At 41.5% G+C, this 60,948-nt stretch overlaps 2 protein-coding genes, 1 long non-coding RNA gene and 1 pseudogene across 5 annotated transcripts; 2 read left to right on the forward strand and 2 right to left on the reverse strand.

Annotated features, from left to right (window-relative positions):
• Positions 1-7,059: 7,059 nt before the first annotated feature.
• On the reverse strand, positions 7,060-10,344 carry LOC129165411 (uncharacterized). Its single transcript, XM_054748572.2, has 2 exons — positions 9,874-10,344; positions 7,060-9,652 (listed from the first exon to the last, which is right to left on the reverse strand). Exon 2 carries the CDS (start codon positions 9,465-9,467, stop codon positions 7,989-7,991), a length of 1,479 nt encoding a protein of 492 aa, XP_054604547.2. The 5' UTR covers positions 9,468-9,652; positions 9,874-10,344; the 3' UTR covers positions 7,060-7,988.
• Positions 10,345-20,194: 9,850 nt separating this feature from the next.
• On the forward strand, positions 20,195-22,971 carry LOC139066399 (ras-related protein Rab-38-like; annotated as a pseudogene).
• Positions 22,972-28,406: 5,435 nt separating this feature from the next.
• On the reverse strand, positions 28,407-60,708 carry LOC129165488 (zinc finger protein ZFP2-like). Its single transcript, XM_070548057.1, has 2 exons — positions 60,432-60,708; positions 28,407-32,977 (listed from the first exon to the last, which is right to left on the reverse strand). The coding sequence occupies exons 1-2, from the start codon at positions 60,598-60,600 to the stop codon at positions 31,446-31,448; spliced, it is 1,701 nt and encodes a 566-aa protein (XP_070404158.1). The 5' UTR covers positions 60,601-60,708; the 3' UTR covers positions 28,407-31,445.
• Positions 53,332-56,258, forward strand: LOC139066119 (uncharacterized). 3 transcript variants are annotated; one of them, XR_011519093.1, is made up of 6 exons: positions 53,332-54,772; positions 55,301-55,393; positions 55,526-55,687; positions 55,763-55,834; positions 55,909-55,978; positions 56,074-56,258. It is a non-coding gene; the product is annotated as an uncharacterized lncRNA (long non-coding RNA). The 3 variants fall into 3 exon arrangements; XR_011519092.1 differs by having other exon boundaries at positions 55,301-55,687; XR_011519091.1 differs by having other exon boundaries at positions 53,332-55,687.
• Positions 60,709-60,948: the final 240 nt, after the last annotated feature.

Consider the following 60,948-nt stretch of genomic DNA (forward strand, 5'->3'; position numbering starts at 1 on the left):
TGGGCTGCTTGTCATATTTTAAACATTGCTCATTTTATGCAAAAACAGTTACCTTAGAACATTTTTCTCATCTCATGCAAAGGTCCTCGACCTTTCGAATTTAGGGAGCTCTCTTTAGCCTCCCAGGCCCTTAACCCATACCAGGTCCTCGACCTGTACATTAAACTTTAGGGAGCTCTCTTTAGCCTCCCAGGGCCTTAACCTAAACCAGGTCCTTGACCTGTGCTTCAAAATTTAGGGAGCTCTCTTTAGCCTCCCAGGGCCTTAACCCGAACCAGGTCCCTGACCTGCAGTATTTTAGGGTTCCCACCCCTAAGGCCCTACCCTAGCTTAATATAACCTCGTTATATTTTCTATTCGCTCGTCAGCAAATAGTGTGGTCAGCCACGACCTGGAAAATGGAATTTAGGGCTTCTCTAATAACCCTGGGCCTCCAACCCTTCTTCTGTACTATTTCCTTATCTCATTTATCATTAAACCATTGTAAAAATCCTTATCTTATTTCACCATTAAACCATTACATTTTAACGTTTTCAAAAATGAACATTTAAACATTTTAAGGTTTTAAAAATGAAGATTTTAAGGTTTTAAAAATGAAGATTTTAATGTTTTAATGAAGATTTTAACGTTTTAATGAACATTTTAACGTTTTCATGAACATTTTAACCTTTTAATGAACATTTTAATGTTTTAATGAACATTTTAATGTTTTGATGAACATTTAAATGTTTTAATGAACATTTAAATGTTTTAATGAACATTTTAACGTTTTAATGATATTTTTAATGTTTTTAAAAATGAACCTTTAAACGTTTTTAAAAACGAACATTTAAACGTTTTAATGAAGATTTATATTCAACAAGCATATACTGTATATATTCTGATATATATCAGACATATTTATCTTGTTTCTACATGATATCAGAAGGAGACTGCTTGTTTCTTTATGATGTCAGAGGCAGACTGCTTGTTTCTTTATGATGTCAGAAGGAGACTGCTTGTTTCTTTATGATGTCAGAAGGAGACTGCTTGTTTCTTTATGATGTCAGAAGGAGACTGATTGTTACTTTATGATATCAGAAGGAGACTGCTTGTTTCTACATGATATCAGAAAGAGACTGCTTGTTTCTACATGATATCAGAAAGAGACTGCTTGTTTCTACATGATATCAGAAGGAGACTGCTTGTTTCTACATGATATCAGAAAGATACTGCTTGTTTCTTTATGATGTCAGAAAGAGACTGCTTGTTTCTTTATGTCAGAAGGAGACTGCTTGTTTCTTTATGATGTCAGAAGGAGACTGCTCTTTTCTTAATGATGTCAGGAGACTGGTTGTTTCCTTATGATGTCAGAGGCAGACTGCTTGTTTCTTTGTGATGTCAGAAAGAGACTGCTTGTTTCTTCATGATATCAGCAAGATACTGCTTGTTTCTTTATGATGTCAGAAGGAGACTTCTTGTTTCTTTACGATGTCAGAAGGAGACTGCTTGTTTCTACATGATATCAGAAAGATACTGCTTGTTTCTACATGATATCAGAAGGAGACTGCTCGTTTCTTTATGATGTCAGAAGGAGACTGCTTGTTTCTTTATGATGTCAGAAAGAGACTGCTTGTTTCTACATGATGTCAGAAGGAGACTGCTTGTTTCAAAAAATGAACATTTTAACGTTTTAATGAAGAGTTTAACGTTTTAATGAACATTTTAACATTTTAAAAATGAGGATTTAAACGTTTTAATGAAGATTTTAATGTTTTTTTTTTTTTTTTTTTTTTTTTTTTTTAACGTGTCCTGTCTGGCTGTGAAGCAAGCAGAATTGATGTCTGAATGCTGGTAACAAGCCTTACAGTTTTACTCTCAGGTGGAGCATCAGAGCATCTGCTTTTAATGTCTCAGGTGGAGCATCAAAGAGTCTGCTTTTAATGTCGCACCTGATATTTAAAACTTTATTGTTATTGTTTTTGAATGCTTTGTAATTTCGACCAGACACGGAGACAGAGGTGAAAGAGAAAGGAAAAGAGAAAAGGTGGGGAGAGAGGGGGTTAGGTGGGGGGGGGGATTCAACAAAAATAAACAATAATGAACAAGAGTCTGCTTCTAGACCTGCAAAATGAGACGAGAAAAAAGCAAAACATAACAAAAAAAATGGGACACAACACCAATATAACAAAATCAAGCTATCACTGCGTCAACTTGATGAAGAAATATATAATCAATCATTGTTTAACTAAACAGTCACACGATAATATACCACAGTGCATTGAGTGCCCACCATAGTCTTAAGACATGTGTTGAATGTGCCCAAGCCCATACTTATGAGAGCACCATGTGAGCACCTGTGTGTGTACACGCGCTTGTTTATGTAAGGTTTATCTATAGGAGCGTCCAATAGAGAGTGTGAGGGACCACAGATCTGCCCCCCAAAGACGCGTAGGAGACGGGGGGGAGCTCCAAGTCCCAGAGATCCAGGCGCTGCCCCAGAACACAGGAACCCCAAGGAGCCCGCAACCAGAAAGGCCCCCGCCCCCCTCGAGAGGCACAGAGGATCGCCCCGGGGGGCCACAACCAGCAGCCGGCAGAGCCCCGGGAGATATCAGCGGCAAGTCCTCAGGCCTGCCCGCAGCCTCCCACCCCCTAGCCGGCCGAGTCCGGGACCCAGCGACCCGGGACCCGGGGGCGACCACCCCCGCCGGGGACCCAGCAGAGCCCAGGGACCCAGACCCCCCCAGGCCGCCACCGGGATTGATCAGGCAGATGCCAAAAATCTTAAACTCCCTGACCCGGGAGCCACGAACACTCAGGCAGACCAAGGCATCACACCCCCACCAGGTGTGACAGGGGGGGAGGGGAGACGAAGATCTATATCATCAAAGGAGGTCCCAGGAGAAGGGAGGAGTCAAAGGCCCCACCTGACATGTCAAGATTTTAATGTTTTAATTAAGATTGTAGCATTTTAATGAGCATTTTAACATTCTAATGAACATTTTAACGTTTTTAAAAATCAACATTTAAATGTTTTAATGAAGAATTTAATGTTTTAATGAACATTTTACCGTTTTAATGAAGATTTTAACATTTTAATGAAGAATTTAACATTTTAATGAAACTTAACGTTTTAATGAACATTTTAACGTTTTTAAAAATGAACATTTTAACGTTTTAATGAAGATTTTAACGTTTTAATGAAGATTTTAACGTTTTAATGAACCTTTAAACGTTTTTAAAAATGAACATTTAAACATTTTAATGAACATTTTAACGTTTTAATTGTTATGACACCTGGGTTTTACAATGGTTGGTCGTATTATTTTTACTGTTTAGTCAGAATTTTTCCCCCTGTTTTGGTAGTTTTCTTCCAATTGTTTTGTTTTCTTTTGGAGTGACAACACCAGACCCAGATACAAGATGGCTGCCTCCGTGCTGTTGTCCAGTAACCATGGAAATCGCAATGAGCACCGGCAGCCTCATCACCAGTGGATCCCTCCACAGTTCTTCAGGTGGAAGCAATTGGACTAATCTTCTTTACACAAGTTCCTTCTTGCCTCCCTGGTTTCCCCTCCCTGAAGAAGGTAAAACGTAACATTAATGAAGAATTTAACATTTTAATGAACATTTTAACGTGAACAATTAAACGTTTTATTGAACATTTTAACATTTTAATGAAGATTTAAACGTTTTAATGAAGATTTAAATCTTTTAATGAACATTTTAACGTTTTAATGAATTTTTTAATGTTTTTAAAAACGAACATTTAAACGTTTTAATGAAGATTTATATTCAACAAGAATATACTGTATATATTCTGATATATATCAGACATATTTATCTTGTTTCTACATGATATCAGAAGGAGACTGCTTGTTTCTTTATGATGTCAGAAAGATACTGCTTATTTCTTTATGATGTCAGAGGCAGACTGCTTGTTTCTTTATGATGTCAGAGGCAGACTGCTTGTTTCTTTATGATGGCAGAAGGAGACTGCTTGTTTCTTTATGATATCAGAAGGAGACTGCTTGTTTCTACATGATATCAGAAAGAGACTGCTTCTTTCTACATGATATCAGAAAGAGACTGCTTGTTTCTACATGATATCAGGAGACTGCTTGTTTCTACATGATATCAGAAAGAGACTGCTTGTTTCTTTATGATGTCAGAAGGAGACTGCTTGTTTCTTTATGATGTCACAAGGAGACAGCTTGTTTCTACATGATATCAGAAAGAGACTGCTTGTTTCTTAATGATATCAGAAGGAGACTGCTTGTTTCTTTATGATGTCAGAAGGAGACTGCTTGTTTCTTTATGATGTCAGAAGGAGACTGCTCTTTTCTTAATGATGTCAGGAGACTGCTTGTTTCCTTATGATGTCAGAGGCAGACTGCTTGTTTCTTTATGTCAGAAGGAGACTGCTTGTTTCTACATGATATCAGAAGGAGACTGCTCGTTTCTTTATGATGTCAGAAGGAGACTGCTTGTTTCTACATGATATCAGAAAGATACTGCTTGTTTCTACATGATATCAGAAGGAGACTGCTCGTTTCTTTATGATGTCAGAAAGAGACTGCTTGTTTCTACATGATGTCAGAAGGAGACTGCTTGTTTCAAAAAATGAACACTTTAACTTTTTAATGAACCTTTAAACGTTTTTAAAAATGAACATTTAAAGGTTGTGATGAAAAATTTAACGTTTTAATGAACCTTTAAACATTTTTAAAAATGAATATTTAAACATTTTAATGAAGAATTTAACGTTTTAATGAACATTTAAACATTTTAATGAACATTTTAACGTTTTCCTGAACATTTTAATGTTTTAATGAACATTTTAATGTATTAATGAACATTTTAACGTTTTAAAAAAATGAACATTTAACCGTTTTAATGAAGAATTTAAGGTTTTAATGAACATTTAAACGTTTTAATGAACATTTTAACGTTTTAATGATGATTTTAACGTTTTAATGACGATTTTAACGTTTTAATGAAAATTTTAATGTTTTCAAAAATGAACATTTAAACATTTTAAGGTTTTAAAAATGAAGATTTTAATGTTTTAATGAAGATTTTAATGTTTTAATGAAGATTTTAACGTTTTAATGAACATTTTAACGTTTTAATGAACATTTTAACGTTTTAATGAACATTTAAATGTTTTAATGAACATTTTAACGTTTTAATGAAATTTTTAATGTTTTTAAAAACGAACATTTAAACGTTTTAATGAAGATTTATATTCAATAAGCATATATATATTCTGATATATATCAGTGTTACGTTTTACCTTCTTCAGGGAGGGGAAACCAGGGAGGCAAGAAGGAACTTGTGTAAAGAAAAACAAATTTATTAAAACATTAGGTGATAACACAAAACCAAGGGCTGGAAATCCTAACAGAAATACACTAACACAGCCTGTAAGGTTATGAAGTTCATTATTTTCAGCTCCACACAGCTGCCCCTGTGCACAGTAACACCCGTGTAGGAAACGCCAAGGTCGGGTGTTCCTCAGACTGTTTACATTCCAGGAGAAGAGCCGGAAGTAGAAGAAGCTTTTCAATAATCAAAGTACTTAATTTGTGATTAAAGCTATTCGAAACAGATGTTGATCAATAATAATCAAGTGAATGATCTGTGGAATAAAGTTGTCATGATTTATGTGTTCAATGAAAACAGGGCTACTGCACAGACAGACTGACCCTCATCTCCATAGAAACGCATGACACATTGTTCCAACCAATCAGAGCTTTCGGCTGCCGCAGGAGAATCTGGCTTGTTGACTTAAAGTGTCCAATCCGCTTTGCTAAAACTTATCAACAATTCAGAGATATAAAACAAGGCAACACCATTTTAAGTTCAGTTCCATTTTGACTTCAGTTCTATTAACCGTCATCCCAAAGAGAAGCACAGCCTGGCCAGATGTGTTTTCTTCTTTAAACTAAGAACTGTGAAGTTGGAGATTTTCGTCGTTTAACAACCAGACGACATCCTTTCAAAATAAGAACACCTGCTGACGCTGCCGATTGGTACCGGGGTCGACCCTTAAGACGGGCTTTGACGTGCTGCGACCGCTGCTTCGACAGCTCCAGTACACATCCGAGGTTCTTGGACCTGGCATTTCCTGATCTACCTGGGAGGCCCCCCACTGGGTACGTACACAGCAAAATAGCAGCTCATGTCATCACTTTATAAGCCTCGTGATATCTAGTCATAACAAAGACTACCAGATTCAATGACGTCAGCCTAAGGAGTCTGAACCAACCACACACACACACACACACACGCACCAACACAACATCCAAATCCATTTTCATCCATCACAGAGTTAGTCCTGGTAGATTGTTAAGAATTTATAATTAAGAAATTAAAGATTCTCAAACGATCCCAACTCTCTCTCTCTTTTTGTCTCAAAGTCAATACAGAGTGTTTAATTAAACTCCCTGATGATAAAAACAGCCCATCTTCTGATTATAACAAGTGATCTACTTACAGTGTATTAAAATACAACTCTAGATAGTTACATCACTCTATTTCGTTACACAGCCCATAAAACTCAGAGAGTCCAATGTTCATATACAATAAAGCAGGAGACTAAGGCTCAGATATTTTAACTGGCAGCACCAAAAGAAAACCATTCAGTGTCCAACAGGATGGTACAAAAGAAAGAAAGATGTGGGATGGATTAACCAAAAGACTCAGGGTTATTTCCAAAACCTAAAGAAGCTTTCACCTTCTACATAATCATTCAGCGACTTAACCACAAAAGACTCTCAAACTATAACAGAGGCCACTGTAGTTCTTTTATCAAGAGAAATTACTACACCCAGAGAGAGACTTAATAAAAGCTGAGGAATTATTTTCTTTCAAGATGTTTGAACTTCTAAAACCCTGAAACCAGCCCACAGGGAGTCTACTTGGTTACAAGTAGCTCCCAGAATGAAAGTTCCTCCAGCCTTTTATCCTTTCCAGATCCAGAGAAAACGATTAGTCCAATTGCTTCCACCTGAAGAACTGTGGAGGGATCCACTGGTGATGAGGCTGCCGGTGCTCATTGCGATTTCTCTCTCTCTCTCTCTCTCTCTCTCTCTCTCTCTCTCTCTCTCTCTCTCTCTCTCTCTCTCTCTCTCTCTCTCTCTCTCTCTCTCTCTCTCTCTCTCTCTCTCTCTCTCTCTCTCTCTCTCTCTCTCTCTCTCTCTCTCTCTCTCTCTCTCTCTCTCTCTCACACACACACACACACACACACACACACACACACACACACACACACACACACACACACACACACACACACACACACACACACACACACACGTAGAGGAAAAGAGCTGAGGAAATGGAGGACAAGTAGTTAAAAGAAAAACTACAGCTGAGCCGAGGCGCGCCTCAAATGGGGCGCGTCTGATCTGAACTGAGGAGCGGCGAGCAGCGGCCGAATTTCGTGAGCAATTCGCTTCTCGGCGCTTCGGGCGCTTCCGCGGCCGGTGTGTCCCCGGCGAAACGCCGGCTTTCAGCCACTCCCCCCGCTGCTTCCGTCTTCTCTCGCCTGTTTTCCAGGCGATGCGCTGCTCAACTCGAACACGGCCATTCTCTGCGCCTCCCTTCTTCTTTAAACCGCCAAGAATCATTCCACCTACGCACACGCTTCTCTGCTTCATACCGTTTCGAACTGTCTCGCTTCTCCTCACCAGTTTTAAAGCGTTTTGCCGGAGATTTCATCAAGAAATCCCATCCCTGTGGTGGCGCGATCTTCCTGCGTGCTTGTGTGTTTCTAGCGTGGTTCCACTTCGTCTTTAATAGTGAACTTATAGTTCACGTGACTATAACTAGAATGTGCAGTACGTGCACGAATCGTACAAGTGCAGAACGTGGCTAGAGGCGCGCAGGTTCACGCGCGCGAAACGAAAACGGCGGCTTCCTACAGGGCGGGGCCATGATGTAGGTGAAAGCCAGTGTGTAAATGACAAATAAGGCTTGGGCGCCACCCGGGCGGTAAGTCGTCAAGTATTTACCGCCCGACGAGAAAATTTAGCGCCATTGGCGCTCGGGCGCTTTAACGGTCCACCCCTGATGGGACATTGTTTTTTGTCGTCCTCTGCTTCTTTATCCTCTGATGATATGTCCACCTTGTGTACTGTAACTGCTGACCTTTGGTTATAGTGGTTTGCTGATTTGTCTTTCCTGTGGCTTGACATCTGATTGACGTAAGAGAGAGATGAGTTGAAGGTCGTGGTGAAACTAGGGTCGTTTCTTGCCTTAGCTTGACCTTTCACAAATTCAACAAAAAATGAGAATGGGGGGAAGCTTACGTTGTGGTCTTCCTTAAACTTTGACCCTGACATTGTCCACTTTTCTTGAAGATGGAAGGGCAGCTTCTCCACAATTGGATGAACTCCCCTGGCTGTGTCAAGGTAATTTAACCCAGGCAAATAACCATCCAGCTTTGCAGCTTGGAGTTCGCACAATAAATCTGACAGGTCACGAAGCTTGTGTGGTTCTTTACTGGAGAGTTTTGGAAAGTTTTGTATTCTGGTAAACAACGAGTTCTCTATTGCTTCTGGTGAGCCATAACATTCTTCTAGTCTCGACCATATCATGTTGAGACCGACAAGTGGATACTTTATGTTAACTGCTTTCAGTCTCTTGGCATGTTCAGAAGACTCTGGGCCCAGCCACTTAATGAGAAGGTTCATTTCCCCACTGGCTGTAAGACCAAGTTCTGTTATGGTGCTCTGGAATGTAGTTTTCCAACTAAGGTAACTTTCTGGTTTATCATCAAATTTTTCCAGTCCTCCAGTTACTAGTTGACTTTTGGCTAAAAATCTAGCAAGGTCACTTGTGCTGTCAGCGTTATATTTTGGGAATAATCCCTGCTGTGGAATTTGTAGAATTGTACCACTTTGTGTTGGTCCCTCAGCACCATCTTGTGGTACAAATCGGCATTGCACTGGTTCATGTTTGGGGCAAAGAGGTGAGTAGATTAATGGTTGATTGGATTGTTCAGTCTGATGTTTTCTGTCATCATGTTGCGATGCGTTTCCTTGAGCCAGATCGGTGTAATTGTTTTTGTTGATGTACTCACTCACCTTTTGTTCTGTGGTTGCTTGTAAAGGTAAAAATGACAGCTCTTCCTTTGAATCTGCTTTGTCAAATTGAGCCACTGCTGACTCCATTACCTCAGCTTTGGCCATGGCTGCATCAGCTTCCTTTTGCAGGTTTATCACATCGAGAGTTGCTTCTAGACGAGCCTTTTCTACTTTAATGCTCATCTCCTTTTCAGCGTAGGCTAACCTGGCCTTGGCTGCCTGTGCTTCTGCTTGTGCCCGCGCCACTGCCATGCTGGCTCGGCTCGAGGCTGATGACCGGCTTGAACATGCTGCTGATGATCTAACAGTCAGTCTTCCTGAGGATTTTGAAGACCTTCTGGAATGATTTGACTGTGTTTCCTCATTTTGACCTTCTGAGTCTCCTTTCTCCATAGCTAAATAGAACACCACTCGAATCCCTCGCCGAATGGTATGATTTCACTGTACTGTTGCACCCAATGTGACCCCGTGTCCTATATTGAGATTCACAGCCAGCTAAACTCTTTCTTGCATCGCTCTCCTCCAATGAACAGGCACGTGTTGTATTTGGACGGAATTTAGTGCAACAAAGTGTGAAACTGAAATGATACAAAATACAGAAAAATAATCTTAGTGTACAACACAGATGATCAATTTAAACAAACATCCTTAGCATATGTGCACTAAAGGATTCATCTCAACAGCATGTTAACATTGCTTCCTATCAGATCCTCAATCTATAAAACATGCTAAGTAACTCAACTCATTCCCAATAATATCTTAAATCCTGTGTAAACTTAATATACAGAGAAAAACTCACTCATATTTCCATTCAAAGAGATGAAATAGAGCGGATGGCTTCAGATTGCTGAACAGATGTTTTTGCTTCTTGCATATGGGAAACTTACTGACACACTTCTTCTACACACTGGCTCAACATAGCAACTGTTCAAACCTGCGCCCCCTACTGGCCAGGAAGAAAACATGAACCTAAACTGGTTCCAATACAAGTACACTCATGGGCCATTCCCACCTGTACTGGGTCGGCCCAGGCCGGTTAGCGTAGGTTGTTTACATATCTGGGTGGCCTGGTATTTTTCCGGGCCAACCAAGGCTCATTCTCAGCCCTCTTCTCGAGGGGGTCTACTTCAGGCCAACCAGGGCCAACACACCCACTGCTGACAGCAAATTCACACCTTCCATTAGAGCAAGCCTCTGATTGGTGGGTAGAATCAGCCCACATGGGCTTAAGGCAAGGATGTGTGGAATCAACCGGGCCAGGCTGGGGCCGACTGGGGCTACCCGGCCCGGGCCAACCCGGTACAGATGGGAATGGCCCATAACGTTGAAATAGTAGCCGCTTCTCTAATTAATGCCGCCCTCCTTCTGATTCTGTTTCCGAATAATCCTAACCTTATAAAAAATAGATATTTTTGTCCACTGACTGCTTTGATCGGGTATGGTTTATGTTAATATTACCGGATTTAAGCACATTTAGCTGCAAATCATTCAGGAGTTAGAGGCCTTGAATATAGATCTAAAATGAATATCGGACTTCAAGTGACACTGACAAAACTCCTTACATGTGCTTGTATTCTTCATTTACTAATATGTATTTTTATCTAAATTACAGGACAATCGAGGCTTTGAAAAGTGGAACCCAAGCAGTGATTTCAGATGGTGAAATCAAGGTAATGTTTAGTTATAATAAATTAAGACTCTAAAATTGGACATAGGATAATGCAATCCCTTGTTTTCTGTGGTAATGTTGCTTATTTTTAACTTGTCTTTACTCAGACTTTGTATAAGGATCTCTGCAGCGGTGGAGTGAAGTCTGGCCGCATGCATCTGTGGCACAATCCAGGTGTCTCGCTTAAATTAAAGCAAAGACTAAAGCCACTGATGTTCCACTTTGCTGATGCACAGGTAAATGTATACTGACTTACAATAGGCTGCATCACATTTATTTATCTCGATGCGTGGCCAGTGGACCACATGGGTCCGTTATCTAAAGCTGAGAGGAATGTTTTGTTCATTTTTATGTTAACGTGTTTTATAGGTTGACGACCTGACAGAGCGGATTGGTTCATGCTCTGGAATAGATAAACTAATAAAGAAGGGAGAGTTCCAGTTTCTGGACTTGGTGTTTGATGTCCTTGTTCCAGAGGTACAACGCTGTCTTCAGCAGTGATTGGTATAAAAGTTACTTTTCGAAAACATTTGACAGTGTATGAAGTAATCCTTAACAGAGTTTGGTGGCAGGAGAATCTCTTCTCTGCTTTTTGCGGATGATGTGGTCCTCCTAGCTTCATCCAGCTCTGACCTTCAGCTCTTGCTCCCTTCAGCTCTTGCTGGGTAGGTTTGCGGCTGGGTGTGAAGTGGCTGGGATGAGGATCAGCACCTCCAAATCTGAGACCATGGTTCTCGACTGGAAAAGGGTGGCTTGCCAACTCCGGATCGGGGGAGAGGTCCTACCTCAAGTGGAGGAGTTTAAGTATCTCGGGGTCTTGTTCACAAGTGAGAGTAGGAGGGATCGGGAGATCGACAGGCGGATTGGTTCAGCGTCTGCAGTGATGCGGGCGCTGAGCCGATCTGTCGTGGTGAAGAGGGAGCTGAGCCACAAAGCCAGGCTCTCGATTTACCGGTCGATCTATGTCCCAATCCTCACCTATGGTCATGAGCTTTGGGTAAAGACCGAAAGAACGAGATCGCGGATACAAGCGGCCAAAATAAGTTTCCTCCGTAGGGTGGCCAGGCTCAGCCTTAGAGATAGGGTGAGGAGCTCGGACATTCGGGAGGGACTCGGAGTAGAACCGCTGCTCCTCCGGATCGAAAGGAGTCAGTTGAGGTGGTTTGGGCATCTGGTCAGGATGCCTCCTGGACGCCTCCCTGGGGAGGTGTTTCGGGCAGGTCCTGCCGGCAGGAGGCCCCCGGGTCGACCCAGGACACGTTGGAGAGGTTACATCTCCAATCTGGTCCGGGAACGCCTTGGGGTCCTGCCGGAGGAGCTGGTGGAGGTGGCCGGGGAGAGGACGGTCTGGAGCTCCCTAGTTGGGATGCTGCCCCCGCGACCCGGACCCGGATAAGCGGAGGAAGACGACGACGATGAAGTAATCCTGCATGTTTTTCAGGTAACAATAAAAGTGTTGGAAAAATGGGAGGGGATGAATCGATATGCAGCTAAGAAAGCCATGCTTCAGCAAATTCATTTGTACCCAAAATAAAATGGTTGTGAAATTAAGTGTTTCTTTGGTTTTATTGTCTTTTACTCAAAATAAATACCAACTAGCTAAATAGTTATCAGCTGTAGTAGTTAAATTCTGTTGCAATGAGCTGCTGTGATACACAATAGGACAGTGTTTTGGATATTTAGTAACTAATTTTTGTTGCTGGTGAGAGAGGAGTGTTGCTGAAATGTTTTTCACTGCTTCTGGGAGTCCTGTACTTTAGCAACTGGTGTAGGTCAAAAGTTCATCTTGGGCTTAACAATAAAACTGAATATTTAGCAAGTAGTATTTTGTTTGCACATTTTGAAAAGTCTTAGTTTAATGTGTTCTCATTTTTTCCATATATGTTTTTTTAATTCACTTGACAGCCTTTTATTGTTGTGTGTATATATACATATATGTATATATATGTACAATATATATACATATATGTATATATTGTACATATATATACGTATATGTATATATATATGTACAATATATATATATATATATATATATATATATATATATATATATATATATATATACACACACACATGTATGTGCTACTGTCATAAAAATTCCCTGTCTGAAGGACAAAGGGATTTAATATTCAATTGTCATGCAATGTAGGTAACAACGTTATTTAAGTTTGCCAGTCCAGATCTAAAGAGAAAACAAAATCCGAAATAAAAAGCTTTTTCCGGTAAGTTTTGTTTTAAAAAAACTACTTCCAGTGAAAGTAATGACTTCTGGTCAGGGTAATGACCCACCGTGTAATTTTTCTCTTAAATATGTGCATTTCGAAGAGAAAAGACACAGTATGGTTTTTCTCGACAAATCCGAACTACTTCCGGCAAAGGTAATGACTTCCGGCGAAGGTAATGACCCGATGTCTTGTTTTTCCGGGTACGTCATTTCCTGTCACGGCAAAGACGCCAGCTGATGTCTGCAGCCAGATGCTCTTGTGCCAAATGGCGCCGTTTCGATTTGAACTGTTGCATGCCGGGAGAAGTGACGTCAACTCCCGGAGCTCTATTGTTCACAAATGTTACAAACATAAGAAAATGCATCACTCCACTCCCACACATTATGAATTTTCAAAAGAATCCACCCTAAGAGTTGAAATCAGCCTTTAAATGCAGTTCCGTACACATAATCAATGTCTTGTTCTTGTTCAGAGAAAGTTAACAGCCAGACAGGAACACCATCTGAGCTAATGACTGAGTGGAACCAATGCTCTCGCTTTATTTACAGAAGTTTAACGCATATGAAGCTACACCATGTTTTCCTGCCAGGAAATTCTTCCTGCAGGTGAGACAAAGTACTGGGCTAACCAGGGGCGTAGCACCAAATTCTGGGCCCTAGGTACAAGTCTTCTAGGTGGGCCCCCATGCTCAATTACTTAATATCTCTCTTAAACATTTTTTGTCATGCTATAAGACAAGATAATAAATATGATCTTAGTTTAACCTCTATATTGAGCAAATACAAATGCCAGCATAATAAAAGTGAAATGCCCAGACTTCACATATAATTATTTTTATTTGCCAACAACGTGTTCAAACAAAAATCCTGGAAATTATTTTCCAGTAAATGCCCACTGACGGGTCTTCATGTTAGCAAAATCACTTATGAGATCTTTAAAGTCCAATCCTTTGGCTAATTGGCTTTCAATTGACAGAAGAGCTAGGCTGTTCAGTCTATCCTGGGACATTGTTGATCTCAAATAATTTTTCACCAGTTTCAGTTTGCTAAAAGCCTGTTCACCCCCAGCAACAGTCACAGGTAGTGTGCAAAATATCCTCAGTCCAATACAAACTTCTCCAAAAATGCTCTGTAATTGCATCCTGTATAGCAGTGGTTCCCAAACGTATTTAGCCGCGCACCCCCTTCTATGTCCCGACCATGTCCACGCACCCCCCCCTCCCCCCACATCAGGGCATGGCTCTATATATATATATCAGATGTCAAGCTAAACAGACAGGGTTAAAAAAAATTCCCCATCACTTTCATTTTTTAAATAGTAATTAATAAACATTCGATACCAATACAATTTCCTTTGATTTGATTTTAAATAATTATTTAGAGTGCCCAGGTAGCACATAAACAATGCAATTTAACGGTTTTCTTAAAGTAGGAACGTTTAACCTGTGCGGCCAGAGCGCTCTCCTTCCTTCTGCTCTGCTTAAACCTGAGCTGATCACCTACTTGTGCGTAATCAAATGTCAATAGGGGACAAGATATAGCCATGAGGTTCACTTTTACCTCAGACCGACTTATTGCTGTTTTATAGTGTGGCTGAATCTGCGATCCGCTGCCACGCTGACTGGAATAACACATGCTGCAGTAACAGGACTTGTGGTCAGGTTCATGAGGAGTCACTGGCTGGAGCGGACCCGACTCATCCCAGAAGCTAATATCTTAATTTGACCTTGAATGAAAAATAACCTCTTAAAAGTTTTTATCACGGTGGAGGCAGCGTTCATTTCTGCCTTCAGTCTGACGGCGCGCCGGAGTTAAAGCAGCGTGCGCGCTTATTGAATCTGTGTGTGTGCGCGCGCGCACGCGCGTGCGGCACAGCCGCTCAAGTCACCGCGTCTCGTTATTGGCGCTATTTAAACCAATGTTGTAAAATTACTTCTGCCCAGCCCAGATGTGCTCACATGTGCACCCGTGAGCCGTGGTTCAGCTGGAACGCGTCTGACCTCTGACAGACGCACTCAGAACTTCAGATCTTCAGCGCGCTGTCAATAGCCTGAATGGGAATCATTTCTTGTTATTTAGTTACATCCACAATGTTCTGTGTGTGAGGTTTACAATGTCAGAACGCCTGCATGAGACAGGGTGTAAATTACAATCTGCCAGAATGACTCACCACCTTCAGATTTCTCCAACACCGTTAAAAATGATCAAATACGGAACATATCGGCGTGCGCAGGTCAGAGTGCTGAAGCTCTGCGCATTGTTATTATGAAGCTAGGGCACATGTGGAGGACACACGCGCAAAAATATACTTGTTTTCAATTACATTTATTGTGCCCACTTACTTTTTCTTAGGTCCACCCACAAATGAGTTTCTGGCTACGCTAATGGTGACATTTGACAGACTTCTCTGAGCTCCGCAGCCATTACACTTTTCACCTCCTGCACCCCCTAGCGGCAGCTCGCGCACCCCCAGGGGTGCGTGCACCACATTTTGGGAATCCCTGCTGTATAGCATTAAGCAGCTCAAGAGGAGACCGAATGTGTGGAAATGTGGCATCATATATTGTTCTCAGGTGTAGCATCTCATTCTCAAATTCAGCTGTGAGATCCTTGTAATATTTTCTCATCAGTGCCTGGCATGATATCTTCATCTGCTCTTCAGTCATGTCCGTCATGGTTCATGATGTTAAGCTTTGCTGATATGTATTGATATATTAAATACATATGACATGAAATAAACCAGGTTCTCTCTGTGAATGTAATGTACTCTAAATTTTATAATCCCTGCATTATCAGCCAAATTATAAGATTGTCCGTTTTCAAGATCAAATATAAAGAAATTTAAAATAGGCTTAAAATATCTAACCAAGTCAATAACAATCCTCTAACACCAGTGTCATCATGCTATACGAACAACAGTGGCAGCTTCACATTCCTGAGATTACCACGAATCCATCGATACCAAGTTTGTCCTGGTCCATGACTGGGAAGGAGCTGAAATAGCCACACAGAGTGAACCTGTTTTTACTGCGAGGTCCGCGAATTAATTGGCGGCGGCCGCCCGCGATAATAATTCTGACTAATATATATATATATATATTAATTAGTGTTTTCACTGATAACACTAATTAATTTATATTTGATCTTGACGGTCAAACTAAAGGCGTTTAACACTGAACACCTAACATGAATGCAGCTTCTGAGAGCTAGCTATTATCAGCTAAAACTGTGTTCTGCTACTGCTGCTCACCATCCTTCTACTTGCTTCTGTTCAAAAACTTTTCCTCCTTCTCCTTCTTTTCTTTTATTTTCTTTTCTGGAAGCCAGATTTCCCTTTCTTGGGAAAAGACATGACTGACTCTCCTGCCTCCAGCTCTGGCTGTCGGCATCTGCGATATCTCATAGCTGTACATGCGGCCGTGCAACCCCTGGCCGCTGGTGTGGACTAAACCACTTTGCACATTTTTAAGGGGTGATAGATGCCTCAGAGATTATTCAGTTATTATTTTAAGGCGAAATTCTGTTTCTTAACCTCTTTATCCAGGTAAAGGGAAGTTTATTAAGACATTAAGTAAGTTGGGGGGAAAAACAACAACACTAAAACATTTTTATTCAAAGCTGTCTCAGGGCCCCTCCCTGCAGTGGGCCCTGGGTAAACAGTACCCCTCCCCCCCCCCCCCCCCCCCCCCCCCAGTCCGAGGCCCCTGGGGCTAACACATCACGTTGTTTCTTAGCATCCACTGAGGGGTTCCTAGCTCTGCTTGCCGAAACTGACTGAAGGGCTCCCTCACTTAGCCATGTGCCACTGACCAGCTGATGGTTTGCATCTTCAGAATCCACATAGCCAGGTGGTGTGTAGGCATCTGATCTCTGTTGTCGGAGGAAGTTGTGGAGACAAAGTGTTGCAAAAACAATTGCAACAACTTTGTCTGGATGCAGGCAAATTGTGGTTCTGAAAACGCGAAAGCGATTGGCCAGAATTCCAAATGCGTTCTCAACAACACGGCGTGCTCTGGAAAGCCTGTAGTTGAAAATCCTTTGATCACGGTTGAGGTTTCGTGATGGATATGGTTTCATCAGATCTGGCCTAAGGGGATATGCTTCGTCACCAATGAGCACATATGGTATTGTGGAGTCAGTGCCTAGCAGGGTTGCATCAGGAGGGACATTCAGAGTGCCTTTGTCCATAGCCTCTCTGAGATCAGAATGGGCAAACACTCCAGCATCAGATGCCCTTCCTTGTGTCCCTGCACTTGCATATACAAATCTATAATTTGCGTCAACTACAGCCATAAGTATGATGGAAAACCTTGACTTGTAATTATAAAACGTGCTTCCACTGTTGGCAGGGGATTGAATGAAGATGTGTTTCCCATCTATGGCCCCTATGCAATGTGGAAAATGCCACTTGTCTTCAAAGTCTTTAGCGATGACCTTCCACTCAGTCTCAGCTGATTGTGTCTGTGGAAGAAGTACATGGTGATACATTATATTAGTCTCAGGTTTAATCAGGACTGCACTTGCAAATTAGCTTCTAGCTAAATCTGGTGCAATGCATCACATTTGACTATCACTCAACAGGTTCATAATCCTCAGAATGTAAACCCACTTCAATAACAATTTTTACATTCCAACTGTATGTGCATGAATCTGTGATGTGCCACATGCCACTCTGTTACTCGAGGGTCCTTATCAAGCATGTTTTACAGTTTTTACTGATCAAACACACCAGATTTACATCAGCAGGTGAATAAATTGCTTCTGCACAGCGTGATGGGTGGATGCGCTGTTTTAGGGCAGGGAAAAAATTACCTTTAGGTAATCGTCACGTAATACTAGAGTTATGGCTGCACAGGTTTCCATCACAATGCGGCTCAGTGTGGTGCTCCCAATCCTGAACTGGAAAGATAAGGAATTGAAGGTCTCACCTGTAAAGATTAAGAAAGTGTTTCATAATGTGTAAACTTGATTTGGATGTGTGTGTGTGTATATATTCTTGCCTGTTGCAAGGAATCTCAGTGTCACAGAGAGCCTCTCCCTAGGACTGATCGCCTTCCTCAGGTGTGTGTCTCAGGTGTGTGTGATGATTTGAGGGGCCACTCTTTCCAGAAGGTCGTTGAATTCTTCCACAGACATGCGGAGAAGGTCCCGAAACCCCTTCATATCATCGTTCTATTTCACACATCATTGCAACAGCATTACAAATGGCGGTTGTCACTCCACCCACCACCCCAAAGTCCATCAGCTGGTCAAAATGTAATTTAAGTCAATAGATACAATTGTAGTTACATAAGGAAAAGATTATTTCAAACATCTTACCTCCAACTCCCGCTGTAGATTTGACAAACCATACTGGCAACGTCTGCCCAGCCATTTCTTTGTCCACATTCGTCTTCTCTTTTTCTTTTCATCGACACACATGATGGCAAGAAGAGCCAAAGACAAACGTCTTGTTTTCACGAGCATTATTGCGGTTAACAGCGAGCAAGCAAGCGCTTTTCTGCTCGGAACCGAACTGGTTTTCCCTCGTTTTTACTTCCGGGGTTTTCTTCTTCGTGTTTGTAATTCCAACATCTACTGGCTAATTTTTAGCTGCGGTAGTTCATGCCACTCATACAGTGTGAGCAGTCAGGTCACATGCGAGAACTGGGTCGTGCAGTGTGAGCACGACTCGTGAGATCTGCTCGGCGAGGAAGTCGTACAGTTTCCCCTTAACAAGCAATCAACTAGCCTGGAAAGCCACGTAGACCAAACTTTGCAAAGCAAGAATTTGGTCTAGTTCACTAGGCTAGCAATCAACCACAACAGTACCGAATCCACCCTTTTTAAAGCTAACTTGGAACCAGCCATTATGACATGGGCAGGGGAAACAATTAGCTTGAAATCCTGCAATCAATAAAGTACATCTCAACACCTCAACAAAATATGTCAAACAATCTATTTACATATTTACCTACTACCTTAACTCAAAAGAACAAAAACAAGAACAACTACACTTAAACAAACACAAGATAACCCCCCCCCCCCCCCCCCCCCTTCTCTTCAGTCAGTTAGTTTCTCCCTCAGTAGAGCTGATTAAGCACACCAGGAACTGATCATGGCTGCCTATGGGCGCGCTTCCATGGCAACACTTAAACAAATGAGGGAGTGATGAACACCAATAGATCAACTTAACTTAAAGTAATTTATAGATTACCAAGCATATTTGACCTAAAACACACAAAAATACAGGAGTAAACAAACAAGAAGAATAACTATTAGTGAGGAGATAAATCCCTCACAGTCGTGACTCGTCTTCGAGGAGGGGAGGAGGGGGCAAACGACCCAGAGCGTCTCTGACATGAATTGCTTGGTTGCCTCCGAATCACCGGCCAAACTGGCTAGTAATATTTTAACAGTACCCGCCAAAACGATTTTTAACCCACATTTGGCGGGTTGGCAGGTGTTAATTTCGAACCCTGGTTGTAACATATCATCATCAGAAGTTTCTGTTCATAGGAAATCGAAAATGGCTATAAGCTGACAAACCATTCAGATTAAAGCTGCAATAGCAAATCTGCAAGGAAATCTAGCTTTTAAACACAAACACGGTCACAGAACACTTAACCCATCATCCCTGAGTCGCGTCCGGCAGATACCGGAACCAGCATTGCCACAGTAATCAAGAAAGCACTAAACACCAGTCGCCATTACCTAGGTCTAAACATATTTTGTTGTCTGTGACTTCTAATAGTGTTTTTCTTTTTTTGGACTCTGGTAGTTTGTCCTAAAGTTCAAGTGGTAGCAGTTGGCTGTTTCTCCTTCTCTGATATTGTTGAGCCAAGAGAACCTCTCACACCAGTGGTGTTCTGCTGCTGCTGCTGCAGCAAAAAAAAGCTCATAATGAGCGGAGGACCCAGGAAAGTGCGGCGGTTTGGCAAAAGCGACAACCAATACCGTAGATGCTTCAGACAAAGCCATGTTATTGGCAGGGTTTTTAGACAAATGCAAGAGAACCACAAGTTGTTGTATTTTCTTTTATCACAGCAAAACATTTATAGCTAAAATATGTTAGAACGTTGTTAAGAGGCATGAAAAAATGTTTTATGCTAGTTTGTTTAGCAGAAAAATGTATTTTTAGAATCTGTTTGTAACTTGTCTTTGTTTTGTCTCCATCTGCTGGCAGATGTTTTGTTTTGCTTTATCATTTAGATATTGTTAAGCAAAATCCCCAAAAGATGTAAATGTAAAGGTAATTTTCAGACTAATTTAGTCACTTTTTCTTCGGTTGTTTTGAGGTCTAAATTTGCACAGAAACTCTATTTATACTACATTTTCTATTAATAGTGTATAAATGTCCTTTTCTTGTTTGTGGGCATTTTTAAATGATTAAGCTGTTTGTGCTTCATGCTATTCTATGTTTGTTTTAGCCAGTTTGTTACATAGTCTAGCTCATGTCATTATTCAACTTTCCTTGTTTTGCTTTAATTTGTGGATTGTTTGCCAGAGTTAGGCACCAGCTCTCCATGACCCGTATGAGGATTAAGTGGTATAGAAAATGAGTGAGTGAGTTTGTGGGCTATTTTTGTGGTTGCATTACCCTTTATAATAGTTAAATTGTCTCATGTTGTCCCCTTTGCAGCTCCCTTAACACAAAAGACAGAAGTTTTGACATTTTAAACAATAACCTCTGAACTTTAGTTACAGTTGCATTTCTCACTTGTGTATACCACGAGCTAAGTGTGATCAGATGGAATTCTTGTGTTAGGTGTGTTTAAAGACCATTCAGCATAACAAACAAGTGGTTTTTCAGGGTTGTGTTTGAGCTATAAAATGTTTAACTTGTTTTTTTCATAAAGCACCTAATTTCTGTTGGCTTTGATCACATTTCTGACTAATACTGCAGTTTTCTGACAGTCGGACGGATGGACGACAGAAACACAAACACTTCTTGTTTTTGTCCAACAGGACAGGAACGTTACGGGAACATGACCCGGGTGTATTACAGAGAAGCTGTGGGAGCTCGACATGACGAAGCTGTCCACGTTCCAGGCTGTCCTCAAGTAGAAAGGAGATCTGGATTCAAAGGTAAGTGAATTTGCTGCAGTAGACTGTTGTGTCCACTTGGGGGCAGACTAGACTCAACCTGTGGCAGTTCCAAGCAAGTCTGCTGTTCCACCAGGTCACCCTGAGCAATGGAAGGCCAGTTCCAGCGGTTCTGTTGGCCAACAAATGTGACCAGCGTAGTCACGGTTTGTGTCCCAAACTGGACAGCTTCTACCAGGAGCACGGGTTTGTTGGCTGCTTCGAAACCTCTGCCAAGGCAAGACGCAGCTTTTATTTTCAGACACCAAATTGGGCATTTGTTTGTGCTTAACCCTCCCACTGTGACCCCGTGAGGAAAGTTGACTACTGAGCAGGGTTGATGGTTTATCCCTTGGGTCCATGTGGCAGGGGTGAGGTTGTGTGGCAGGGGTGAGGAGTGAGCACAACGTCACCCCTGCCACCCGTCAAGGGATAAACCATCAATCCTGCTCAATGGTCATCTTTCCTCGCGGGGTCACCCATAAAGACAGTGGGAGGGTTAAAAGTGTTCAACTTAATGATCAGGTTTCATTCAAATCAGGGGAAAAAAGAACCAAACCTCAAAAAACTAAAAAGTGTCAGCGACCCTCTCCAGTAGGTGCAGTAGCGAATATCTGCATCCATCTATAAAACACACAGAATGCTCTGTGATGATTCAGGCATTCCATCTAAAAGGCAGTTCTGAATAAAGAGAAGAACCACCCAACCTTATCATACAGAACCATCTGGAGCACATCTGCTTTGTTATCAGAGCAGTAGAGGCTTATCACGATAGAGAAGACACACAGAAACACCATCAGTCATGGCTCAACCTCTGCAGAACCCAGAGGAGTCAGAACACAGAGCAACCAGGAAGTAAAGCTTGGAGACAACTTCTCTAAGTCATCTTAAATTGCACGAATAATAGCATTCATCTTTGTTTTGGGGATTTTTTTTAATTATTTTCAATAAAGGGTTAACTTTTTCTATTTTCAAATGAAATAAAAGAATATAGGATCAGATTAGATCTTTTGCACTCACTTCTGGACACCCTTTTAGGTGACACCCTGGAGTCAAACACTGCCCCCAAGTTGCCATAAATAAGAACTGGATGCTGTCTTTGCAAATGTAAACAGTTCTGTTGATTTTATTTTTTCCATCAAAATTAAATAATTTAGCTTTTATTGTCATGAAGAGGAGGGTGCCCTCCACATCTCATTTCTATAATGACCGCCTTCTTTTTTTTACTTCTCCAGAAAAACGATTTTCAGAAGTTTATTTAAATCATAATAGACATCCTAATAAATCTTGAGCTGCTGTAATACTCTACTAAATATATATATATATAATGCTTTTATTAGACTGTAATAATTTGTGAGAAAATTAAAGAATCTACAAAGATCCTGCTGATCAGGAGAAAAACTTTTTTATTGTGTCTTTAATTATCATCTTTATCCTCAGAAGTAGCTGAAAGTTGTCTGTCACAACCCTAATGATCCTCTGTTGTCATCTTCACAAACCTTTTTCTCCAGGACGACACAAACGTTGATGCCGCCATCACGTGTTTGGTGAAGACCATCATAGCTGCAGAGGAGGAGAAATCAACGATTGACACTGCCAGAAGTGACATTATTATTCTCCCTCGCTTCGACTGTGACAAGAAGGAGAAGGCACTGGGTGGGTGTTCAGGATGCCCCCAAGTAAACCCCAAAACCGAGGAAATGACTAAAAACAGATTACGGATCTGATTATCAGTGGCGGATTTAGCAATTTGGGGGCCCAAGGCGAACACAGACATGGGGCCCCTTACACTAAATTCTCGACAATCTTATCTTTAACTGGATTTGCGAAACTCTCCCCTCTTCTGACATGAGTTATTTTCCCTTTATATTAGTCCTCCTCTTTTTTCCTGTATTTCCCTCCCTTTGAGCGCTTTCAATATTTGCTCTGCTTTATTTTTCCTGTCAGGGCTCCTGTGCTTTAGCCTGAGTTTTTTTTCTATTTTCCATTTTGGTCTATGTTTTCCTCCCTTTAAACATTTTCCATAGTCTTTCCTTTCTGCTTCTTTTTGATGTTTACATCGAAAATCGACGTCACTTTCAGAAGTGAAAATAAAAGCTTTTATGAAGCAAGCTAATTCTTTCTCTTATTGGAGCCACTAGGATAACTCCATTTCATGCTTAATGTTTTGACTATCGCTTTGAGTTTGTTACGAACGCTCGCGCCTCTCTTCTTCTTCTTCTTCTTATTTGTGGTCTTATGGCACTTGGCAAACAACAATTTGGTGCATTACCGCCACCAACTGGATTGGAGTGGAATGACTACCAATCACTTCCTGTTTGTGCATCGCCGTCTCAATAACCCTCTTATGACCATAATTATAACAGGGCCGCCTGGTATTTTTTAATCTTATGGCTGTAAAATTGTGTTAAAAAAGTGCAAAGTGTGTGTAACTCTTCTCCTTTTTTCAGAGCAACCTCAGCTTTCAGTATATGATTTGTATTTAGAATTTATTTCTATTAAAGCCTTTAAAAAATCAGCTTAAAAGTGAAAAAAGCAAAAAATGGATTAGAATTTTTTACATTTATTTCTGAACAGGAACTTCAAAATTACTGGGCAAACAATTTGGAATGAACAATTTAAACTTTGAACTGCATCTATTCTTAAAAAGTTTGAACCTTGGTATCTTTTTTAGCAGTTTTTAGGAGCATTTATTTTTGTAAACTTTCAGACGTTTTTATTTGATGTGGTAGACCTTGAAGCAGTTTCTCTCCAGCTGCAGGCAGAGTCCCACTCTGCACACCTCACACTGCCATGGGGTGCTTCTCTTGCACACCGTGCACTGCTATACCAAAAACTTTGTTTTAGCAAAAAAATAATTATTTATTGTAAAAAGATAAATAATGCTGGAATGAAGCTGAATCTTACAATTAGCAAATAGTTGAGGGTTGTTCAAATAAAAAAAATAAAAAATAAAGACTGAACAAACATTCATACTCTGGTTCACTGGAGATCTGTCCTTCTTCATGGTCACTGTCTTCAGATATAAGCCTACTGGGACACCTAATGGATCGTGTTGATTTTCTTTGAGGCATTTCCATAATTTCATGCTGGCTTTTTATGCTAATTAGCTTCCCCGTCCCGTTATCCGCTTTCACTGCGGCGCTGCGCTCCGTTTCAATCAGGCAGTACAGCAGGATTTCCCCTCGTAGTGAGGATTGGCTACATATATATGAACTGATCAATAAGATGTGATGATTCCATGTAAATATGAAATATCAATCTGACTGGCCTTTGAATGTTTAATCAGAAGACTTTAGTTTCTTGACTTATTTGGGGAACATACAGAAACGTCGTCGTCGTCGTCGTCTTCCTCCGCTTATCCGGGTCCGGGTCGCGGGGGCAGCATCCCAACTAGGGAGCTCCAGGCCGTCCTCTCCCCGGCCTTGTCCACCAGCTCCTCCGGCAGGACCCCAAGGCGTTCCCGGACCAGATTGGAGATGTAACCTCTCCAACGTGTCCTGGGTCGACCCGGGGGCCTTCTGCCGGCAGGACATGCCCGAAACACCTCCCCGGGGAGGCGTCCAGGAGGCATCCTGACCAGATGCCCAAACCACCTCAATTGGCTCCTTTCGATCCGGAGGAGCAGCGGTTCTACTCCGAGTCCCTCCCGAATGTCCGAGCTCCTCACCCTATCTCTAAGGCTGAGCCCGGCCACCCTACGGAGCAAACTCATTTCGGCCGCTTGTATCCGCGATCTCGTTCTTTCGGTCATTACCCAAAGCTCATGACCATAGGTGAGGATTGGGACGTAGATCGACCGGTAAATCGACAACCTGGCTTTCTGGCTCAGCTCCCTCTTCCCCACGACAGATCGGCTCAGCGTCCGCATCACTGCAGACGCCGAACCAATCCGCCTGTCGATCTCCCGATCCCACCTACCCTCACTCGTGAACAAGACCCCGAGATACTTAAACTCCTCCACTTGAGGTAGGACCTCTCCCCCGACCCGGAGTTGGCAAGCCACCCTTTCCCGATCGAGAACCATGGTCTCAGATTTGGAGGTGCTGATCCTCATCCCAGCCGCTTCACACTCGGCCGCGAACCTACCCAGCAAGAGCTGAAGGTCAGAGCTGGATGAAGCTAGGAGGACCACATCATCCGCAAAAAGCAGAGACGAGATTCTCCTGCCACCAAACTCGACACACTCCACACCACGGCTGCGTCTAGAAATTCTGTCCATAAAAGTGATGAACAGAACCGGTGACAAAGGGCAGCCCTGGCGGAGTCCAACCCTCACTGGGAACAGGTCCGACTTACTACCGGCTATGCGGACCAAACTCACGCTCCTCTGGTAAAGGGACTGAATGGCCCTTAACAGAAAGCCACCCACCCCATACTCCTGGAGCGTCCCCCACAGGGTGCCCCTGGGGACATGGTCATAAGCCTTCTCCAAATCCACAAAACACATGTGGATTGGTTGGGCAAACTCCCATGCCCCCTCCATCACCCTTGCAAGGGTATAGAGCTGGTCCACAGTTCCACGGCCAGGAAGAAAACCACATTGCTCCTCCTCTATCTGAGATTCAACTATCGATCGGACCCTCCTCTCCAGTACCTTGGAGTAGACCTTTCCAGGGAGGCTGAGGAGTGTGATCCCCCTATAGTTGGAACACTCCCTCAGGTCACCCTTCTTAAAGATGGGGACCACCACCCCTGTCTGCCACTCCCTAGGAACTGCCCCCGATGACCACGCAATGTTGTAGAGACGTGTCAACCATGACAGCCCTACAACATCCATAGCCTTGAGATACCCAGGACGAACCTCATCCGCCCCCGGGGCTCCGCCGCTGTGTAGTTGTTTGACTACCTCAGCAACTTCTGCCCCCGAGATCGGACAGTCCATCCCCAGGCCTCCCAGCTCTGGTTCCTCCTCGGAATGCGCATTGGTGGGATTGAGGAGCTCCTCAAAGTATTCCTTCCACCGTCCGACTATAGCCTCAGTTGACGTCAGCAGCTCCCCATCCCCACTGTAAACAGTGTGAGCTAGTTGCTGCCTTCCTCTCCTGAGGCGCCGGACAGTTTGCCAGAACCTCTTTGGAGCCGATCGATAGTCTTTCTCCATGGCCTCACCAAACTCCTCCCACGCCCGAGATTTTGCCTCGGCAACTGCCACTGCTGCACCCCGCTTGGCTATCCGGTACCTGTCTGCTGCCTCCGGAGACCCACAGACCAGCCACGCCCTGTAGGCCTCCTTCTTCAGCCTGACGGCTCCCCGAACCTCTGGTGTCCACCAGCGGGTACGGGGGTTGCCACCACGACTGGCACCGGCCACCTTACGACCACAGCTAGCAACAGCCGCCTCGACAATCGCAGAGTGGAACAAGGCCCACTCGGACTCAATGTCCCCCACTGCTCTCGGGACGTGGTCAAAGCTCTGCCGGAGGTGGGAGTTGAAGACCGTCTTGACAGGTTCTTCTGCCAGGCGTTCCCAGCAGACCCTCACTATGCGTTTGGGTCTGCCAGGTCTACGCGGCATGTTCCCTTGCCATCTGATCCAACTCACCACCAGGTGGTGATCAGTTGACAGCTCCGCCCCTCTCTTCACTCGGGTGTCCAAAACATACGGCCGCAGGTCAGATGATACGACTACAAAATCTATCATCGACCTGCGACCTAGGCTGCCCTGGTACCAAGTGTACCGGTGGGCATCCTTATGTTCGAACATGGTGTTCGTTATGGCCAAACTGCGGCTTGCACAGAAGTCCAATAACAAAACACCGCTCGAGTTCAGATTAGGTGGGCCGTTCCTCCCAATCACACCCCTCCAGGTCAAGCTGTCATTGCCCACGTGAGCATTGAAGTCCCCCAGCAGGACAATGGAGTCCCCTGATGGAGCACTATCTAGCACTCGTCCCAGGGACTCCAAAAAGGGTGGGTATTCTGAACTGATATTTGGCCCATAAGCACAAACAACAGTCAGGACCCGTTCCCCGACCCGAAGGCGCAAGGAAGCTACCCTCTTGTCCCCCGGGGTAAACCCCAACACACAGGCAGAGAGTCTCGGGGCTAACAAAAAGCCAACCCCAGCCCTCCGCCTCTCACCCGGAGCAACTCCAGCAAAGTAGAGTGTCCAACCCCTCTCCAGGTCTCGGGTTCCAGAGCCAATGCAATGTGTCGAGGTGAGTCCGACTATATCTAGCCGGTACCGCTCAACCTCTGCCACAAGCTCCGGCTCCTTCCCCGCCAGCGAGGTGACGTTCCATGTCCCAAAAACTAGTTTTCTTGTCCGGGGATTGGACCGCCAAGGCTCCTGCCTTGCTCTGCCACCCGATTCGCATTGCACCGGACCCTTCATGTTCCTCCTGCGGGTGGTGGGTCCACAGTTGGACGAGCCCATGTATCCGGTTCGGGCTGGGCCCGGCCGGGCCCCATGGGCGAAAGCCCGGCCACCAGGCGCTCGCTCACGGGTCCCAACCCCAGGCCTGGCTCCAGGGTGGGACCCCGGTAACCCTCCGGGCCGGGTACTCCGACTCTTTGTTTTAACCGCCATGAAAGATCCTTCGAACTGTTCTTTGTCTCACCCTTCACCTAAGACCAATTTGTCATGGGAGACCCTACCAGGGGCACTAAGTGCCCCAGACAACATAGCTCCTAGGATCATTAGGGCACTCAAACTCCTCCACCACGATTATTGTGTTGCAAGTCTTTTTATCTCTTAAAAATGTTTAAAAATATGTTTTTGTCTAACATGTCTGGCTGCCAGTTAAATTCAATTTAGTATCCTGGTTCTAGTTTTAGGGCTTTACATGGACAAGCTCCATCATACATTGGTGATCTTCTCTCTTCTCAGTCCCTACACCCCCAGCAGGTCCCTGAGGTCCATTGACCAAAGCCTACTGGTTGTGCAGAGCACCAGGCTCAGGAACTCTCTCCCCCTGAGCCTGAGATCATTGGACTCAGTGGTCTCCTTTAAAAAGAAGCTGAAATCTCACCAGTTCAGGCTGGCTTTGATGTGACCATCACCCTCCTTATTCTGCCCGGGATCCACCGATTTCTCTTTCCTCTTCGTTTTCGCATTCCCTTTCCTTACATTTTTAATCACAATTTTTAGAATTTTTTCAAAATCTTTTCTATATTTAAAATGTTTTGTTTTTGTGAAGCGCCTCTGATTTTTATCTTGAGAGGAGCTATATAAAAATTGTTTCCTTTTCTTTCTAATTAATATAGGCCATTTTAGTGGATGTTATTGTTTCTTTATGCCCAGATCATATCTGTAGAACTCATAACTTCACAGGAAATTTTTGGCCAAGCTGTGTGATCGGTATCAGTAATCAACATTCTTTGAATTCGTGATTGGAAGCATAAAACTTGATCGGAGCATCCCTAGATATGGCTTTTCACATGTATGTACATTTTATTTATATAGCACTCATCACAGACAGAAAATCACATGGTGTTTCACATAGATCAAAACAAATCTTTAAGTCATAAAATCATAGTGATCTTAAAACAGAAATAAAAATCTAAGTCACATATTTATAAAATACCATTAAACAAAGGAAAGATGATTACAAATTTGAGTTAAAAATAAGAAAATACAATATTTAGAAATAGCAGCTTTAAATGAAAGGGTCTTCTGCTGTTTTTTAAAAAGTGTCCAGACTGTCAAGACTACGTAAGGCTAAAAGGAGGACCACTCCAATGTCAGGGTGCAACAGTCTGGAAGGAGCCATCACCTGGACTTCTATAATTGGTCTTTGGAACTTCTAGAAGGTTCTAGTTTGTGGACCTGAGAGCTCAGGTTGGAGTATGAGGCTTTAGCAATTCAATGATATAATGTGAGTTAGGGCTGCACAATATATCGAAAAATTATTGTCATCGCGATAACAGGACATGCGATAGGCCCATCGCAAAGCACGTCAAAAACGGCGATAAATGTTTGGTTCAAACATTTCCATGTCTGGCTGCCAGTCAAATTCAATTTAGTATCCTGGTTCTAGTTTTAGGGCTTTACATGGACAAGCTCCATCATACATTGGTGATCTTCTCTCTTCTCAGTCCCTACACCCCCAGCAGGTCCCTGAGGTCCATTGACCAAAGCCTGGTTGTGCAGAGCACCAGGCTCGGGAACTCTCTCCCCCTGAGCCTGAGATCATTGGACTCAGTGGTCTCCTTTAAAAAGAAGCTGAAATCTCACCAGTTCAGGCTGGCTTTGATGTGACCATCACCCTCCTTATTCTGCCCGGGATCCACCGATTTCTCTTTCCTCTTCGTTTTCGCATTCCCTTTCCTTACATTTTTAATCACAATTTTTTGAATTTTTTCAAAATCTTTTCTATATTTAAAATGTTTTGTTTTTGTGAAGCGCCTCTGATTTTTATCTTGAGAGGAGCTATATAAAAATTGTTTCCTTTTCTTTCTAATTAATATAGGCCATTTTAGTGGATGTTATTGTTCCTTTATGCCCAGATCATATCTGTAGAACTCATAACTTCACAGGAAATTTTTGGCCAAGCTGTGTGATCGGTATCAGTAATCAACATTCTTTGAATTCGTGATTGGAAGCATAAAACTTGATCGGAGCATCCCTAGATATGGCTTTTCACATGTATGTACATTTTATTTATATAGCACTCATCACAGACAGAAAATCACATGGTGTTTCACATAGATTAAAACAAATCATTAAGTCATAAAATCATAGTGATCTTAAAACAGAAATAAAAATCTAAGTCACATATTTATAAAATACCATTAAACAAAGGAAAGATGATTACAAATTTGAGTTAAAAATAAGAAAATACAATATTTAGAAATAGCAGCTTTAAATGAAAGGGTCTTCTGCTGTTTTTTAAAAAGTGTCCAGACTGTCAAGACTACGTAAGGCTAAAAGGAGGACCACTCCAATGTCAGGGTGCAACAGTCTGGAAGGAGCCATCACCTGGACTTCTATAATTGGTCTTTGGAACTTCTAGAAGGTTCTAGTTTGTGGACCTGAGAGCTCAGGTTGGAGTATGAGGCTTTAGCAATTCAATGATATAATGTGAGTTAGGGCTGCACAATATATCGAAAAATTATCGTCATCGCGATAACAGGACATGCGATAGGCCCATCGCAAAGCACGTCAAAAATGGCGATAAATGTTTGGTTCAAACATTTCCATCCGTGCCATACATCAACTTTTTGTAAACCAGCTCTGTTTTTTACGCGGAAGTATTATTTGACCAATCAAATGTAGCCCTTCTGATATGCGGCCAATCAGACGGGTCCGTTAATGTAATACGCCCGCCCCCTACGTAGACCCTTTTGGAAAGCAACACCCGAACATTAGCGGCGCCGTTCCCTTGTTCATCATGCTGGCTCAGAGCAACGAACGCACTTTGTGCTGAGGTTTCTGGAATCAGCGCTGCTTTCAAACGTGAAAGCGAGTCCGCTCCGTGTCGTTAATCATTTTTACCGGGCTGACTCAGACACGTGCCGGTGAACAAACCCACCTCCATGTTGCTAGTGTTCCACCGGGTGGTGGCTCTGGTTAGCTTCCAGCTAAAAGGCTACAGCACTCTCCTCCCAGTCCCACCCTGCTAAAGAGGGCCTGGAAAAGTTCCCCCACACATCAAAGTGATTTTTCATTTATGAGCTTTTATAACCTTGTTAATCAGGATAGTTGATTTGCTGCTGCACATAAACTGTCAGTCAGAAGCTCTGCTAGCCGGTTATCTTAGAGGAGCTAGTTCAATTAGTTAGCTTGTTATCAGAATCATAGTTGCAGTTTCATCATCTGAGCTGCTTTTTAAGATCTAGGTAAACTTGTTCAATTTGGGGTCAAAAACAAACGTTTTCACATATTTTCCATGCAGTTTTTTTGCCAGTTCCTCTTCTGAAAGGTAGACAATTGTTTTTCTCTTTCCCTCAGAAAATCTTAATATTCTCCTAGTTTGGCCCAGCACAGATCACTTCCCAATTACAGCAACAGCCTTATATCATAACCACATAAGTGGAGAAAATGTTCAGTAGCAATGAGAGAATTTGCTGTTGCATTTAAGTGATGTTAACTATTATTTAACATTTAAACTTATTTTCTGATTTTTTTTTTTATTTACTCAAAAACCCTGGTAAAGGATGTTTTTCTGTATTTGGAGCATCAGAAAAAGTTTTATGGTGGTGGTGATGTTTTTAAGTCACTGAGAAACTGCATGCATGCAGTTTGTTGTTTTGCTGCTAATACAGTAGCAGGTGCAGCTGCATATTTTTGCACAAAAAATGTTATGTTGTAATGGAATTCATGCATTAGTTTTTGTTTGCTTTAAACCCAGAGCAGCCGTCACACACCAGACGACATCAACACTGCATACTTTAGTATATGTTCATTTATCGTGAGTAATATCGATATCACAATATTAAGCACTGTTATCGAATATCGCAGGTTTTCCTAATATCGTGCAGCCCTAATGTGAGTTCTCATGTGTGTAGTAAAGTGACTACTGTGAATAAAACATTTACCACAAGTTTTACATGAATATGGCTTCTCACCTGTGTGAGTTCTCATGTGTTTAGTCAAGGCACTACTGTCACTAAAAAATTTACCACAAGTTTTACATGGATATGGCTTCTCACCTGTGTGAGTTCTCATGTGTGCAGTCAAGGAATTACTGCCACTAAAACATTTACCACAAGTTTTACATGGATATGGCTTCTCACCTGTGTGAGTTCTCGTGTGTGTAGTCAAGGAACTACTGCCACTAAAACATTTACCACAAGTTTTACATGAATATGGCTTCTCACCTGTGTGAGTTCTCATGTGTGTAGTCAAGGAACTACTGCCACTAAAACATTTACCACAAGTTTTACATGGATATGGCTTCTCACCTGTGTGAATTCTCATGTGATAAATCAAAGCAGCACTCCTCGAGAAACATTTACCACAACTTTTACAATGAAATGGCTTCTCACCTGTGTGAGTTCTCATGTGTGTAGCCAAGTTACTACTGTCAATAAAACATTTACCACAAGTTTTACATGGATATGGCTTCTCACCTGTGTGAGTTCTCATGTGATAAATCAAAGCAGCACTCTGTGAGAAACATTTACTACAACTTTTACAATGAAATGGCTTCTCACCTGTGTGAGTTCTCATGTGTGTATTCAAGGGACTACTGACACTAAAACATTTACCACAAATTTTACATGGATATGGCTTCTCACCTGTGTGAATTCTCATGTGTTTAGTCAAGGAACTACTGACACTAAAACATTTACCACAAGTTTTACATGGATATGGCTTCTTACCTGTGTGAGTTCTCATGTGTTTAGTCAAGGAACTACTGACACTAAAACATTTACCACAAGTTTTACATGGATATGGCTTCTCACCTGTGTGAATTCTCATGTGTTTAGTCAAGGAACCACTGTCAATAAAACATTTACCACAAGTTTTACATGGATATGGCTTCTCACCTGTGTGAATTCTCATGTGTTTAATCAAGGAACTACTGACACTAAAACATTTACCACAAGTTTTACATGGATATGGCTTCTCACCTGTGTGAGCCCTCTTGTGCCTTTTTTGTTTTTTATCATCTGCACTGTCTCTGTGATCTTTGGATTGGCACATTTTCTTACGTGTCAGTTCTTCTTTGCTGTTTGATTCTGAGTTTTCTTTCCTGCATCCACCCTGATCTTGGTTCTCAGCTTCTGTAGTACTCTGACACAAGGGTTGGTTCTTGTTTGGTTCTGGTTCATGACAGTCTGTTTCTTCAGAAGGAGAAGTCTCCATGAAGGTAACAACTTCCTGCTTCAGAAGAAACTGCCCTTCATGCTGATGGATAAGGAGTTCTTGTTGTTCCTCTTTCATCAGTGGAGGTTCTGGTTCCTTCTGGTACAAACTGGAGGTCCATTTCTGTTTAGAGAGCTGCTGGTCAGTCAGAGTCATCTTGTTTTCCCAGACATGATGCTGTGGAAGTTCTGGACAGGATAAAAGACAAAACAAAATGTAGATTAATGTGAATAAAAAAAAATCTCTCGTGTTTGGACAAAGCTTCTCATTCAACATGTTTTCTTTATTTTCATGACCATTTATATCAGGCGATTTTAAATGAAGGCATTCAAATTATGAATGAATACATGTGGAGTTATGTACTTAACCAAAACAGTGAAATAACTGAAAATATGTTTTATATTCTATTTTCTTCAAAATAGTCACCCTTTGCTCTGATTACTGCTTTGCACACTCTTGGCATTCTCTTGATGATCTTCAAGAGGGAGTCACCTGAAAAATGTCTTAAAGGAGTTCCCAGAGGTGTTTAGCACTTGTTGGCCCCTTTGTAAGTGGTCATGAAAATACAGAAAACATATTGAATGAGAAGGTATGTATATATATATATATATATATATATATATATATATATATATATATATTAGGGCCGGGACTTTAACGGGTTAATTACGATTAATTAATTAGAACAAAATAACGCGTAAAAAAAAATTAACGCATTTAATCGCAGCTTGCATTTCAAGCACGGCGGAACCTTTGTCATTGCACGATTTCCTCATAGACTGAATATCACTGACGCACACAACAATGCACAGTGCTAATGACTACTAAAACGGAATAAAAACAGAAAGAAGTTGCCTTGCTTGGACTGATGCAGGATTTAGGAAACACGTCCGCCTCTTTTCTTAACTTGGATAAAAAAACTTCCAGACAACAACGGAGTCCGTGTCGCGGAAATTTTTCAGAGATCGTCTCTGCTGCGGCTGCCCGGTGGCACGGGAAACTTGACGAAAGTTGCGGTAAGCTATATTTTTAACATTTACATAACATCTGTGCAGCGCTGAAAGCACCAGACAGAATAATTCTGTGCCCTAACAGTAGTTTATGAAAGTAGTCAGACAAACGAGAGGCACTTGGCTGCCGCTGGGAGAACGCTCCGTGTCCTCACTACTCTGATCACAGACAACATGTCTTAAAGTTGATAACAGAAGTTTAAGTTAAAACAGAAACACTCTGAAACTTTTCTGATGATTTTCTAAACAATTCTGTCAAGGAATTATACGTTTCTGAGACGAGTCACTGTCTAAACATCACATGCATTACTATCATTAAGCAGCGAGGTGTGTTGAAGCTGTCATCAGCTAAGGGGTGGATGCTTAAGTGAATCAGGGGCAGCGAGGAATGAGGAAGTTGTGATCAGGCTGGAGATCACACCAGATTCGCTGCAGCAGGCCTGAATCTGTGGGTGTGCAGCATCCCCTTCTTAACGTGACAGCAGGACTTCCCATGTAAGGAAGGTCCGCTCACCTGTTCGTCAGATCATTATTTCCTCGCCATGATCTTTTATCATCCCATCAACCTCCAGTCATCCAACTGGAACCAGTTAGTGTTCCTGATCATTCTCAGAATATGCCATGCCTGCTCTGGTGTTAAAAGTTAGTACATTTAAGTCCTAGATCATATTTGTGCATGTTCTACTGTCATTTTGTAGGATTATTAGGGTTCCAAGCCCAAAGGGCAGGGAACCCTATTGTTTTTCTACGGATTTTTCATTATTTATTAGAGTTCCAAGCCCAAAGGGCTTTGGAACCCTATTGTTTTTCTACGGATTTTTCATTATTCTTCTTCTCCGCTAATACTGTATGGGGGCAAGAGGATTTTTCATTATTCTTCTTCTCCGCTAATACTGTATGGGGGCAAGAGCCTGAAATTGCCAGGAAAAATCTGATATGGCAGTCTGATAGAAAATCCTGACCACTACTCAGGTTCGAAAATTTGGACCCCGAGTCACCTAGGTGGCGCTATTGCGGAGGTGAATACGTTTGAGCTACTAGCTCCCAAACCATAGGCCCTACAGTCAAAAAACTTTATATGGACATGATCCTTGGATGATTCTGCATCTTTTTTGTATTGGCCACGCCCATTTCCGCCTAACTAGATTTTTTGCTAGATCTCAAAAAACGCAAAAGTTAGTTTTAATCACCTATTCGTCATTTTTCGTCGAATCAACTTAAACCTTTGAACATATGATCTATGGAGAAGAGAAGTTGTTGTGATGAAGAAAAACGCGGAATTATTGAAAATTGGGTTAATGACACCATGTCAAATTCAGTGTGCTAGCTAGCACATGTCCTAATTGATTATATCTTCAACAATTTTCAAGATAAAAGGATGAGACTCTAGACCCTTACAAAGTATGAGCGGTAAACCCTATCTACGCAATTTTGTTTGGATTCACCAATAGGGGGTGCTAAAGATTCAAAAAGTTTGTTTCAGCAAAACGGCTTGATGGATTTCCACAAAACTTGGCAGATATGTTTATCATTGGACCCTTACGCTATATTTCGAAAATGATTAAAAAGTGGGCGTGGCTTACAGGCTATAAATAGGCTTTAAAAGTTGTCGCCCTTTTACTCATAAAAAATATATATTCTGTACAGAAAGTTACAAATCAAATCAGTCATAGTGACATCTACAATCACAGAAAAAAATTAGAATTTGGTCCAATAGATGGCGCTGGTGTACCCCAAAAATGTTTATGGCATGTTTCTCGCCATTACATTCGTAAAAAAACAAATGGTCTCATCCAGTATGTTCATTGATTCTGTCAAATTTAGATGAGTAATTTAAAAAATAATTTAAACTTAGGCTAATTAGTAGAAATTTGCATAGTAAGTCAAACGTACTTACGTTAACTCCTCCCGGCCGTCCAACACAATCACATCACTACTTTCCCTGACAAGAGAGGAGGAGCGGCTGACCAAACGATGTGAAGGGATTTTGGATAATTTGCTTATTTGTTTTTATATGATTTTTTAAAATAATTTTTGCGGAATGAAACTGTTTTTTAGCATAACTTCAAAAGATTTTGACATTTTTCAAAGCTATTCATAACCACCATACCTAAGGTCAATTCAAGTGGATATCTTGATTTTCAGCTTGATTCAACAATAGGGGGCGCTATAAATAGGAAGAAATTATACTGCTGAACTGGCTAAATGGATCTGCACGAAACTTAGTGGTTGTCATGATTATAGAGTCGTAAGACTACAATATCAATATGGTAATGATGGATCAAAGTGGGCGTGGTTTATGATCATTTAAAATTTCAAATTTGAAAAATTTCCTAAAAATCATTATTTGCATGTAAGAGGCTAAGATTTTCAGGTTGTGTTAACTGGGTAGGCTGGAGCTTATGTCACGTTCTGATCAGAGTTGGGATCGATCCTTCAACCATTTAGAGCCATTCCCATCTGTACGTGGTCGACCCTGCCTGGATAGCTCCAGATGGCCCCAGCTTGGCCCGGTTGATTCCACACATCCTTGCTTAGGTATGCAAGGAATGCAGTCAGAGACATTTTTAGGTTCTAGATAATCAGCATGATAATGAATGAGAATGAATTGAGCATGCCATAAGCCCATGTGGGTTGATCCTACCCACCAATCAGAGGCTTGCTCTAGTGGAAGGTGTGAATATGCTGTCAGCAGGGGGAGTGTTGGCCCTGGTCAGCCTGAAGCAGACCACCTCAGAAAGAGGGCTGAAAAACAGTCTCGTTGCACCCTAAAAATAGGACGGAACGCCGGTGGGAGAACGTGTCTTTGGGGCGGGGCTGCGTGAGGAGTGGGGAAGTTGAGGGCGGGGGCGGGTGGGCGACTGGCGCTGGTGGCTTGGAACCCGTTCATAACTGCTTGCAGTTCTAGTTATTCATTATTCTTCTCCGCTACGTCTGTATGGGGGCAGGAGCCAGAAATTGCCAGGAAAAATCTGACATGGCAGTCTGATACAAAATCCTGACCGCTACTCAGATTCGAAAATTTGGACCCCGAGTCACCTAGGTGGCGCTATTGCGGAGGTGAATACGTTTCAGCTACTAGCTCCCAAACCATAGGTCCTACAGTCAAAAACTTTATATGTACATGATCCTTGGATAATTCTGCACGTCGTTTGTATTGGCCACGCCCATTTCTGCCTAACTAGATTTTTTGCTAGATCGCAAATAACGCAAAACTTACTTTTAATCACCTATTCGTCATTTTTCGTCGAATCAACTTCAAACTTCGTACATGTGATCTATGGACTAAGGTAAGTTGTTGTGATGAAGAAAAATACAGAAATATTGAAAATTGGGCTAATGACACCATGTCAAAATCAGCGCGCTAGCTAGCACATGAGGTAATTGATGATATCTTCACCATTTCTCAAGATAAATTGATGAGACTCTAGAAACTAATGAAGTATGAGCGGTAAGCCCTATCTACCCCATTTTGTTTGGATTCACCAATAGGGGGCGCTAAAGAGTCAAAAAGTTTGTTTCAGCTAAACGGCTTGATGGATTTCCACAGAACTTGGCACATATGTTAATCATCGGACCCTTAAGCTATATTTTGAAAATGATTAAAAAGTGGGCGTGGCTTATAGGCTTTAAAATTTTTTCGCCCTTTTACTCATGAAAAATACATATTCTATACAGAAAATTACAATTCATATCAGTCATAGTGACATCTACAATCACAGAAAATTTTTTGAATTTTGTCCAATAGGTGGCGCTGTGGTACCCCAAAAATATTTTTGGCATGTTTCTCCCCATTTCTTTCGTAAAAAAACAAATGATCTCATCCAGTGTGTTCAATGAGTCAGTCAAATTTAGATGAGTATTTTAAAAAATGTTTTAAACTTATGCAAATTAGTAGAAATTTGCATAGTAATTCCAACGTACTTTCGTTAACTCCTCACATCACAACTTTCCCTGACAAGACAGGAGGAGCAGCTGACCAAAAGATGTGAAGGGACTTTGGATAATTTGCTTATTTTTTTTAATATGATTTTTTAAAATTATTTTTTGGGAATGAAAAAGTTTTTTTAGCGTAACTTCAAAAGATTTTGACATTTTTCAAAGCTGTTCATAACATTCATACCTAAGGTCAATTCAAGTGTATGTCCTGGTTTTCAACTTGATTAAACAATAGGGGGCGCTATAACTGGGAAGAAATTATACTGCTGAACCGGCTAAATGGATCTGCAGGAAACTTAGTGGCTGTCATCACTATAGAGTCTTAAGACTACATTATCAATATGGTAATGATTGATCAAAGTGGGCGTGGTTTATGATCATTTAAAATTTCAAATTTGAAAAATTTCCTAAAAATCAATCAAAATTTCCAGATTGTGTTAACTGGATAGGCTAGAGCTTATGTCACGAAAGCCGCAGCTCCACAAAGAGGTTTGCGCTTTATATTTACGAAAATACATTTTTAGGCTAGCAATTGTAGCGCAAATTCTTTTCTCACAATCTTCTTGTAATTTGCCACAAAGTTCACTCTTAGGTGGTTTATGAAACAAAAAAAATGTCGTCTTGATTTGAGCTCCCCCTAGTGTTTAATTATAGGACATATTTTTGTCTACAGCCACTAATGCAAATATTATTTTATTGTAAGTACAGTTTTACATTTATGACCCCAACAAAAATATAATAAGAATTCTTACATCACAGAGGCAACCTGGGAATATTTTGAGATTTCTGTACAAAAGCATAGATTTTTAATGAATTTTTAACTTTTTACCAGTTTTTCTGTATAGTTGGACAACAACGTAATTAATTTTTGTTAGAAAGCTTTTTAGGTATACAGTAAATATAAGCCATTTACAACATTCCACATGTACCTATGGTGATCTGAGATTTTTCTCCTAATTTTAGAAAGTAGCTTTATTTTTTTATGAATATTTTATTTTTTGTTGCGACCTTTATAGTTATATTTCCCAATTTATCGTCAAAAAAGCTTTGAGTCTACTGATTATAAAACAACATCATATTATTCCGCATGTTAACACTGCCATGTGAGAATATTTTGGTAATTTTAGGATGATTTATGTATTTTTCACGATTTTTTAGAACATTTGGTCAGTAAGTCACAAAATGAAACTCATAGTTTTTGTTGAAAATCTTTTAAATCTAAAGACATTATCAAGTATTTATGTTATTTGTAATATTCTGTTTATGTATAGATCATTGTTTGATAATATCACTCGTTAAATCTTCACGTTCTTTAATAAGGAAACAGTGGAATTCCATTGTAATCATGATTGAGAAGTCGGCCATGTCTACTGATTTAAAAACAACATCATATTATTCCGCATGTTAACACTGCCATGTGAGAATATTTTGGTAATTTTAGGATGATTTATGTATTTTTCACGATTTTTTAAAACATTTGGTCAGTAAGTCACAAAATGAAACTCATAGTTTTTGTTGAAAATCTTTTAAATCTAAAGACATTATCAAGTATTTATGTTATTTGTAATATTCTGTTTATGTATAGATCATTGTTTGATAATATCACTCGTTAAATCTTCACGTTCTTTAATAAGGAAACAGTGGAATTCCATTGCAATCATGATTGAGAAGTCGGCCATGCCTCTGAAAGATATGTGTATAGGCTTTGCAGGTTTAATGACGTATCCTGAGTGTTACTTTCATTGCGCCGGTTGAAGTGAGCTGACGGGACGCCAGCGGGAGAACGTGTTTTTGGGGCGGGACCGCGTGAGGACTGGGGAAGTTGAGGGCGGGGCGGGTGGGCGACTGGCGCTGGGGGCTTGGAACCCGTTGATAACTGCTTGCAGTTCTAGTTATTTATGTGTTTTTACTACATTATGAGTAGAAATGCTAATAAAAACTCCCAATTATACAAACAAGTGAAACTGGAAAAATTAGAATCTGGTGCAAAGTCAAACTTATTTCAGTCATTCAACTAGACAGAGAGACTATTTAAAGGCTCAGGAACCCTTTGCAGGTGTTTTCTATTTGTAATTATAAATTCTAGTTGATTTGGGTTTTGTTTCATATCACACAGTGACATTTGAATAATTAAAATGCATTTTATTATTAGAAGCTTTAGTTTACAGTAATAACCATGTCTAATGTTTGATTCTCTGTCTCATAATTTTAATTAAAAGTTTTACTTTGAGAGCACATTTTCCTGAACGATTAAAATGCGATTAATTTAGATTAATTAATTACAAAGCCTGTAATTAATTAGATTAAAATTTTTAATCAAATCCCAGCCCGAATATATATATATATATATATATATATATATATATATATATATATATATATATATATATATATATATATATATATATATATATATATATATAAATTGTAGCGTCACAAAATGTCCTGTTTTTGGCCTGAAAGGTCATGCTCTGCTGTCTGCTCGAGCGGAGACGTGATGTCTCCGTCGGGAGGCCTAATCTACATGAGATATTGGCCCAAGGCCTTTCATGTCCTCTGCTCATCTAAACTGCTTCACCTCCTTACAGCTCAAGACTAGACGGAGAACTCTTTTGATAAATACATAATCAAACAACGTTAGTTATTGCAAATTATAATGTGAATCAGATATTCAATCATTTTGTGAAATGACAATGTATTACTTGATATTATAATCCTGTGATCAGTAGTTGTTTTGTGCCGTGTCCCTTTTCGGCCACAAGATGGCCTCAGTGGCCTTTGTCTCGCCCGTCTCCCGGTGCCCATCTGTTCCAAATCATTGATGATCACCTGGCAGCAGCTAAAAGCTGCTCCCAGCCACCAGTTCGAGGAGAAGGTCAAGGGTAGTGTAGACTGGGAACAGTTTATACTATTCTCTTCTCCTCGGTTTGATTTTGGTACAACTCGGTTCACTCGCTAGTCTTCGATTTGCTCTCAATAGGATTTCGGATTTGGATTTCGGATTAGACCATTTGGCGTATAGACTTTGGACCGGCTTTAGACCCTGACCTCGGATCTCCCCTTTTGAATATATATATTTATTATTCTCGGTTTTCTTCCCACCCCCTTCTGGGGTGGCGTTTTCAGTTTCTCCCTTTTTAAATATAGCTCCTTTTGTTTTGTATATAGCATTGTTTTTTGGATTCTTTGTAAATATTCCATTCATTTTGTAATAAATCCCTTGTTTTTTAGCGACATAGCACTCTGTTATTATTTATCCCACACACTAATTTTATTACTCCCCTCCTCATCTCTCCTAGAGAGCCGGGGACGTAATAGTAGTACTTAATTATAATTTTGGACAGCTGCACTAGACACATTGACATAGAGTTATGTTAAGTCACATTTCACATTTCCTTTTGTCTGATACAATCAGAACCTACATTTCTGATGTAAGGCATGGTTTTCTGTGGTGTCTGTATAAGCCCTCTTTTGCATGTCAAATTCTGATTTGCCAGTAAACCAAAATATGACATTTATAAAAACTATCCCCACGTCACCTTTACTTCAGTTCAAAGCGTTCTAGAGAAGTTTTGGACAGGCCATCCGGAACCTTTACAACCATAAGAACCTTGACAAGCTGGATAAAATCTGTTGCACGTTACACCTGACCGCAGCGGTTCCTTCAGAATAAAAGCTGAACCTCACGACCCCTTCAGGGTCTCGCTGACGCCAATAATAACCTGTCGTGACCTGGAAGAATTCCAAGACTAGTCTGGTTGGCACTGCTGCTCTCTCTAACGGCTTCGGTACCAAGGAAGGTCCACGGATCTCGACATTCTGGATCTGAACGGAGGCTTCGCCTGTGAGTACGTAGACCGACAGATGGCGTTTAATGTGTTTTATAAATCACCAACCGTAGTTTAGAGCGAAACATTCGCTCCCACTCAGAACTAATTGCTTCTCCGGATACGAGAGTTCTGAAAACAACATTCCACACATACACCATTCATCTCATGTCTCATTCAACTCAATTCAATTCAATTCAAAAATACTTTATTAATCCCAGAGGGAAATTGATTAACTCCACCTAGATTAATTAATTAATTCCACCTAGTTTCATCAGTACACAGAGTGTTTACAGTTAGACTTGTTTAAAGTGTGTAGAAATAAATTTCTTAACTATTATAAACCTGACTCTCTCTCTTTTATCTGAGTTAAAAGAAAGTGTCCAGTAATCACTGCAATAAAAAGTTCTGATCTTCTGGTTAAAATATTCAAAGATCTATCAGACTGATATTTCATATTTCTATGGAATCTCACATTTTATGGTTCACAAATAAGATGTAAACTACCCATCATTACTATATATATATATATATATATATATATATATATATATATATATATATATATATATATACATATATATATACATACACACACACACACACACACACACACACACACACACACAAGCGCTGTTTATTCTTAGCTGTCGGCAGTGCTATGCAGCAGAACCGCCAAAGTCAGGTTGCTGCTTCAAGTCTGCTTCAAGTCTGCTCCATGCAGTGTGCAGTGTGCAGGGATATAGCAAGCCACTGTAGCATTTAATTTGCAACCATGTCTATTTTCAAAAATTATTTAAAACATATTACTGCTAATCTGTACATAATAGATATGTCACCATTCCAATTTAGTAGTAAAAATTAAATGTTTAAGCATTTCCAGTACCACTGAATATCTTAGCCCTTTGAGACCGGCGGGAGCGCCGGCGCTCCCATTTGCAAATCTGTGTTCAAATGCTTGTAGAATTGAAATTATATAATTTATTTATTTTTTGCATATTAAACCGGAGGATTTACACTAATATCTCCCATGCTAAACATGTCCCAGAGCGTTGTGCTTTTTTGCAATAATACATTTAGACAAACACATCCTACACACATCACACACCTACTACAAACTCCCAACACACGCACACCATTACAAACATTTAGACATATCATGGACCTACCAAATGGTGCATCCTCCCTCCTCGAAGCAGTTGACGCCATTACAGCACTGGGTGATTAAGTTTCAGTTTCTGTTTCCTCACGTATATATTAATGCAATAATCTTTAATATTGTTATTATTATTAGTGAGAGATTAGGAAAACTTTATACTCCTGAAAAATTAGCTACAAATAGTTTAATTAAATGAGTGTATCTCAGAAACTAATTTATAAAAGCACTTCAAATAAATTTGTTGTTGTTTGAAAGGATTGTGTGAAACTTTTTGCCATTGACAATTTTGAGGGATAAAGGTGTGGCATTTCTATATAATGAAAAATATGTGTAAAAACAAAAAACGATTTTCAATTTGTGTATGGATAATAGCATTTTTTAGTGAAATATTTAGTTGCTATGAACATTTTATATTTATATTATTAAAATTTAGAATCTAAGGTTGTATTGATGTATACCAAGTTGAAATACTCCAAAAAAATGGCACCAAAGCATGTAAAAATGTAAACATAAGTTCTGGTCAACTCTGACAGGTCTTAAGGATTAATGAAATACATTAAATTCTACTGATCATAGTTTAACTGTGGATATATTTATATATGTTCTTTTGATTAAGATTAGTAATATTAAATGATCAATGATAAATGACCCACACTTGTACAGCGCTTCTTAGTGTAAGGACTCCAAAGCGCTTTACACTACAGTGTATCATTCATTCATTCACACATACATTCACACACTGATGGTGATGAGCTACGACGTAGCCATGTAGCTTCCCTGGGGCGCACTGACAGAGGCGAGGCGCCCGAGCACAGGTGCCACCGGTCCCTCCGACCGCCACCAGCAGGCAAAGTGGGTTAAGTGTCTTGCCCAAGAACACAACCGCAGAATTCTCTGTCCGGAGCCAGGATCGAACCTGCAACCTTCCGATTACTGGACAACCCGCTCAACCTGTTGAGAGCTACTGCTGCCCGCTCAACCTGTTGAGCTACTGCTGCTTAGTACCACTGGTGGGCAGTCAGGGCCAGCAAAGCCTTCTCTGCTGGCCTAAACTTACTCAAAAAAGTAAATGTATTTTTTCCTTTGGTAAATGTTTTTAAATCAAAAATTTTTCACTGGCCTATTTTCTTTATATCCTATTATACCCACTTGGTTGCACTGCTCCCAGTGTAAAAATACCAAGGTTGGGTGTTATCCAATCAGATTTCAGCTAGCTTGCGTTTTCAGGTAGATTAAGTCTGCCATAACCCCTGCTTTCCACAGGAGCCGTCAGCAGCACGTTACTGCAGCAGCACGTCTTGCTCGCGTAAACTGCTGCTTGGCCCTTCCCACGAGACGCGAAGCAGCAGGGGAGCAGCTGTCACCGACAGAGCACGAAGTCACACGAGTGACTTCGTCAGTAAACACAACAAGCAGGAGAAAATTACAACATGGCTCCAAAATGTTTGTGTTTTATGTTCTGTCCGTTTTATAATCGCCAATACGGACCTGAAAAACAAAGGAGACTGCTAGCTAGGTGGTAACTTCTCACGGGGCCGCACAGTTAGTAACTTTTTTAAAAGTAAAGCAACCGGAAGGCAGTATGTTTCTTTATTCTGACAATTTCGGGAGCTTCGCTCCGTTTCCGCGTCCGATTTCCTGTCTTTCCTTCCCCAAAGATGTCGAACTTGACCCGTTTCAGAGGCGTCGCGCGTAGAAAATAGAACCGGCGCGTAAAGGCCGCGACATGCTGCTCCTGAGACGCGGCCGACTCGTGCTGCTGACGGCTCCAGTGGAAAAGGTTCTGTTGACCACAGCGGTTCCTATCAGCAGCTATGACGTGCTGCTGCAGTAACGTGCTGCTGACGGCTCCTGTGGAAAGTAGGGGTAAGTCTTCAGAATCAACCGAGCAGTCCGCTCAGAGTGTAAGTGAACAGAGACAATCCAGTTGCAATAGCCAATCAGCTCACGAGTCGGAGTGGCCCACGCAAAAGCTGACATGAACGCATCCTGTGATTGGATAAGCAGTAGTTTGAACTTTTCTAGCACCATTAAGCAAAATATCAAAACTAAACACAGAGATTTGTATATATATATATATATATAATTATTATTATCTATAGACAGCTATCGTGTATTTTTTGAACACATGATGGCTGAAAGAGGAGAAAGGACAGACTTGGTTGCAGATTTACTTGCCACACCATTTTCAAGATGAACCTTTCAAGAAAAAAATGGATCTTGTGAGAACAGGTCGTCCCGACCCCAATGCTAGCTGGCTTGTCACAGCAGGGGAAAGGATTTGTTCGACATTTTCAGGCAACCAACTATGAATGGTCATGTTTCTGGGTAAACAGGAACTTTAATTTAGGAGACACGATGAAAACCCCCAGTCATTAAATAGAGGTAATTATGTGGAGCTTTTATCTTTTCTTGCTGAGCATGATGCCGACTTGCATTACCACCTGACCACAAACAGGGTCTTTACTGGGACATCAAGCAGAATACAAAACAACCTCATTTATGCTATTGCTGAAGTGATGGGAGATGAGATCAAAATGGAGATCAGAAGAGCCCCTATTGTTACCATTATGGTTGATGAAACCAATGACGCTCGCACTCGTCCTGCGCTATGAGACAGCCACAAGTATCCAGGAGCATTTTTTCAAATTTGTGGATGTAACTAGTGGCAGGCGAGCTAATGACCTTGCCGCACTTATTTTCCGTATTCTTGAGGAATATGAACGCTGTTTGGACAAAGGTGTTACAGTGTTACGATGGCGCAGCGGTGATGGCATCTGGACAAAATGGGTGCAAGCTAAAGTTAAGGAAAAGGCACCTATGGCCTTATTCATTCACTGTTATGCACATCATCTTAATTTAGTCCCCAAAGTGCACACACCTGTTCAACTTCTCCTTAATGCAATTACCTAATCAATCAATCACATGGCAGTTGCTTCAATGCATTTAGGGGTGTGGTCCTGGTCAAGACAATCTCCTGAACTCCAAACCAAATGTCAGAATGGGAAAGAAAGGTGATTTAAGCTATTTTGAGCATGGCATGGTTGTTGGTGCCAGACAGGCCGGTCTGAGTATTTCACAATCTGCTTAGTTACTAGGATTTCCACGCACAACCATTTCTAGGGTTTACAAAGAATGGTGCGAAAAGGGAAAACATCCAGTATGCGGCAGTACTGTGGGCGAAAATGTCTTGTTGATGCTAGAGGTCAGGGGAGAATGGGTTGACTGATTCAAATTGATAGAAGAACAAATTTGAAATAACCACTAGTTACAACCAAGGAATGCAGCAAAGCATTTGTGAAGTCGCAACATGCACAACCGTGAGGCGGGTGGGCTACAACAGAGGAAGACCCCACTGGGTACCACTCATCTCCACTACAAAAAGGAAAAAGATGCTACAATTTGCAGGAGCTCACCAAAATTGGACAGTTGAAGACAGGAAAAATGTTGCTTGGTCTGATGAGTTTCGATTTTTGTTGAGACATTCAAATGGTAGAGTCAGAATTTGGCATAAACAAAATGAGAACATGGATTCATCGTGCCTTTTTACCACTGTGCAGGTTGGTGGTGATGGTGTAATGGTGTGGGGGATCTTAATGCCAATTGGGAATCGTTTAAATGCCACGAGCTACCTGAGCCTCTTTTCTGACCATGTCCATCCCTTCATGACCACCATGTACCCATCCTCTGATGGCTACTTCCAGCAGGATAATGCACCATGTCATAAAGCTACATTCATTTCAAATTGGTTTCTTGAACATGACAATGAGTTGACGGTACTACGACGGCCCCCACAGTCACCAGATCTCAACCCGATAGAGCATCTTTGGGGTGTGGTGGAACGGGAGCTTCTTGCCCTGGATGTGTATCCCACAAATCTACATCAACTGCAAGATGCTATCCTATCAATATGGGCCAACATTTCTAAAGAATGCTTTCAGCACCTTGTTGAATAAATGTCACCTAGTATTAGGCAGTGCTGAAGGTGAAAGGGGGTCAAACACTGTATTAATATGGTGTTCCTAATAATCCTTTAGGTTGGTGTATATATTCTGTACAGGTACAGAATATTTGTGGCGCGCCGCCACGGCAAAATAAAAGCTACCACACCTTCAGAGGGATTAAAAAAAATGTTTAAACAACGTACCTTAAGAATTAATTTTTTGGATATACATTAAAACTATGTAAATATGAGACACATATAGTCTATTTTTGTATGCATGTATACTAAACCATGATGACAGTTTAAAATGAAAGGCTGCATACACATCCTTCATGAAAATACTGTTGAAGTCATATATTGATAACTGCAAATTAATCAAATCTACAGGTAAAAGGGAAAATCAACTTTGGATGACTAAAGCTTGGTTTATGCTTGACGCATTTACTTTCCGCTTGGTGATGCGGCTCGCGGATGGAACACGCTTCACAACTTGCAGCGTTTATGGTTCATGCGGCTTGTCTCTGCGGTGAGCCAATATTCTCCCAAACTGAACGGGGCAGCATGGAAATCTACGGCATGCATACAACACTACACCATAGAAGAAGTAAAAATTACTGTTGTTTACAACATGGCATTCCATCATTTTTTAAAAGCGTGCTCGTCTTTTCCGACAGCGCGAGCTATTTCTCTCCAAGGATTATTAACATGTTGATCATGGTGATCTTTGAGAGCTGAATCATACAAATGTCTGTATTTATGAACCTCTGCCATACTAGTCCTTGCCAGTCCGCTAGGCTTGGGCGGTATTACAGTACTACCGTATACACGCGGTATTACAAAATAGCGACCGTGTCAGTTCCAATACCGTCATGAAAAACAGCTGTGCGACTGACCAGTTCCTCTATCCTCCCCATACTCCAGCTCTGTTGGCTGTGTCAGAAAACGACCTCCAGCTTACAAAGTCAATAAAAACCACAATTCTAAAAAAGCTGGAGGCCAAGTATGAATCTGATTCAGTGCGCAAATTAATGCGAAAATGCACTTTCCTCGATCCTCGTTACAGTGGCAGATATGAGCTTGATGACAACGCACTGATTGAAATCAAAGCTGAATTACAGGCTGAGATCGTGAGCTTAGAGGGGCAAACAGCACCAGAAGCAGTGGCCATCCGAACCATAGAGGAACGAGCACAAGCTGAACCTCCACGCAAAAAGGTGTCTCTGGGGGCTCTCCTGCAAAAACGAGCCGCTGACGCTGCGCCAGAGGGTCCCGTCAGCGCAGAGCAGCGAGCTGGAGCTGAAATAACAGCGTAATGTTCGGAACCTGTTATTCAAGGGGACGAAGACCCTCTTCTCTGGTGGAAATATGCTGGCAGTCGTTTTCCCCAGATGTCACGACTGGCCCGGAGGTATCTATGTATTTGTGCCACCAGCTCACCATCGAAGCGGGCTTTCAGCACCGCAGGTAAAGTTATTGGTCCACAAAGTGCAAACTTGAACCTAGAAAAAGTAAACATGCTGGTTTTTCTGGTGAGAAATCTTAACTAGATTTGCTGCAACATGCCGTAATGTTCACACTCCTGTGTGTGTGTGTGCGCGCACGCACGTGGCCGTGTGACGGAGTTTTCTTTTTATAATTTTAATGCAGTTGTTTTGGTTGCAATAATTTTTATAATTTCAATGTTTATGGTTATTCAACTCTTGTTGACTGTTACGGGCCTATTTGCAGTGTTTCATGCTGCTCGTTGATAAGTTGTTCACTTGATTTGCGCACAACAGCTGTCCTGGGTTTTTATGTTGATTTATTGCTGTTGGACTGTTGACTCTTTGCACTTGTTTATAAGCTGCGTTTTTTGTGTTAATAAATGTTGTTAATAGTATGTGAGTTGTGTTGTTATTTTTTTAGTAACTGTTTGGTATTCGGATTCAGAAAGGTGAAGGTCCACTTGAGGCTTACGTCATTCTTTTTAAGTATTCATGGTAATACCGTATACCGGGGTAAAATTAAGTGGAAGTTAGACGGTATTCAAATTTGGATACCGCCCAAGCCTACAGTCCGCCATGTTTTTACGTGTCCGACCATCCGCGTGGTTAGAAAATTTCCTATGTGCGCGGTGCGGAAAGTTTGGGCCGTGTAGAGGCACGGTTGAGGGGCCGTGGTCGTTAAAATGACGCAATTTTGCCGCGCGGAGCCGTGCGCACCTCGCGGACGCGTCAAGCATAAACCACGCTTTAGAGATAAAAGAATGCGTGTGCAAAAAAGAATAATTTATATATGTTGCGTTGTTGATCTATATAACTAGAATTTAACGCTGTTGCTATTCAGCTTTGTTAAATTCTGAGAAAGATCAAACGAATTGGCAATGAAACTTATATCATATATATATATCCACGGATATTTATATAATCGATAGAAGTTCATACACCAACTGGCTTGGTCTATATTTAATCAAAAGATTAATATTTAATTTAAGAGATTTTAATTAATAACAAAAGTTTATTTATTAATTCCGAAGATCTAAAGAGATCTTTGCTCGTTCAATGACCAAATGCACCACTCTGTGTCTTATTTCAAAGAAGGGTCAGGTTTAAAAAGTTAATAATTTATAACTAACAAATTAAAGATGACAATTTAAAAGACAATTCATAAATGACAATTTATAAAAGCTTTGGTATTAAAACTTGGTATTAAAGCAGTCCGTGTCTGGATGAAACTAAACATGAAGTGTGTGTGTTTGAATGTGTGAATGTAGGTCTCAGAAGGTTTTATCTTAGAGAGAGAAAAACACGTTCTGGGTGAAAGAATTTGGTTTGCAGTTAAGCTAAATAATTTCTTAAAAGAGGCATTCAGATGCAATCTGTGTTCTACCTCACCGTTCAGACGACCCTCTGTTCAGATCCAGAGGTCAAGGGAGGATGTTGATCAGCCTCTGGGTACTCGGTCCGGTAGGGGAATTAGGTAATTCAAGAACATTTGTCATTATGTAGTTTCAATAATTTCCCTCTCAATACACAAACCTTTGCCATTGTCATATAATAATATATATTTGAGCAATACATAACATTACAGACATTCAACCACAAGAAAACCCCCATCACATCACACACATTCACCCATTCATACTCCATACCCCCTTTAACCATATCTAAATTAGAAGTGTCTCACCACGCCAGCTGTAGTTTAACCTAAATTAGATCCTGTGGTCTTAATATATCATTCTCTAGTACTCAAGCTAGGCTCTATTAGCCTAGTGAACTAGACCAAATTCTTGCTTTGCAAAGAAGGGTCTAGGCATGCTCCATTGGAACCTCAGCAGCTCCTACCAGGACTCTGGCTAGCCAATCACAGCTCTCTAGAGGGGTTTCAAACACATAAAGAGCTGTGATTGGTCCATAATGGTGGGCCAATCATAGTGCTCTATCTGCTTAGTGAACAAATCACAGAGCTTTATCCGCTTTGTGGGCCAATCAGGGCACTCTATATGCCTGGTGGGTGGGATGATGCAACAGAGTGAAACAAGAGTATATCACATTCATTGTCCAGTAGCATGCGGAGATCATTTGAAAGACAACGGTAGAACCCGCCCCACAACCGAGAGCCGTCAATGGAGCGTGGCCAGACTAAATAATACATTTATTTAGTCTGGCTTGCCAGGCTAAGGCTCTATCACTTTTTTCCAGTAATCTTCAGCTTGGAGGTGATCTACGAACCTCTTGGTTTCTTCTTTAAATGTTATAATTAATGTTGCAGGATGAATGATCCCATTTTTTACCCCCGCCTTCCACAGTTTCTCTCTCACATCCCGGAAGCTTGCCCTCTTTTTCGCCATCATCTCCGTCTGGTCTGCAGTAATTCACAGCTTCATCCCGCAATTTTCAAAGATGCATTCCTTCTTCATAATTTCCATGATCTCTTCCTTCATTTTATATGGTTGTAGTCTCACAATCATGGCTCTGTCTCCAGTCTTCCCAGCTAATCCAATCCGATGAGCCACTCCAACCTCTGGTTCCGAAGTTAGTTTACTTTTAAACATCTCGCTCAGGAGAGAAGCCATGTATTTTGATGGTTGTCCCTTTTCTACATCTTTCGGTAGCTCATAAACGCGGATGTTACACATCCTAGAGTAACTTTCAAGATGATCAACCTTCTTTATTAACTGACTATTCACCTTACGAAGTTTTTACGTTTTCTTTCTCTAATATTGTAATCCGACTGTCCATTTCACATGATTCTTCCACATTTTCCATTTTTTTTGCCAGCCTGCAATATCTCTTGCTTTAAATCGTCCAGTTGTGGCTGCAAGGTCTCTATTACTCCTCTTATTTGCTCTCCTATTATCATGAAAATCGTCGTCGGTAAATCCTGTTGCTGATCATCCACGCCTGCCATTGTAACTCCTGTCACCTGTTGCTCGTCAGCCACACCTTGCTCCAGCGTTGTTTTCCTGTTCGCGTTTCTTGTCCTTGACCTTTTTAATGACATAACGTCATCCGTAAGCTCCAAATAATCAGCCAGAAGTCCTTCACAATAAAAGTGATTCGAAAAGTTTTATCCAGAATATTACTCCATCAATCTTGACAGTTTTTAACCATTTTCCATAACTCCGGCGTGTTCCTTCAGCGACTTCAGCGCCTGTTTTCCTTGCGCATGCTCAGTATCCATCAAGAGAGCTAAATAATTCCCTTTCAGAAGAGCCAAGATGGACTATTATTTCTTTCAGAGCCTCTTTGGTAATTTCAACCATTGGCTGTGCTGTGGAGAAGTCCAGATCTTCTCTTTAAAAATGTTTAAGCGCAGACATGACTGTTCGGAAACAAGCGTCAAGCCAGCCCTCCTTCGATTTTTATGGGCACAACTACATGAGAAATTACGGTGCCCTCATTTTTGAGTGCCTTTCAAAATAAAAGCGCACTTTTAAGATGTGTGTCTGAGCATGCTGATGAACGCAATTAAGTTTGTGTAAAATTGTGTCTAAGATAAAACAGCTTTACAATGATTTATCTATTTAAAATACTTTTGATGAAACGAATGAACTAGATTTAAATGTTATTCTAACTACTACCACCCTCCTCGTGCTCTTAGGTCTGAAGATCAGCTCCTCCTAACTGTCCCTGAGGCACGTTTGAAGACCCACGGGGAAAGGGCTTTTTCTGTCTGTGCCCCAAAATTGTGGAACTCATTACCTCTTCAGGTTAGGCAAGCACCCTCTATTGCCGTTTTAAATCACGCCTGAAAACCCACTACTTCTCCCTGGCCTTCAACTCCCAAACCATAAAGCATTAACTCGTCCTTAGTTTTTCCACCTTGTTTGTTCAATTTTAAATTTGTGTTTTTTATATTCTGGTTTTACTTGTTCTGTTGGTTTTAGTTTGTTGTTCTTTTAACTCTTTCATCTTTTTTACTTCTTATGATACACACGACTATTTTAGCTTGTGTTTTTATTTATTTGTTTTTATGTGCAGCGCTGTGGTCGGTTGTATTGCTGTGTTAAAAGTGCTCTACAAAAAAAGAGGAATGGTATGCTATTTTGTGTGTGTGTGTGTGTGTGTATGTGTGTGTGTGTGTGTGTGTGTATGCGTGTGTGTGTGTGTGTGTGAATGTGTGTGTGTGTACAATGGTGTGTAATGATTCTGTCTATTTAAACCAGGCGTGGGGAACCCTGGTCCTCGAGGGCCGGCATCCTGCATGTCTTGGCTCCAACACTTCTGATTCAGGTGCTGATTCACCTGTTCAGCAGCTCATCAGGCTCTGTAGAAGCCTGTTAATCACCTGCTGATTGAAATCAGGTTTGTTGAAGAAGGGTTGAAACTAAAATATCCTGGATAGTGGCCCTCGATGGACCACGGTTCCCCACCCGTGATTTAAAAAATACTTATTGTACACATCGACTAGTACATCCTCACAAACTTTCATAAGGATCTGATGTGGCATTTAAAAAAAGGTGCAATCAAAGTTGGCTATAAAACTAATCTCACTATATTTAATGGTTAATTTCTCAAAAACTGTCCAATTCCGTAACATCAATCCACTTCAGTCTTAGAGTACACATCGAGTAATACATCCTTCCCAAATTTCGTAAAGATCTGATGTTGAGTTCAGATGGCGCTCGCGCGGGTGCACGCAGCGAGCTGCCTGTCCTCTTTACGCAATGGAAACTTGCGTTTTATTGGTTTTTATGTTTTTTTGTTGTCTCTGATTCTTTTTTTGAATGGTGTGGCTTCTCTGGTGACTTTTGATCAAGCTGCGCTGCTGAGGCTTCGTACTCCTGTTGATGTAGCGGTCGCTGCGCGCTGGGAACCTCACGGATAGAACTGTTGTTTGGACTGCCCCTGTGCTCTCTCCCCCCAAGCCGTGATGTGTTGGCCCTCTGTCTGCCCAGCTTGAGAAGGAAGCATCGTAGAAGACGGGGACAGCAAGGTAGCCGGCGCGTGAGACGTCGGGCTGGACTTCCTGGATCCCTGAAGAAGCGGCTGGTCCGATTCGGCCCAGCTTGTGACCCGGTCGTTCCGAGACGTCTGATGGTTTACTCTGCGCCCTGCCTTGTGAACTTGGCTGGCTATGAGGGTGAGCTGGCACCGCGCCATGGCCAATCGGCTCGAGGACCTCGCCAGAGTGGGGTTTGCTGGGAGAATCTACGCTTGGTTACAGGCTCAGAGTTGGAGGAGACGGTGTCCGTGCGCGATCCCGGTGCTGCGGCCCCGCCGCAGACCCGGTTTGGTCTGGTCAATACCAGGTCTGTGCTGAACAAAACTTTTATTCTTCAGGATTTTTTTATTAAACATGATTTGAGTTTTCTGTGCATCTGTGAGTCCTGGATCCCGTTTGGTGACTCAAGCGCCCTGCTGAAGCTGGTACCACCTGGCTGCTCCTGTTTTAATATCCCTAGATCGCGGGGCAGAGGTGGTGAGCTGGTTGTGGTTTTAAAATCCAGCTTTCCTTGTAAACAGCTTACACCCGCCATGTCATTTTCTTCCTTTGAACTGTGTCTATTTGAACTGTGCATCTCCCCCCGCCTGCTCTCCGTGCTGATTGATCGCCCTCCAAAGACTGACTCTAACTTCCTAAATGATTTATATGATCTTGTGGCAGACTGCATCCTAAAATATGACTATGTCCTGTTTTTGGTGATTTTAACATCTGCTGTCCTGACAATGTGCTTGCTAAAGGTTTTTTGAATTTGCTAGATTCATTCAATTTAACTCAATGGTTATCGTCCCCAACTCATGCCAGGGGTCACACCCTGGACTGGTTGCTTATCTGGATGCAGTGAGGGTTGCTAGAACTGCCTATTTTGCAGACATCATCAAAACAAACTCTTAAAGAGCAAGTAACGTCTAAATTAACTTTTTTTTGCTGATGAACTGTATAAATGAGTGTCTAATAGTGTTTTAAATGTGTGTATTCATTATTTTAGCATTTTGGTGCATTTTCTTAAAAAATTAAAAATTCTGCCTAAATACCACAGTATAGCTCCACCTTCAGCTTAAAACATAGAATTTGACTCATTTTGAATAAATTTTAGCCAATGGCTAAAGAGTAAGATACTACGTAATCCAGTAGAGTACTACGTAGCAGCTCTGTGTCAACGTTATAAAAGCATCGGGAGTCTCGGCCACGCCTTGTGGCGAGTTGGGAGTTGGATTTGCATGAGAGTGTAGGAGGCTAGCCGTAGTTCAGCATTAGCATATAGCATTAGCATATCCTAGTCTTTAGCATAGCTTTTAGTGTTATACATACTTATTTAGTGTTAGCTTGGCTGTTGGATATTGTAGTTTAGTTACTGTTTGGCTGTTAGTGTAATTAGGAAAGTAGTTCGGGTTTAGTGCTCCATATCGTGTTAGCATGGTGAGATGGTGTAGTGTAGTATGGTTGCGGAGCTCTGTCGGGTTGCACTCCTTTCCGCTGGACTTAGAAATTAGGCGCCAGTGGTTGCGTGTCTGGAAAAGATTCAGCTCCCGCCTGGTGCTGTAGTTTGCAACCAGCATTTTACCCGCGATTCTGCACGTCTCCGTTCCAAGAGGGAGGCTGTGCCCACCGTGGCTCTTCCGCGATTTAGATGCAGCCCACCGACTCTGCTCCCCCACCATGACGGGCTACAGTCTGAGGTGAGTAAGCTAAATGAAAGTTTTAACATCTTCTAAAGACAATTTCCTACCTAAATGCAAAGTTTGAGAGACGTGGTTCACTCCATTTAGCTAATATCAGTCTGCACTGCCTTCGGGCTATTTTGTCAAGTTCACAAAATGTGGAACGGGATGTAAGGGTAGAATCAGCGGCGAATCGGAACATATCTCGAAGCCCTGGCCGACAAAACGGTCCACATGACTGTCAGGCTCAGAGAAAATTCGGGTTGTTTTTGTGTCAGTCGGTAATTCAGCAACAGTGACTCTAAACTGACGCAGCACTAGTTGACAGACAGCATTACAGCGTGAAATCTAGCACAGCGTGACCCGGTTCCGTGAGGAATTCTGTTCAGGAGGTCGCATTTCAGGGTCTCCACATCATATGTGACTGACTTTTACTTTATAATAACATCACACACTAGGAATGTTATAAAGCGCCTATATGGGACAGTTTCTTTTGTATTTTATCTGACTTTATAAACATCAATGTGCTTCTATTTTTTTTTTCAGGCTAAATCTACCCAAGACACTGGCTGTCAGACTGATTTAGTAATCTGCAAGAATGCACTTGTCCAGGCTGACGTGGTGTTACCCGTAGCAAAGGTGAATTATTTTTAATAATCTTCTATGTAAACATTTTATTACCTTCTAGTTTTAATTTGTTTTACAGATTGTTACAAGTGATTTTATGCTCTTTTAAACATTTATAAATGTGCTGCTTCTTTGTTTTTATAGAGCTCACAGCCTCAGTGTCTTGTGACGGGGACCATGACAGAAATTCATCTTCCAGAAGGTCCCAGAGCATCCACACCTCCTGAAAAGACCACGGTGTGAGGTGTCTGCTGTTGATTCCAGCTTCCACCTCAGTGACAGTGCAAGCTCAGTGAACTGTTCAAGGTAAAAAAAAAAATAAAACATTTCTGAATTTTTAAGATATTAACAATTAAATAAGTATGTGATTACATCATGAAGGAGGCTACTGATTCTGGCCCTGTGACACTTGGTGGTCACCACCAGGTGGTGACATGTGAGCTGATTCACCTGGTAAATAACTTTTAAATTAAATATTTTGTTTTTGCTATCAAAAGTAAATTAACTAATAACTTGCATTACTGCAGGACACTCAGCAAAATATGGACTCTACACCATGAGGCAGGCACACGTTAATACTCAATAAGAGCACATAAGGTAAGCAACACCACATATTATTTTTATTACTGTACACTGTCCTGGATTTGTTTTCTTTCTGCATGATTTGTTTTCTTTCTGCATCTCATCATTAGCCTGGCTGATCACCTGATAACTCCTGTCATCTGGTTATGACAGCATGAGGATGTCCTCACACACCTGTAACCTACCAGCTCATCTGGCAGAATAGAGAGAGAAGAGACAACACCACATCTCCTGTTCCTGGAAAGCCTTCAGCCATCCTTTGATGACTGAGAACCTCCATCAGCTCTGTCTCCTGTCTGCCTACAATTTTTATAATAAATATTGTGTTTGACAAGTTTTTTGTGCTGCCAAATATCTCATTTTGATTCCAGTTTTGATATTTTAATGGATATTTATAAATTACATTAATTGAATTATCACATTGTCGCATGTTTAACTAGCTCTATTGTGATGAATTAAACTAGCACCTCACTGTTAAAAGCTCGTTTTAATTTCAAGCATGTTTAAGTATTTATGGACATGAACAAAAACAGGAAATATATAAATTGAGGTTTATTTAATTAATATAACAAATAAAAGGGAAAGAGTCATTGAAAGGCACATTCTTCTGGAAGCTCCTGATCCCGACGACATCAGCAGGAGACCAGCTGCAGACACCAGAGGATCACCTGCAACCAAGAGCAGCTAGTATCAGTAAATAAATAATGAAATCAGGGCAGTTTTAATGGGCTGAACACATTACAGAATAATTTTCTCATGGGATATTTTCATAACTTTATGCAGCAGACTAGCTTGAGCCCAGATCTCCTGGAGAGCTGCTATCCAGCACGTTTCAGTGGATTTTCCTGCTTTAACAGGTTAGATTAGCTGTTAAGCAGCTCAGCTGTTTGTTGCTGATTAAAACCAGGTGTGTTGATGCAGATAAATCTCTAAAACATGCTGAATACTAGCTTTTTAGGGCCATGGAGACAAACCCTGCAGCTAATCCAATGCTATGGCTAACGGCTACTTACGTTCAGAGATGGGTCTGTTGGGTCGGTTCCAGTAATTTCAGGCAACTCACAAGCTCAAAACAATAAGGCTCATGTCCGCTTGTCTCCTCCAAATAGACTTGGTCCCTTTCTTCTCGAGTGTCTGGGTAAGGAAGGGGAGAAACGTCCTCCACTTCTAATGACTGCTCAGAGTGAAGGGAGCTAGCTTCGTCTAGTTAGCCGTCTCTTCGTCACTGCCACGGCTCCGCCCTCTCGGTCCTCCAGGCAACGCCTACTAATGTTGCAGTTTTCAAAATTGATACGTGGGTGGGGTAAGACTCTGAGGCACACTTGACATGCACTTTAAGAATCCCAAGATTCTCTACAAAACACTGAACTCTGTTCTGGTGTATCAGGAGCCCAGCTTCCTGTCCACTACAGTTGCTGGAAACTCTGAAGATTTTCACAAATTCTTTGTTCATAAAGTATCAGGCATTAGAGCAGCTATTTCTGGTAACTCTATTGACCCTGTTCCAGTTCCTCCATCACCACCCACCCTGAGCTCCCTCAAGACCGTTTCTTATTCTGAGCTGAGTAAGCTTGTTGCAAGGCAGAAGCCATCTGGCTCTCCACTTGAGGTCCTGCCGCCTCGTCTCTGGAAGGCTGCCTTTCCGTGTCTTGGCCCATCACTTGGTCAGATTACCAATGGGAGCCTCAGCACAGGTGTGGTCCCAGCTGCTTTCAAAGCAGCAGTTGTTCGGCCGACCCTGAAGAAACCTGGTGCTGATGTCTCTGTGATCGAAAATTACAGGCCTATCTCTACCCTGCCTTTTACATTGAAACTGCTTGAGAAAGTCATTTATCAGCAGCTGGTTTCACATTTAGCAGACTCTGATCTGTTTGAGATTTCCCAATCAGGGTTCAGGTCTGGCCATAGTACTGAGTCGGCTCTACTGAGGGTCTTAAATGATATCTATCACTAGATCAGGGTACATCTGTGGTGGTTCTGTTATTAGATCTGACGGCAGCGTTTGACACAGTTGACCAGGCGATTCTACTTGGTCGCTTGGAACGATGGGTTGGGATCCAAGGGTCTGTTCTGGAGTGGTTTAGATCGTATCTCCACAACAGAACATTCTGTGTTAACACTAGAACTCCCAGCATTTTCTGATTCCCCCAGCTCTACCAGAGCTTTGTCAAATAACTGCTTGGTTTGATAACAATGACTAAATCACTGATCGTTAGCTGCCTTTCATTTGTAAATGCAGCCAGCCACAGATGAGGGACAATGGAATGTGCCTGGGTGTTGGGGGTTGTCAGTCTTTCAGGCTGGCCCAGTGGCTCTACTTGTCTCTCTCCTGTCTTGAATCTGGTTAACTGAACTTGTCCATCCAAAGACTTCACAGAAGCACACAAATGACAAGAAAGGATTTTTATGTAGCGTTTAATAAAAACAAAGCATGAGTCGCTTCAAAAAGACTACATTTACTGCAGCTGGCAGAGGCAGAGATTTTTTCTATTGATACACGGAATTTACAGAATCATTTTAAATTTTAATAGGGGAAGACTGCAGGAGGGAGCAGTAAAATACAGGGGGTCCCCACCAAAAACAAGAAACTTTACGAGTCTGATGAAACCCGCTGGTTTTCCATCAGGCAGACGGGGCAGCTCCAACGACCCAGTGGCTGTGCTGGGTCAATGTTATCGAGCTCAGTCCGGCTCGGCCGTGAACGGGCCGAGGCGGCGTCGTGCTCTGCTTAAGAAGAGGTGTTATTTTCCCGCTTCAGAAGAAGCGTCCAACGTGTTTTTACGCTTTCTCCGAGACATGTCACGTCGCTAAGTTGTTAGCGCCGCGCGCTAACACGTCAATAGTGCAGCGTAGCTGCTGGAGGTTTTAAGGGTTCAGATGAAAACACCCGACCTCTCACGCTGCTCACACATCGATCTTCAGTTGTCGCCGTTGCGCTCACGCCGTAATACAGTATTAGATGCGGTTAAAGTCAGACATGAAAAAATAAATAAATTTTACACGAATAAGTGATGCTTAGCCTGGTGGGGGGAGGAGAACCTGGCCTAATAAGCACTGGAGGAAACCCTGTCAAGATCGTCAACACTCGTTTATCTTAATGCTATTGAAACATGTAAACCACAAAGCATTATATCCACTGCTACCTTTCTAATTTTAAACTTTGTAACTTATGCTGTAACTTCACCTTGCCCTGCCTGCTCCTCCTTGCTGCCCGCCAGCTGTGATCACAAGCGACAACATAGTAGTTCCCGCTGCTTCTTTGGGAAACAGCGCAAAATAAATAAATAAATAAAACTTGGGATCTTGTAGGCGTGGCGGTGGGATTTCAGCCGTGGCGGCCCGCCACGGCTACGCCTATGTAAGGGAAACCCTGTGCTTTTATTTTCAATTTATTCATCATGTTTCACATTTCTCATGTACCATGTTCAGCGCCTTGGGCTTCCCGACAGGCGTTTTATAAATAAAGCTTTGATTTATTGATGTGGCATTACAAAATAAAGTGCAATCAAAAGTCATTAATGACTATTTTTACTAATTCCATGGTAATTTCTCAAAAACTGTTTCATTCTGCAACATCATTCCACATCTGCCTTAAAGTACACATAGACGACTACATCCTCACAAAATTTCTGATGTATCATCAGGTCTTAATAAAAATTTGCAGAGAATGTAGTCCTCGATGTGTACTCTAAGACTGATAAACAACACAACACTAGGAATGATGTTGTGGAATCAGACAGTTTTTGAGGAATTAACCATTGAATATAGTGAAAATTGTCTCTAAAGTCATATTTGATTGCACTTTATTTTGAAATGCCACATCAGATCCATATGAAAGTTGGGGAGGATTCAGCAGTCGGTGTGTACTTTAAGACTGATGTGGAATGATGTTGTGAAATCAGACAGTTTTTGAGAAAGAAACCATTGAATTTAGTGATAATTGTCAATAATTTTCACTTTCTTTTGAAATCCCACATCAGATCAGGATGAAAGGGAGGGGAGGGATAAGAATTGCAAAGTAGACAAATGTGTTTATTCTTTTAATTTAAAGTATTTTTAAATGGATAAAATCATAAAAAAACACGGTTTTATCTTGCACACAATTTTACACAAACACGTTTATATCGTGTTCATTATTTTGATTAAAAGTATTTTTAAATAGATAAAATCACAAAACGCAGTTTTATCGTAGACACAATTTTACACAAACTTTGAAATGTGTTTTGAGCGCTTTTATTTTGAAAGGCACTCTATAACGAGGACACCGTAATTTCTCTTGTAGTTGCGCCCGTAAAAATCGAAAGACGGCTGGCTAAAAGGCAGTCAGAAAACTGAGGTCCGCTTGCTGGAGATGATCTACACAAGAAAGCAGCTTTCTACACACCTTAAATAATAATAACAGGACAGGGCCCCGGGCATAATTATTGTCCCAGTCCGTCTCTGCACGAGTCCCGCTGGTGTTTCTTACCTGCTCCGTGTGAGCGGCTCTGTGGTTCCCAGCTCACATCCGACAGTCTGCGCTGATCACCGAGCCCTTCCTCGAACTGGGCCAAGGCTTCTTCAACCTTCGTGATGAGTTTTCTAGCAGTAGCTACTTGCTTGTTGACAAAGTCCATCAGAGACTCTCCTGAATACATGTTTAAGCCGGAGACTCAATATTCACCTCATACAACAAGCTAAGTTTGCCAACAGTCCTTTACTTCTTCTTCGTCTTGGTTTTGGTTGGCGCTCGGAGAACAATGAACGTGTTACCGCCACCTGCTGGTCAGGACAAGAACGACACCAAGTGAGAACGAAGTACAAATCCAAAATATAAACTTTCTTTCATTGTAAAAACCAGGGTTCAAAATTAACCTTTATGATCATCACCTTGGATTTCCACTAGCCATTTTTTCTGCAGTCAAAAAAGAGATTATGAATGCCACTGAATGAAGATTTTGTCATTTTATTAACACTGCTGTTGTGAAAAACGCACACATACTGCA

The sequence above is a fragment of the Nothobranchius furzeri genome, chromosome 2, assembly GCF_043380555.1.
Source record: "Nothobranchius furzeri strain GRZ-AD chromosome 2, NfurGRZ-RIMD1, whole genome shotgun sequence".
NCBI classification, from domain to species: Eukaryota; Metazoa; Chordata; class Actinopteri; order Cyprinodontiformes; family Nothobranchiidae; genus Nothobranchius; species Nothobranchius furzeri.

Coding starts and splice junctions, on each gene's coding strand:
- LOC129165411 (XM_054748572.2), bottom strand. CDS start 9,467: ATGGAGAAAGGAGACTCAGAAGGTCAAAATGAGGAAACACAGTCAAAT.
- LOC129165488 (XM_070548057.1), bottom strand. CDS start 60,600: ATGTATTCAGGAGAGTCTCTGATGGACTTTGTCAACAAGCAAGTAGCT. Junction 32,978..60,431: donor GAGCCGCTCACACGGAGCAG/GTAAGAAACACC, acceptor TATCCTGTCCAG/AACTTCCACAGCATCATGTC.